General features: G+C 36.6%; 1 protein-coding gene, 1 long non-coding RNA gene and 2 pseudogenes across 2 annotated transcripts; 3 read left to right on the top strand and 1 right to left on the bottom strand.

Moving 5' to 3' along the window:
- The first annotated feature begins 12,845 nt into the window (after positions 1 to 12,845).
- LOC111397296 lies at positions 12,846 to 19,888 on the top strand (annotated as a pseudogene).
- Positions 19,889 to 32,681: 12,793 nt separating this feature from the next.
- Positions 32,682 to 33,848, bottom strand: LOC111398025 (annotated as a pseudogene).
- Positions 33,849 to 40,503: 6,655 nt separating this feature from the next.
- On the top strand, positions 40,504 to 42,759 carry LOC111397295 (protein BRASSINAZOLE-RESISTANT 1-like). Its single transcript, XM_023024142.1, has 2 exons — positions 40,504 to 41,002; positions 41,640 to 42,759. Exons 1-2 carry the CDS (start codon positions 40,715 to 40,717, stop codon positions 42,336 to 42,338), a joined length of 987 nt encoding a protein of 328 aa, XP_022879910.1. The 5' UTR covers positions 40,504 to 40,714; the 3' UTR covers positions 42,339 to 42,759.
- Positions 42,760 to 65,442: 22,683 nt separating this feature from the next.
- LOC111397294 lies at positions 65,443 to 66,280 on the top strand. Its single transcript, XR_002703212.1, has 2 exons — positions 65,443 to 65,834; positions 65,920 to 66,280. It is a non-coding gene; the product is annotated as an uncharacterized LOC111397294 (long non-coding RNA).
- Positions 66,281 to 72,089: the final 5,809 nt, after the last annotated feature.

The following is a 72,089-nucleotide window of genomic DNA, read 5'->3' as shown; positions in this document are numbered from 1 at the left end:
GAGCAAAGGACCGAATCAAAAACTCTCGAACAGAGAACATGTAATTTTAATTTCCTTAGTTTTAGACTTAAACACTTTTTTCAATAACTCGTGTGGTTGCGCCCCTTGGAGGCATTTTGTTTTTGATTTTCAATTGTAAAGTCATCGCCAATAAAAGAACACCCTTTTTTGGGACTTTGTCTCAAAAGGTTTGTCTCTTATACAATCGTCTGATCCCTTTTAATTGTTAGCGACTAACCACGCGAAACAGTAATAATAACAGCTTGCCATATATCAAAGCTAAGTTAGAGGCCTTTTCTTTTCATAATATATAAATATTAAGTGTAGTCACCCTTTAAGTAACCTAAAGTCTAAAGCAAACACCATGATGTGGGAACAAAATATGAATCTTTGGCAAAAGAAAGACTTAGAATCTTTGTTTTTCTCTCGATGACAAAGGAAGTCCCATTTATGGCGACTTAGTGGGGTGACGATATTGCCATGATCAAGCATAGGATTTGTGACTGTAATAGGTTGTGTTACTAAAAAGTTGGTCAAATTGTCTTTTCAAGTAAATCATATTTATCAAAGCATCTAGTCTGTCGATTTTTTGAAAAGTTAAAAATTGTTTTTGAAATTAAGAAACTTCTAACATGTTTAAATAGTTTTTTGAAAATAACTTTTACAGGAAGTTGACTTAATACAACTTTCTCAGGAAGATTTCAACAAAAAGCAAAAATCTTGTCAAACGAGTGGGGGTATGGTTTGCAACTGTTTTCTACTACACATCAATTATTGATAAAATCAATCTAGGCGGTTAAAAATATGTAAACAAATGCAAAGAATTCCCTTTGTGGGGGTGTCCATTAAAGGTACTTGAATTGATTTAGCATAAATTTTACGAGTTATGACTGCTCTTTTGTTGCATCCCTTAAACCAAATAAAAGTGATGCATTAATATTTCTTTTTTTTATTTGATGAAATGATAATATATGAAGGAAAAAGATGTTTAATATACATAATAATTAAATTTAAATAGGAGCATTCTTCTTCAAAAAGAAGTCGTAGTATGATGGTGAGTATCTGACTGCCACGCGGTGACTCGAATTTAATCTAGGTAAAGGTGCTATCAAACTTCTTTGTATGCAATTTCAATCTAGTCTGTCAAATATTATTTTCAGTTTAATTTGTTTATATACAACTTGATTTTTTTATATATTTTTTTTCTACAGCCTGAACAAACAAATAGTTATTTTCAAACAACATAATTATATAAATCACAGTAATTTATATAATTATGTCGTTTGAAGTAACTTAATTCAAGAAATTGAATAGCTTTTTTTTTTTTTTTTTTAGATGAGTTGTGTAAGATTTAGACAAAAATATATTTTTTATGAGAAATAGAATTTTAATAAAATATAGAGGTGATAAATAATAATCTTATGCGGTAAAAATACAAATTTTTATGGTCAATAATTAGATATGCCTTTTGAAAATGCATTGGAGGTAATGGACTCATTACTTATTAATTCACGTTCAACCGAAAATGTGTGTGACTATGCAGCAAGGCGAATACAGGAGTTTGAGTTAGCGGCCGTTGACAGTTTACCGTCGATCGTAATAAAATATTAAGAGTCCGTTTGATTTTTCATTTTTTTTTGTTTTGCAAAAAAATGCATTTTGAAATAGTGATTTGATGGAAAATTTGTATCTAAAAATAAAGAAAAATTTTAAATTTGCGTATAATATTATTTTATTGAAAAATATGTAATTGAAAAGAAGTGCGAAAAAATATATTTTGAAAAAAAATAGGAATCAAACAAGGCCTAAAGTTTAAATATAACAATTACAATTATTTTGTTCAAATTGAATATATATAATTCTCTTATAAGAATAAAACGGACTCATCAAATGACATTGTTGCCAATTTTTGTATAATTCAAAGGAAGAGTACGGATTTGAATTTTTATAATTAAAAATTTAATATATTGTCAAAAATGGAAATTTGCTCTTGGCAGATCCAACACGCACGATCGCAGGTGCTCGATCCGCCCCTGCTATGCAGATTCGACATTGTTAAAAATAGAGCATTTATTTTTAATTAGCGCATAACATAATCATTTGATGAAATGACGTGTTAAAAAATACATCGTAACGTAATAAAAGCAAGTCATTTTCCTTTTCCAAAAGCCTTAGCCAACTTCCCCCTTTTTTCCAATTTGGTTCGGAAGGTACCAATATATTTGAACGCGAAAGTTAATAAAGAACCACGTGTGTGTATATATATATATATATATATATATATATATATATAACAAAATAACAGTCATATTTTCGGTTATAAATTTTATGATTAGTGGGCTTTCTATGACATGGCTCGTAATCTTCCAAACAAGGTACTAATACGTACTCGGGAGACGAAACATGCATCATTACATAGAACAACGAGAAAATTGAATGAAATCATGTTTTTAAGTTACTTTATGATAAAACAAAATTGGGGTAATACATTTTTTATTCAAAAACTAGGTATTTATTATTAAAAAAACAATTTAGCCAATGATTTATAGAAATTAAAATAAGATTTTTAGCAAATTTTGATAAAGTTGATGGAATATATGGTTAAAAAGTTGTAGATTACATGAAATGTGTTGTTAAAATTAATTATCGACTTTGATTTAAATTTTAATCGGACTTTTTAGCGGTAGCTAATAGAAGTTTAATATATTTTTAGTATTTAATTTTTCATTTTCGCAAATCCTTATAATTTAGGGATTATTATCTTAAATTTATTATTCAAAATTTGAATTTCAATAATTTCACGTCTTTCCTTCTTTACGGTCATGTAAACATAGTAACATTTCGTCTTTATCATATTTGCTCTGATTCAATGAGAGAAATTTCATCCTTATCATTTTGGGAGAAAGGAATTCACAAAAACCTATTATCCAAATTTATATTCAGGTGAAAACCAAGAAGAAATCATAAAAACAAAAATGTCATAAAACATAACATTACAAAGAATTGATGTTACAAATATAGTTAACAAGGATAAAATATTGGTCCGTTGTATTCAATGTCACAAATTTTATACATTTGACACAATTTTGATAACGAGATGTAAAGAATTGATGTTACAAATATAGTTAACAAGGATAAAATATTGGTCCGTTGTATTCAATGTCACAAATTTTATACATTTGACACAATTTTGATAACGAGATGTACGGTGGAACATATGTCACGTTTGACGAGATGTATGGTGGAACATAAGTCACATTTGGTACAATTTTGGAAAGAGATATACAACATATTATATCAACCGTACATATTTGTTATAACCTTCAGGAGAAAATGAAGTCACACAAAGAGCAACATCGAATAATAAAATTCCAAACATTTGATGCAGTTTGTTGATTGTGAAATCCCATAGCTTGATGCAGATCGTTGTTGTAATCAATGAAGCAACAATTCCATTTTGTTCGTGTTAACAGATGATCACATGAATGAACATGGATATAGAATAATTACCTCGCAGAATTTAAGAGTGGAAAATTTGAGAAAAACTCTATCTTTATGTATCACGCTTTCCTGGTATATAACTAGTTTAGGCCACATTCAACTCATATTTGGCTCTATTTTTCAAAACTTATTTTTTTTCAAAATTCATATCAACCACTTCTCACATAAAATAATTTTAAACGTAAATTCAATTTTTTTTAAATTTTTTTCTAATCATGTATTCTCCAAAAAATCACTATTTAAAACCATATTATATCCCAAAAATGGGGGTCAAAGAGGGCTTGGGGTCTTATATAAATCGATTAATGAAAACATTCTCAAATTTTGATATTTTTACAATCATAAACTTGAACGTGGTAATTATGATTTTTCCTCATTAACTATTTATGACAAAAGGTGCCCCGTTTTAAAATTACACTTCATAAATCAAAGATGAAGTTCATTTGTTCACTTTTCAAGTATTTAATAAATTAATTAAGGGCTTGTTTGAGCCACATTATTTTCAAAAATATACATTTTTCAACAGTGATTTGACATCATTTCAACCACACATTCTTCAATAAAATAATATACACGTAAATCTAAAACTTTTCATTATTTTTTAACGACACATTTCTCATTGATTTGACATGAATAATACATCTTTTTTGCCTAGAATGTGGCTCAAACATGGGCTAAATATTAAATATTTTAATTAATTGAAGCATGTATCCCATAAATTAAGTGTTTCAAATTTGCGATTATCTTCACTTCCTTTATTTTTAAAACAACCCTGCTTGGCATACCCTGCCAAGGTACACACATGGTGGGGTTTGCTACAATTTTTTTTTATATGTGGGGCCCGCTGTTACAGTGAGGCATCTGGCGAGCCCCTATGAATTAGTTTTTTGTACGCTGGGGTTAATTCTTTTTAAAACCCTCATTCTTCTCACACACAATCTTCATATCCTCTACAACTCCATGATTTTTCTACATTCGACATTCATAAATCTCCAACTTTCGATGACTTCAACCATATATTATCCTCCTCCTACTGTACAAACATATTTTTATTTGCTTTGTGAAAGCTGTAGAGTCCAAAATCGAAGTATAATGGCTAGATTGAAAGGTAGAAATAAGGGAAAAAGATATAGGAGACACCGATAGAAGAAGTAAAAGAAACCCAAAGGAAACCACTAAGAAACTCCTCTAAAAGACAAAAATAGTCTGGGTCAAGCAAAAAAATGTCAACGAACAATGTATTTTCAAATTTCTTTTTTTTATTTATTTTTATTTATTTATTTTTTGGTTCATTTGAGTTATATGTACATAATTCAAAATTGATGGGTAACAAGTATTGTAAGTGTATTGGACATTTGTGGTTTTTCAATTTTAGTAACGAAGGAAATGGATGAGTGTTTTCATTTGAAAGTATTCTTTTATAGAAATTGATGTTTTTTTATTAATGAATGGTTTGTGTCCAGGTCGTATGTGACCTGTTAACATTTTTTACCATGGTTTTTATGAATGTGCGACCTGAATGCATCTGCAACTGTGACCTTATTTACATGATTATATATCATTATATGTATTTGTGACATGATTTAGCTTTCTTTTCCAATATGTGACCTGATTGTATACCATTATATGATGTGTGACCTAACTTACTCGATTGTCTGAGATTTTATGTCTGTGACCTGATTGAAAATCATTATCTGTGACTTGATTTACAATCTTGTCTATCATTATCTGTATCCGTGACCTCGTTTATTATACCATTCCAATTTTTATTTTAACATTATTTTTATCTATACGCATGATGCAGATATAGAACTTCATCATACCATAAGATAGTTTGTTTCTTTGGAAAAATTACCATTTCCATGAGAAATGGTGTTTTGACGAACATCAAAAAACATATAAGTGAAGTCCAACGACGTATGCTAGGGATGTCAACGAGTTGAGCCGAAATTCAAGTCTCGAGTAAAATCAAATGGACTTTTTTTGAGCCCAAGCCGAACAAAAGCTCGGCCAAAAAAAGGCTAGACCCGAGCTTTCGACTCGGGCCTTAACAAGCCAGGCCGGCTCAATTTTTTTCTTATATATATATATTAGCACAGCTGACTTATTAAAATAAGGCAGCCTCTAGCTGCCTTTTTTTTTTTCTTTTCTTCGTTGTTCTTTTTTTTTTTAATAAGGCTCGAGCCTGAGCAAGCCCATGTGGGGTCGGCTCAAGATAAGCCCGGAACCTAAAAATGGGGCTCGGTTCTACTGAGCCTCGAGCCGAGCCGACTCGGGTTTTTTTGGGGCCGAGCCAACGAGCCCAATTGACATCTCTAACGTATGCTTATAGGAATATGCTTTGAGTAATACAATCACACCGTTCTATAAACATCGAGAGATTAGGAAGCCAACAAAAGGAGATGGAATTGTCATAGAGTGAAAATTGAAAATACATTTGAAAATCAAGATAACAAAGGGATTTGTAAAGTTTATGAATATTGGGCTCATTTTATTTGTCATTTTTAATATTGTGCACGATGGAACTAATTGTAATGAATATGAAACCGTTGTTATACATTAAGATGTTGAAAACTTGTTTAATTTAACATTTGAGCAAATGTTTGAAATGTTAAATTACCCTGGTTCCATGTTTCATATGTACTTGATAATGTAACACTGTTCCAATTGTACAATTTAACTGCACTAGTTAATATCACAATACATTGGTCACATATTTATGTGATTTGGTTACAAATTATATTACACCGGACATATATTACACTTCTCAAGTCACATGTTATCCTGCATAGGTTAATTTGCACAGGTTATAAATTTTAATTTGCACAAGTCACAGGTGACTAAATAGGTCAAAGACTGTTATCGGATGGACACACACACAATTATGCTACTCATTTTTGAACAAACACATACAACTTATTCATGTTTGTAAGTCACAAATTATGCTACTTAGTTTATTATACATAGGTCACAAAAACCAATGCAGTGGCCACATATAGCTGTCATTAGAATAAAGAGTATACTACATAGTTCTCTGCCCATAGGTCACAATCTACTGAATTGGTCACATATTACAATATCAAATCACAAATTAGACTTCATATGTTACATGATATTAATTGGAGGTCAAATATGAATTGCCAAGTGCTAAAATGTCACAAGTTGATGTACACTGGTCACATATTCATTGTTTACAAGTTAAATGTAACTAAAAAGGTAGTCATAGGTCACAGTTTATTCTACATAGCTCACAGGTTGTATAGTTCTCATCTATAGGTCACAATCTACTGAATTGATCACATATTATAATATCAAATGCCAACACCACATATTGAATATAAATGTTCACACGTGTCTGTGAATTGTTAATAGATGACAAATTGATATGCACATGTCACAAATTCATTGTTTACAAGTTAAATGCAACTAAAAAGAGGTTATAAATAATATGCACAAATTAAATGACATTGTGCACATCGTACAATTCACCTGCACATATTATAGACCTGTGATGAGAACCTTCAATTTGTAGCATAAATTGTCTGATTATTTTTATTATAACAAATTTCAGTGACTAGTAATTGACCAAAACCTCCAAATTGTTACCTGAATTTTCGATTTCGACATCGATGGATGTTAATAGAATAGATCTATGTGTTGTTTATATTGGGTTGTTTGGTAAATTTGAATTTTAGGGAAGTTGATATATATACACATATATATATTAGGGAATTCGACTTCAGAAGGTAAGTACACGCTTGATTTAGGAAACTAATTTAACAAAATACACACACACCCACCTCACCTGACTTCTGAATTTTGAAACTTAATATCTAAAAATTGATTTGATACATGCTTTATATTTGATATATAATTCCCCCTGCCCCCCAAAAAAAAAAAGCCTCAATCTATATTGAGCAAAAGCAATCCAGTATTAATTTTTCTTTGGAGGTTAAACTAAAAATATCAAGGAGTTTTTTATTCCCCCGTTTGACAATCATTATGTTCCAAATATAATATTTTGAATTATAATTTTTAGATGAATACGTAGTTAAAAATAGGGAAAAAACTTGTAAATTAGTTTATTATATAAATGTGTGGTTAAAAAAGAGCGATGGTTGAACAAGGACTAAATTCCATTTTAAAATTAGAAAGTTTTAAGAATACTTTCCAAAAAAGTAGAGTAGGTTTGTAAATACATTTTTTTGAACATAAACTTTCAGGCCATATTTGAGACACATTCTTTGAAAAAATATATTTTAAATAGTGTTTTGATATTATTTCAACAACACATTTTTCAATAAAATAATATTACACACAAATTCAAAATTTTTCTTATTTTTTAACTACACATTTTCCATCAATACACTATTCAAAAATTCATTTTTATGAAAATAATGTAACTCAAATTAGGGCTCATAATGGGGTTTTCATTTAAAATGCTCGGTCAAACCAATTATTTGTTTAAAAAGTCCAAAAATTATGTTTTTTTTTTTTAGTCAGAAGACCTAAAGACACAAAACAATGAAAAATACAATTTGTAAATAACTATGATATCTCTGTATACAAAAAGACATTATTGTCCTAATTTCTCTTTCATATTTTCTATTTAGCCCTGGATCAATTTTAGATGCCATTTCATCTTGTCGGAGGTCGATATCGCAAATTTTTTCCTTTCCTTATCATCATCTTTTTTCTTTTATGCAATTCTAAAATCAAAATTTGGTTTTTTCTTGGCTGGAGGCAGCCCATGTGTTGAAAATTTAGATTTCTTGAATTCAAATTTTAGGTTCTCTATACCCTTTGTCATGATAAATCTGCTAACAGTTGCTTGATTTCTTAAAAATATGGCTATTTGAGTTGAAGATTCAATTGTTCATATCCTTGGATTCTTGGAAGTGAAGGGCCTTATGCATATAATGGAAATATTTATTATATTCATTTCTAGTTTGTGGGTGCCAATGGAAGGTATTGGCATAACTAAGAATGCCACTTGTCACGGACATAGTTTCGTTACACCCGAACAACTAGAACCGTGCGGCTTTTACGTTCGACAATTCTCGTCCCTCACGAGAAAATGTTAAGTCAACCTTTCAACGTTCACAAATAACTTAACCAATGAGACTAAATTATAACCACATTGAGAAGAGAATTTTGGAGTAATGAATATATGGAAATAAGTAAGGTTGGGGAAACTTTTCTTTGTATAAATGAAAGGGAAAACTTTACAATCTCTCTAATGAATAAACTCACTTCATTCTACATGATTTACAAATGAGACTTTCATATCTATTTATAGGTAAAACTTAAACCTCCTTATGATCAAGTTGCATTTACTTTACAACTCATGCTTAGTTGGTGACAACTCGTGCTTAGTTGGTTACAACTCATGCTTAGTTGTCGTCAAGTGGATGATCTTACAACTTTCCTTGCAAGTTGATGCCAACTCAGTCTTAGCTTGTATCTTTGATATTATTTTCGCCAACTCGATCTTAGCTTGTATTTTGCAAGTAGCCAAGTGGACAAGTTGTGCAAGTTGCCCACTTACATCCCAAAATATCCCACTGCAAGTTCATGTATTTTTCCTCCCAAAATGACTGGGTCGAGACTTAGAAAAATCTCATTAACGTGCTTAAAAACTACACGATTTAGGCAGCCTGCATTCTGCCTAAAACAATCTGCCTGCGTCCCATATCGCAAGCTGTTCCGTCCTGCTGAAGCGCGTTACCTGCGCTGTCTTACGGCCGCTACCGGGATGGGTCAGTTGCGACCGTGTGGGGCGTAAGTCACTCCCCTACCGAATTTGGCGACGCACTCATCATCCTATACCGTCGAAGCATAGACCTTATTTGCCATAAGTCTATCTCATTTTCCCATTTTGTGCCATGACATTCCCGTGTCATGCCAAACCTTAAGTCATGACCTTGCAATCCGTGACACACTGCTTCTATTAGTTCAAGGGTGGTCAATGTTGAGTTTTGTTTACATTAAACTCGACCATTGGATGGTTGGCGAAGCCCACAATTATAGCTATAGTTGACGATATAAATTCTGATATTAGCATTCTTAAAGGTAAAAAATTGAACTTTTTCTTGCAGTATACAATTTGCAAGTGAATTTCTTGAAATCGGTAATAATTGTACATCTCGTGAGTGCAGTAAATGTAATAAAAATGGTCATATGCACATTCCACTTGCACGGGCCAAGCAGCTTGTGGTGATCCGTAATATGCGAAATATTGTTGTGATTTGTAGCTTTTTTATTTTTTTCTTATTTGAAGTAACAAATGATTTGTTACATTTTGTAATCATTGTACTATTAATGTCTTGAAATTGAAACGAACATAATTTCATTATGTTGTAATTTTATGATTTTTTTTCTTTGTGCCATTGGAGCGATATTAAAGTCGTTTTATATTATTGTGGTAATTTTTCACTTTACATATATCGTTTTATTTTTTTGAAATAACATAAATGTCATTATAGTTGTTATATATGTCATTCCAGTATGAAAAATTTACTACTTCGTATAACTACGTTCAAATTGTTCATGACAAGCAAAACGATTTTTCATATCGATCTAGTATGAAAATTTTACTGATTCACATAATGATATAGAAGTTGTTCTAGAATAACAAAACGGCACTGACGTTGCTATGCCAAAAAGTGAATGGTGCGCATGATGAAAGTTGTGGAGCACGCCAACCATAGTTTAAGGAATTGACATTTTGGTTCTCAAACTTTCATACTTTGTTTGATTGAGTCATTTCTCATGCAATTTTATCATTTGATCTTCAATGATTAGAAATTTACAATTTTTGTATAAGACCTTCAATAATTATTTCGTGGTCCAGATCAATTATTAGAAAGTTACAATTTAGTCTCCAAATCTCAAAAAGTCTATAAAATGACTTGTATTGCATGTAACAATTTAACATAATGGCATCGACTTCATTCCGTTACAACTTTATCGTCATTGAAATTGTTCCAGTAGGAAACATAATTACAACCATACTGATATCGTTTCTGTCAAACGTAATGACAATGATATTGTTATGGTTTAAAATGTCGAAATAGAAAAACGACACTGAGTTCATTCCTTGAAGTCATTTCTTTTTATACGTAATGACAATTATATTGTTTTGAATAAAATAGTCGAAATAACATAACAATATTGAAATCGATCCAGTATAAATTTTTCGACACTGAATTCGTTCCAATCCTAAATATAACTATAACGAGATTACCATCATTTTTTTCATACATAACGATAATTATATCTTCTTGCTTAAATGTCGATTCAATAATCTACCACCACCCTACATGACTCAAACAAAGCTAAGACGATTGATTGATGTCATTCAATGGATTGATACAACTTGAATGGAGATACTTTCTTTCCATTGAAAAAAGTTGGAAGGTGGTAGACAACTATGAAATATCCAATGTTGTAGATATTTTCTTTTGAATGGGATCGAACCTACCTGACGACCTTTTTCGATCGCCGTACATATGTTGGAGGCATGTCAAATGCCCATGAATGATCGAATCGACATTTTGTGCCCAAACAATATAACTATCCTATCTATGAGAAGAAACATATGTTTCGTACTAAACGAATTCAATGTAGGAAAAATGGTATTGGAACGATTTTAATATCGTTATGGAAATAACATAACGACATTCATATCGTTTCAGTATAAATTTGATGACGTGATTATTTCAGTTCAAATCATGCTACAACAACATAAATATCAGTTCTTTCATATGAAACAACAACTATATTGTTCTGGCTAAAAATGACGATTCGACCATCTAAGACCACTCGACATATCTTCGATATATGTAAGACGATTGAAACAGATCATCAAGTGGGTTCAATCTGACTTGAAATAAAACTATGGAAATATTCCCATAGTTGTCTATCACCTTCAAACTATTCTGATAGAAAGTATCTTCGTTTACTCTTTTTAAGACATTCGAGTGTATCATTCCACTTGAAGACTCTTTTTTTTTTTTTTTTTTTTTTTTTTTTTTTTTTATATCATCCTATGTATGTCAAAGGTATGCAAGGTGGCCATGGATGGTCAAATTGTTGTTTTTAGCCAGAACGATATAATTGTTATTTTATATGAAAAGAAATGATATATATATATCATTGTAGTTATAATTTGAATTGAAACGATTACTAACTTGTCAAATTAGCACTGAAATGATATGAATATTATTATGTTATTTTGTGGGTAACAATATCATTGTCATTACGTTTGAAAGGAAAGATATTTATTTCGTTTTAGTTATGATTTGACCTGAAATTATATCAACATTATCAAAATTATACTAAAATGATACGATGTTATGTTATTTCATGAGTTTGATATATATCGATTTTATTGTGTTACATATGAAAGTAAATGATATCTATATCGTTTTAATTATGATTTGAATTGGAGCGATTTCAATCTCGTCAAATTTGTGTTAAAACGATACGGATATCATCATGTTATTTCTTGGCTTTGATAATTATGATTTGTCATCTTTTTTGGAAATTGCACAAGATAAGTATATGTTGAATGAAAATTGAAGTTTGGGGATCGAAAAGTCAATCGCAAGAAAATTTATTTATCACTTGAGAGCAAATGGTCCCTTAACTTGCGTTGTGCGAGTTTTTGGGAAAAATGACTTTTTTGTTGTTTTATTAGTTTTTAACGAATTCTATTTCGTTTGAAAATTAGTAAAACAGCATCTTCGTATTGGAACAACATCTATATCGTTTTGTGTCTCAAGAATGATTTTAATGTTGTTATGGGAATCGATGTAATTTTCGTACTGGAATGATATCAATGTCATTTTTTGTTTCGAGAACGATAACAATATCATTATGTGAATCAATGTCATTTCTTGTTTATTTGTTGTTCCTTTCAATCTTATATACTGCACGCTTCATTTATCGGGCTTTAGCTAAGGTGCATTTGTCTATTTTGTTTTAGAAAAAACATTTAAATTTGCATTCCAAAGCATAAAATTAATTACTCAAACTTGGATTTAGAAGTGATTGCATTCTAGAATGAAGTAATCTTTCAAGACTTCCAGTTTGTCATCCCATTCTACGCCACTTAACATACGGCATTTTATACCAATGACTTATATGTTGTAAAAGATATCTTTAATAAAAGAACTCCTGAAACTTAATTGATTCCAACCTCCATTTGGGAAGAATTTATAAGTGGTTTAATTTATAAACAGATAGAAATGAGTGGTGGATAAGTGAATAGTACTTATGGGTCTATTGAAATGTGTGGCTGAAAATGACGTTTCATCAATTTATAAGCGATTTATAAATTTTCCAAATCGAGGCTTATGAACGAGACCTCCTATAAGGACAAAGTAAGAGAGAAGCAAAGAAGTTAGAAAAAAAGGGATTAGACAAACCTTTGTTAATCATTATACGTTTTGTTCAACCGTGCAAGGTGTCGGTAATGATGTTAATCTCATTTGTTTATTTCTGTACTCTGTCCACTGCGGTATTAAGGTAGACAAATAAAGAAATCAAGGAGATTTAAGAGCAGTTATGATGAGTAAATTTTCTCTTTAGCATACAGCCTTCATTGTAACAGCAAAACAATTTTTTTCCTTTTATTTAGAGCGATCTCTAGTGAGCATTTGAATTTATCTTTTGTTGTTTGATAAATTGTATTCTCATTCTTCTGTGCTGTTGCTTCAAGGGTTGATCCAGCAAGTATTTGCTTTATATATATAAAATCAGTTTTCTAATTGTCTATACAAGTGATGTATATCTTTACTTTCATCAGAAACGTGTGATACCTCCTCTGTTTGATAGAAATTTATATTTGGAAACGGTGCTGGTTAAATTTACAGTGAACTAGTCCTGATTGAATGGCAAATGTTTAGTTCTTTCTCTACAATTCTACACGGTAATACGTTAACTGTCTGAGTGATTTATCTATTGTGTTTATCTCTTAAGGAAGGTTGCTGTAGACTTTTTATATCAGGATTCTTTTAATTATTCTACTCATTACAATTCTTAAACATGTAGGGACCATGATTAAGTTGTTTAAAGTGAAGGAAAAGCAGAGAGAACTTGCTGAAAATGCCAATGGGAAGCCTCCAGTCAAGAAGCAAAGTGCTGGAGAGTTGCGTCTTCATAAAGGTATTTTTATCATCAATGTCAAGGAAAATTTGGACTTTTCTTTCTTTTGTGCGGTGAACGCGTCTATCACTTGTTTTCAAATTTGTTTTTTCAGTTCTTTTATTTTCTTTGCAGATAGAGTTTCAATCATAAAATAGAAGGTTAGAAATGCTGTACGACTGAAGAGTTTAATCTGTTGACTGATGTTGCAGAATAAACAAATAGGATAAAATAAATATTTTTTGAATGAGAAATGCGATCAGAAATTGTATTAAAGAAATAAGAGACGGAGAATTTGACCAATAATCTTATGTTGATCTCATACGTTTCAACATGGGATTGTGAGTGAAATCTTCATAACTTTTTGCATAACCAAGAACCTCATGGTGATCTGAAATGGTTCAACATGGGATAGTGAGTGAAATCTTCATCACTTTTTGCTGCTTTTATGCTATGCTAATGTGAAATTTCCAATCTCTTAAAGGCAGAAAATGGAAAATAAATTGAAAGAACTTTGAAGGAAGGCACTGAACAAAAATGTCATTGGAGTGTTGATGTAGTCAACAACCAAGTTACTCTATTTTCATCTCTTCCTGTCCATTTAGACTTTCATTCTGCTAAAACCTCTACTTGACGACTGATATAGTGCTTAAAGTTGAAGTTGCTTATCATTCTTTTCTTTGAAGAGATTTGAAAGCTGCTTAAATTCTCCAAAACAAACCATTTGCGAGTTTGCCTATCTTTTCCAGTTTTGATGAAGTGAGAAATGAATCAACAATTGCACTCAATGCTCGAGTAGACTTTGGTATTTTACATGAGAGAATGATTTGGTAAATTTATGTAGGGTGTTTAGTATCTCGTCATTATCCTACATGGAGTGGATGGCGTTGGGAGTATTTATAACAAAGTAGGATGGGATAAATGTCATAAACAGGTGTCTTTGACTAGACACCTTTCACTCTCTAGAATGCTTGAAAGTATTATTCGTTGGTGCCTCTAGCAAACATAGCACTGAACTGGTTTGATGGACAAGCTAATGTCAGATCAAGATATTCCCTGTGTGCGTTATTGAAGTGTTTGATACAGTAATACCGGCTTGCTCAACCTCTGGACTTGATTAGGCACCTAGAAGGGTGCGTTGGAATCATGTTGGCTTTTAGACTTCCTGATTGTCTATAGATTGACTTAGCTGTTCTGGTAGGGCATCTGCTCCTTATGGAGTGCCTGCACACTACCTTTTTTCTAGCTCATGCATTCTTGGCCTCATGTGGACCTCGATGATGAGGCTTGGCTAAGTAGTAGACTCTAGTCGACAATTGTCAAACACATGTTGAGTCTCAATTTTCACCTTCCAGATTGCCATTTGACTCGTGCCAGGTCATGTTGGTGGGACCCTCATTGCCATGTGGAACATTAACTTGGGTACAACAGTTGCCATGATAAGTCTTCAGTTATCATACTTGACGGATGCTTTTCAGATGCATGTTCTTCACTATTTGAAATCTAGAATTTAACTAATTTCGACCATGTAGTGAAGGGGGTGGAGGAATTTATCTGTATCCTAATCCCACGCTAATTGAATTAAAGTTTGTTAATAACTCTAGCTTCAGCAACATGCAAATTCGGCCAGAGTGGAGAACTTGAATACAAATATTTACATTCTTAGTAAAGATGAGATTAAATCTAATTGTATTGCTAATTACAAACTAACTTGGCCATAAGAAATAGATAGAGAGAGCGTCAATGGTTAATTTTTTTTGAGAAAAATAAATATGCACTCTGGTTCTTGGTGCACAATTTTTTAAAATTATCTCTGGAGAAAACACCAATAGTTTCATAGCTTGAAACTGGAAAAAGAATAGGTCTTGAATTGCATTAAAGTGCTTATGTGCCAGAGTCACATGGCATTTGTCAGAAGACACCTTTTCTTTTGGAGTTCTTGCAAAGTTTTCTAAATCAGTCTCCATTCCTCAGAAAACTTCAATTTCAAATTGGTCTATGTTCTATGTCGGGTAATTCATCCTTTACGATCAATTAAAAAATGTTTAGTACTTTAAAAAATTTCAATTTCAAACAATCACATCATTGAAACATAACATATGTATGTCCCCACTTGGGGAAAAAAATGAAATTCTATATATTTTGGAAAAACATATATGACCATAATCTATGTTGCTCGGATTCTTAAAAAATGGAGAAGTATCCGTGTTGACACTACATGATATGGATATTGACACTGGATATGAATCTGATCAGTGGCGAATCTAGGATTTTGAGTTAGCACGGGCTGTCGTTGATTGTCGACCGTCAGTCGCAATAAAGTATTAAGAGCCGTGTAATATTATTTTATTAAACAATGTATTGTTAAAAATAAGATAGATAAAAATGTATTTTGAAAAAAAATGAAAATAAAACAAGGCCTAAAATTTAAATATAACAATTATTTTGTTCATATTGAACATATATAATTCTGTTATAAGAATAAACCGTATATTCACCAAATGACATTGTTGTCAAGTATTGTACAATTTAAAGCAAGAGCATGATTTTGAATCTTTATAATTTTATTAAACCCAATAAATGTAATATATATTATTTTGTTGAATTAAGTGCCAAAAGCAATAGATGACACAGTAGTCAGACTTTCAATGATTATAATATGGGTTTAAGGTTTGAATCTCATCTAACACTTTCCTATTGCATTAATTTTGGTAGTTGTTGTAAACTAAAAAAATTGCACAATGAATCGGCTGTGAAGAAAATCGAAATCAGGACTTGCAAAATGTAAATATAAGCTCTAACCACTTCAACTAGAAGGAAAATTTAAAAGAAGAAAGAATTATCAGTAATATAACCTAAAACCTTAATCTATTGTCAGCAAAAAAAAAAAAGAGCTTCCGACGGACCACCCTAGCTCGCTACTTCCTAGATCTGCCACTGGATCCGATTCTTCGTTTTGCACTTGGACGCGACAGCAAAAAGGAGAAGATGGGGAGTTGGGGAAGGCAGAGTTGTATAAGGAAGCAGTTGCACACACAAAAAAAAAAAAAAATATAGAAAAAAAAGAAAGAAAAGAAGATGTAGCTAGAGAAAGAAAAAGGATGGGAGGAGCTGAGGAAGACGATTGATGTTTTCCCTAATTTAATGTGAGTTGTGGACCCAATTTTTAATATATCATGTGGGCCTTGTAAAGATAGGGTTAACAAAATTATAATTATTTTATGGAAGTCAATACAGGGCAAGTGTTCGGATCTATTATAACATAGCCCTGAGGCGCTGATAATGACCCAAAAAAAAAGAGATGGTAGGTACAGTTAGGCCGTAAACAGCCAACCATCGTACTTTGGGATTAATTGTATGATTCAACCCATTTAATTTAAATCTATTTTTGTATTGAATTTTTTATTTGTTATATTTTACCTGTCTCGCAAATTCAGTATTATTAATTATAAGACTAGAAATATTTATATTACAGTAAAATAAGATAATTGTTCTGTCATTTTTTTAAAACTATTTTGTAAGACGAATACCTGTACTCGGACCCCAAATTCGGATCCTTTTTAATTTTATCCCCGTATTTTAATTTTTGAAATGAGAGGATCTGACTCCTATATATGTACCAATATCCAACATCCACACTCGAATATGAGCACATAGACCATAATACAAAAAGAAAAAGGTGATATAAATAATTCTATGAATCACGCAATGAGAAAGTAGTTTCCACGCTTGAAATTCATACTCAATTGCATGGTACAAATTGTACCTGGACGAAAATAAGGTAGCACATGCAGTAAACTCACTCAAGCTTCAATACTTCAAGAGTACTTGTATGTTTGTTTATGGTACCAAAATTAGAGAGGGATGCTTACACGTCTAGCATTGTAAAAATCTTATGCAGTCATTAAAACACCATTAATAAAGGATGTTAGACACATACTGCATTCCGGCATGACATGTGTATAAATAAAGTAACATGGGTAAATTTTGAGCTCAAATTTTAGTGGGATCCATAACCCAAATTAACGAGACCAAGCATGTAATATTCAATGTCTATTAACTTAGGTATTGCTCGATTTGGGAGAGCATAGTCCCATTTTATTCCTCACGGATTTTTATCATGTCTCCAGAATTCGTATTCGAGACATCTGCCTTATGAGAGATTTAGATTGAAATTTGATACCAATTGGGTAATTGTCCATGCATGTCTAGGTGGCCAGTGGCTACCATCAAGTCCATGGCGGCATCGATTCGTACTCTTCTATCTTCCATCATCGCGAACCTTTTTTCAATGATTCTATGACTCATGCAAACTCCTAAAATGTCAAAATTACACATTATTAGAAAATCTTCCTATACTGAGAAGATATTGTCTGGTAGATGAATAATACGTTAGGATGGGATTCTCTACATGCAAATTTGGCGGTTGAATGAGGCTATGTTAATTAAAAGAAAATCAATAGTAATGTATAAACTTTCTTTTGGGAAGAATTTGTAAATTGTTAAACTTGAGAGGTAGTTCAGTGGTCAGGCCTTGGATTTACTCCTAATGGTCAGTAGTTTGAGTCCCCTCAAGGCCATCGAGGTGAGTATCTGGCTATAAACTTCAAGGTCTCGTGGGATTAGTTGAAGTGCACATAAACTGGTCCGAACACTCACGGTAAAAAAAAAACATTTGTAAACTGTTTAATTTATAAATAGATAAAAATGAACGGTGGATAAGTGGACACTATTTGTGGGTCCATTGGAATGTGTGGTTGAAAATGAAATATTACCATTTATAAATTTTTATAAATGTTTCCAAACCAAGGCTAAAAGAATTACTGTTATAAGAGAGACCCATTTTTGTGCTTCTACATAAGACCCCTTTCAATTGTTTTTTGATGAGTGCTTTTCACTTGAAAATTTCAAAATAAATCAGTCTTTAGCATTTGTAAAATATTTTAAATGAAATTTTGGCAATTACCTTTTCTAACCTAACTGGTACTTCTCTTCAATGAAGAATGCCTTTCATTGTCTTAGTTCTTCAATATGCTACTTTTTGTTATAGAACATTCTCTGTGACCCTGATCTTACTTTTTTCGATAGTAGTATATGAATTAATTTATGTTAATGCATAGACTAATTTTGTTCTTGTATATAATAATCGTTTTAGGCATTTCCTATGCAAGTATTTTTCTCTTGATTTTATTAATGAGTCATTGTGGAGAGTTTTTTCAGCATTTGCAAATTAATTTAAAGGGAATTTTAGCACTTCCCTTTTCTACCCAAAAAAGTATTTCCTTTATAGAGAATGTTCTTTCATGCTGTTAGATCATTAATTTGATCCTTACCCCTTTATTCTGTTGCACTTATCTTCATATTTCCAGGAGTTGAGAAATAACATCTTCTTTTATTCCTCTTATTTGGTTTTGTAGATATAAGTGAACTAAATCTACCCAAAGCATGTAGCATATCATTCCCTAATGGTAAGGACGATCTTATGAACTTCGAAGTTACCCTCCAGCTTGATGATGGATATTATCTGTAAGTATATCTTTCTCGTTGTTGTTTGTTGTAATCTGGAGCTCTTTATTACATCAATTAAACTCACTCATCAACCGTATGTCATAATATATTTTGCTTATCTATTATGTTTTTCATTACTTCACACAATGTGCATTGAATAATTGAAAATTTTCAGGGGTGGCACCTTTATTTTTTCTTTCCAAATTTCTCCCATCTATCCTCATGAAGAGCCAAAGGTGAAATGCAAGACGAAGGTAGACACACCCAGGATTTCAATCTATTTATTGACTAATGTAGCAAAGCTCCAGTGATTAAATTAATCTTGCCCGTTGCAGTTGTACCATCCGAACATTGACTTGGAAGGAAATGTCTGCCTTAACATTCTTTGAGAAGACTGGAAGCCTGTGTTGAACATAAACACAATTATTTATGGCTTGTATCACCTTTTCACGGTATTTTATTACTTCGGGTGCAAACAAAATTTAAATTCATGGCTGGTTAATATCACTAACTAAAGCTTCTGTATACACAGGAACCAAATCACGAGGATCCTCTCAATCGCAATGCTGCTGATGTGTTGAGAGAGAACCCTAAAATGTTTGAATCGAACGTGAGAAGGGCAATGGCTGGTGGCTATGTGGGACAAACTTTCTTCTCTCGCTGCATATAATATGTGGGGTACTTTTAAGTTTGATCCAGTCAAAAGACCTAAATTCCACTTTGACTTTCAAAATCATGAATATTATGACATTAGCCTCTTGTATGGTAAAAGACAAAGATGCCCTTAAATGTTTTGTACAATTACAAAACAATATATTGTTGAAAGGACTATACTACCTTTTTAGTTAATAATTGAAAACCAAACACTTCTCCACTTATAAAAACTTCAAAACGAGCTTCCAACACAGAAAAAACTCTCATCTTTTCATCTGTTTGAACCTCAAAATCTAGAAAAATTTTGAAACGTTGAAGTCGGAAATTTTTTTCATATCAATTACTTCAAATCGGTATGTACATTTACGCATGTTTAATTTCGTTTTCAGTAAATTAGTATACGTTTGAATAGAGAAATTTTATGTCGACATAGTAGTTAGCATAATTTTTTTTTTAACAAATCTTACCTATCAAAAAAAAAAATTGAACAGATTTATAATATTTTTCTTTAGAACCGTATTCTCCTGCACAAAAATAGCCAAACAGTCCGATTGTTCGGCTGTTAAACAGCCAATTAATCGACTCCGCACTGATTTTTGTTGGCACTGATTTTTTCTTATAATTAATAAATGAAGTTGATTAAATCCATTTCCTCATGCAGATATGATAATCCCCGTTTGTTATTTCGGTGATTTCGAATTGAATGAAAATAATCGGTTGGAATGGAGATGGACGAATGACATACGTGGTTGTCTTGCAATTCCCATAACAGAGAGTACACCATACTTAGAAATGTATCATGATTTGCAAAATAAGCTGAATGTTGATCAATCTCAATACGATATGCAATTGAGATATCTATTCAACGATTATGAGGATTCATCCATTCCGATGCCACCGGTATTCGTTACTAATGATGCTGAATTGAATTATCTATTAGAATTGAATAAAATGCATCGGACTTCAACTGTTCTTGGTGTGACTTTAATTACGAAGGATGTTATCAAAGGTGAACGCGAAGATTCAGATAGGGCGGATAACAATGATCGAGGTTTTTGGGAGACAGTGGAGATAGTTCCTGCGGATGAAGTGGTTATTCCTGAGACAATTGCTTCTGATCGTGATGTCGCTGTTATGCGCAAAATTTCGTCGACAGTTGAAGACAATGAGAATATAAACGAGTTTACAAATGAGAATTTGATTGTTTTATCCCGACAGAGACACGAGCCGGGTTGGAGCTCACAGGTTGGAACAAGTGGACCGTCCTCTAATTCTTCTCGTTTGGCTCCCGATGATGAGGACTTGCAGGTCGAGCAACTGTTTGAAACCAAGAAAGATTTGCAGGAAGCTGTGCACCGGCTGACATTAAAATATAACTTTGAGTTCAAGGTAAAGAAATCAAACAAGTCATTGTTGACAGTTGCCTGCGTCGAAAATAGTTGCAATTGGCGCTTGAGAGCAACTAAGATGGACACGAATGAGTGCTTCGTAATTCGCAAGTATTCACGGGAACATACTTGTGAAGTGGGAATTCTTCGAAACGATCACAGGCAAGCTCGAGCATGGTTTATTGGTCGACAGATAATGCACAAGTATCAAGATCCACGGACGATCTACAGACCTTCAGACATCATTAACGACGTCCGTCGAGAGTACCGAGTGGTCATGAGCTACCAGAAAGCGTGGAAAGCCAAAAAATGTACGTTGGAGGATTTAATGGGATCGGCTGAAGAGAGGTATGCTAAATTGGCTAGGTATTGCTATAACATAGGGACAACTAATCCTGGCACGGCATTTTTTATTGAGACGGGGGACGATAATTGTTTTAAGTATTTCTTCATGGCTCTCGAACAATGTATTCGGGGTTTTCAAAATGTAATGTGACCCGTAATTCTAGTTAATGGTACAACTCTGAAAGCTAAATATCAAGGCAAATTAATTATTGCTACATGTCAAGATGCCAACATCCAAATTTACCCTATTGTATTCGGCATAGTCGACAGCGAGAATGATCTGTCCATGCGTTGGTTCTTTTCTAAACTGAGGGAAGTGATCGGGGAAGTCGAAGACCTTGCCTTTGTAACCGATCGGGGACAATCTATAATAAACGGTATCGCTGAAGTTTTTCCCGGGGCACATCACGGGTATTGCATGTACCATATACAAAGTAATTTGAAGATTAGGTATCGGGGCACATGCATCGTTTCATTGTTCAGGAGAGCAGTCGACGCTTAAGTGTTGAAGAGTGTAATAAGTTCATGCTCGAGATAGGAAGTAAATCATTACCACGTTGGAGTATCTGACGAAGATGGGGATCGGACATTGGGCGCAATCATACTTTCCAGGACGTCGATACAACATGATGACGTCGAATAATGCGGTGTCTCTCAATGCATTGTTTAAGAAGGATCGAGAGCTATCAATTCTCGCAATGATTGAGAGCATTCGTAACAAGCTACAACAGTGGTTTCATGACTGATGTGCGGCATCACAGAGTTGCAGTAGCGTGTTGGCCCCAGCTCAAGAGGAGAAACTGTTTAAGGCGGCAGAGGTTGCGAGGAAGTTGAATGTGGAAGCACTAGATGAGTTTCGCTTCTCCGTGCAATGTGCACGTAATACGGCATATTTGGTGGACTTGACTGATAACATGTGTAGTTGTATGAGATTTCAATTGGAGAGCTTTCCATGTGAGCATGCAGTTGCGGTGGCCATGTATCGAGGCTTTGCTGTAAGAACGTTATGCTCTTTGTATTATACGACTGAGTGTTGGAGAACAGCATATGCTGAGACTATATTTCCTCTGTCGAATGAAGCCGAGTGGGAAGTTCCAGAGCACATTCTCCCATTTCATAATTTGTTGCCACCGACAGTTGAACCGCGTGGTCCTGGACGTCTAAGTACATCTAGAATACCATCTACCGGAAAGTTTCCTCAACCGCGTAAGTGTGGTAAGTGCAGAGCCGTAGGGCATACTCGACAATTTTGTACCAGTCAAATTCCCCTAAATGACGATTAGACAAGTACGTTAAATGAATAATATTTCCTTTTACTTTACACTGTTCAACATTTGTTTTTTTATAAATCTTTGATGTTCAATATTTATTCTTGATAAACGGTGTTTATCATGATTCATATGAAAAAAATAGTTCCATACTCGGCCTACGTGTAAAATAACAAAACAAAAAATATAATTAAATTTTTAATGTGAATGTTATATACATTGAACACAAATTTACAATTATTTCATAATCACAAAAAATAATTAAATTTACAATTGAAATGTTACATATATTTAATACAAATTTACGGGTCAGCATTAAATTCGAACAAATCACATGCTAGCTTCTTTCTCCAGTTCTGTATCCACGACTGGTTGATTCCATCAACCTTATGCCCTATACTTAAAAATTCGACGTACTTAGTAGCAAATATGCCACAGTCGCCGCTACAATTGAACAAAAATGAATTAATTCAGTACTGTGTAAGTAAAAATTAAATCTTAAAGATAAAAACAACAAATTTCAAACACTTACCTTACGGACTGTCGCGCTGTAGTCGTGTTCCGAACAATCCGCAATCTGTCATGTACATTTATCCCCACTCGTACGGCCATCATAGGAACAATTACAGCCACGGACTCTAGGTTTTGCTCCAACTGGCCTTTTGTCAAACATGAATGATCTGGGTCGTACACATATATAGTCGAGTCAGCAAAAACGATCTCCAGCGTAATATAGTGTTTATTGATGCATGCTGGAATGTACATATGTGTACAACCCTCACATGATTTTTACTCGACAGTCGGTGACAGTCCTATCACCCATTCTAGCATACATTCTGGCACCGTGTGCTCGTTACCCATAAGTTCGAGCGACTGATACTCTATGGTAACGGCACGCAAGAACTCGGTGTTTAATATGACTCGACCATAGACATTAAATGATTTTGGATGTCTTTGAGCTTGATCTCGCAGCAAGTCCATGGCCAGGTAGATGCGCTGCAGCAGGAAACATAAAAAAAGTATGAGTTATTCATTTAATAAACACAAAGTGACGTATACATAAAATACACGAAATGAATAGTTCACTTACATCGTCGGCGAGTCAAGCTTCCGCAGTGGTGATATCGTGGAACCACTTGTAAGGGTCCGAGACCGTCTATGACCTGTCGTGTGGCTAACTCTGTAAAAAACAGGGAAATGTTAAAATAAGCGTAGACGAGTTAGCGTACAGTGCTTTATTAAAATCATACAATACTTACCCGGGGATACTTCTTCGCCACTCTGTTTCGAACGCTTTCCACTTGGCATTGTCCACCTCCCTGAATAAGTTTGGGTGCGTCCCATCGATGAACGTCCTCCTCTTGACCTCAGCCGTGAAGGGGGAAACAACATACTGTGACGACACTCTCAACCTCTTGCCGACCACCTGCTCTGTTTCGTCAATAGCATGTCTTTTACCCTCAATCATGCAGGGCGTCCTCTCGACCTCCGGAGCCACCTCCTCCGCGCCTCCCATCGGGGCCTCCCTCTCCGCTGCCACCACCTCCGTCCCTCCCGTCGGGGCCTTCCCCTCTGTCGCCACCTCCTCCGTCCTTCCTGTCGGGGCCATCCCTTCCATAAACAACCACAATGACTCCAATGTCTCATCACGCCAAAAATGTGGGTGACTCCCCCTCTCCATCACCATCTCTGCCACCCTCTCGATCATGATCTCCGCCATCCCCTCTGTCCCTCCATCGTCTGCTGGCTAAATCTCCTCGAAGCGCCGCTACTGTATCCTGAAGGTCGACAACGGAAGATTGTAGTATTCCAACATCATGGGATAGATCGTCAACCCTCCCTGTCAACTCTCGTCCCATATCGTCAACCCTCCCTGTCAGATAGTCGACCTTCCCTGCCAGATTGTCGACCCTCCCTGTCAACTCTCGTCCCAGATCATCGACCCTCTCCGTCAAATCTCGTCGTAGCGCGCCGACCTCCTCCGCTATAAATCTAGTCAAACGGGTATACAAATCATCACTGTGTGCCGGAGACACACGAGGGAGGTGTCTGGACGGAGGTGATGCCCTCGACGGAGGTGATGCCAATGGTGGGGACGATACTCTCGATGGAGGTGATGCCAATGGTGGCTACGATACCCTCGACGGAGGTGATCGTGGATCAGATGGACCGCCCTCCTACATAAATAACATTACAAATTATTCAATATATTTATACGTCGACGATATTCAATAAATTATATTTCATTCACATACCCAATCTCGGTTCAAGCTCGGATTAGACATCTCGTATGGGGTGTGTGAAACGCCTAAATCCCGCACAAGACCCCAAGCCTTCTCTTCCATCGACGGTGTCAACTCAGGTATAACTTCAAACTGACATATTGACATTTCAACTACTTAACGATCATGTAAACAAAATTTTAAACTACGTATAAGATAAATCACAAATGCATAATACTTACCTGAGGATCGTCGAGAAAGGCCGATAACTGCTTCCCAGTAGGACATCCCTCCGCTCGCGATGATCTCCAATGAAGCATCCGAGGACAGCGTGTCTCCCCTCGCTGCGCAAAGCGGGCCCCGAGTACAGGGACTATCTCATACACCAAAATCTGTAATACATACACTTATTATGCACAAATGTAATATACTAAAACTTTAACTTTGATTATATTAAACATTTACCTGCACAGCTAAGGGCAATCCATATGTATCGTATTTACGCATCAACTCCCTGGGCCTCGAGTGTGCTCTGGTGAAGACATGCACAGTGTCTTCGTAGCATCTCCGGCCCCATGGATAGTTGTTGAACGCATCAATGTCGTCAACAACTTGGAAATGAAAAATGTCGATGGCAGTCTTCTTGTGATGACACCTCATCACACTCTCGAGAATGTAGATCAGCCTAAGCTTCAATCTATCTAGCATCTGGTCGCACCCCCTGATCGCGACCATCAAGTCGGGTAGAAGCACCGACCCATGTCCTTAGAAGTACGTCTCGTACAGCCTATTGCTTCTCTCAATGGCTGTATTGTCGCCCGTAATCCTCAGTTCAGTGATCAATGTAAACTCAAATGTCGAGAAACTGACGACCTTGCCCCCGAGGTCGAACTGGAGGGAATCGTCGTCGACTGGCCTCAGAAGTCGACAGAGAAGTGCATCGATGATCTGTCCTGAGTACTGCACCTCTCGCAACTGGTACAGTTGCCATAAGAAGGACTGTCGTAGCATATCTTTGTGCTGATCATCGAGCAGCTCCAACACAGCAGTAAAACTCTCAAAACTACTGTTCCAAATAGCTTTTCCCGCCATCCGTCTCAACTCCCCATCTAAATGATACTCCATCCTGCAAAAATTCAAATGTTAGAGCATTGAACAACAGATAACAAAAGAAAGCATAATCTCACAAAATCAAGTGAATCGAATTCTAACTACCATACAATACGCATTAAAATAAATTAGTTATAAAAAAAATTAATCACAAATATTATATTTGGAAAATATATTTAAAAAAAATCAAATTAAATACATTTTCAAAAAATTAAAGAATATAAATATTATTTAAATAAATTCGAAGCAAAATCAAAGGTAAAAGAACAATAAAAGGAAAAAAAAGAATTGTTAATTTCGGACAACATTATCTATTCAATTATTAAATTATATAAAAAAAGGTAATTATAAAAAATAAATAAATAACATAATTATTATTTAATCAAATTAAAATAAATTAATTATAAAGAAAATTAATCTTGTAATCATTTGGAAAATATATTTACAAACAAAAAATTTCAAATTAAATACATTTTAAAAAAATGTAAAGAATATTTATATTATTTAAATAAATTTGAAAAAAATATTAAAGATTATTTCATAAAAAAAAAAAGAACAACACAAAATTGTTAATTAAAGATAATATTCAATTATTAAATTATATAAATAAAAGACAATTATAAAAATTAAATAAATAAATAACATAATTACTAATCAAATAAAAAATTAAATTAATTACAAAAATTATAAAAATCAAATAAAAATGAAATATATATATATTTTTTAAAAAAACTAGACTGTTAACAGTCAATGGACCGACTGTTAACAGTTAGCCCATGACTGTTAACAATCTGGACCGACTGTTAACAGTCATGCCCATGATTGTTAACAGTCAGGGCCGACTGTTAACAGTCAGTGACCGACTGTTAACATCACCGTCTTCCTCGATTCTGGCCGAAAATCGTTATTGTCGACGCCATAGGTCCAAAAATTACAAAAAATATCATATTTTTCATCCTAGCATGCTCACAATCTAACACTACTTAGGGTTGGCAATGGGCCGAGTCGAGCCGACTAGGCTCTTAATGCCACGAGCTCGGCTCGGGCTCGGCTCACGAGCTCGTTGGCTCGCCTATTTTTTTTAAATAAAGAATAGAATTTTAAAAATAAAAAGTGTTAAAAAATACAAATAATTTAATGAAAAACAAGTTTTTATTTATTTATTTATATCATATTGTAATTTGTAATACTTTTTATAAAATATAAAATATTTATATAATGAAAACGAATTATTTTTTGAAATACATTTACAAAAAATATATTTTTTAAATTTCTTTTTAAAGTTAATAAAGAATAGAGTTTTAAAAATAAAAAGTGTTAAAAAATACAAATAATTTAACGAAAACAAGTTTTTATTTTTTTAATTTTTATCATATTTTAATTTGTAATACTTTTTATAAAGTATAAAATATTTATATAATGAAAACGAATTATTTTTTGAAATACATTTATAAAAAATAAATTTTTTAATTTCTTTTTAAAGTTAATAAAATGTAAACCCTCATCCTTTATCCGGGCTTGAGACCGGTTACATCAATTTTAAGTAGGCGGAGTTAAAAATTATACACGAACAACTTGTTGTAACGTGTACAATTTTTAAAAAAAAATTAAATTTAATGATTAAAAAATAAAAAAAATTGATTAATATAATTAAATCAAATATCACTTAACTGACGACATGCAACTTCAGCGTATTTATCTTGTAATCGAAAATGAGCGTCATGCTAATCCTTCACACACATTAACGCTTCCAAAACATTTTCTTTCAATCGGCTCCTGACATCAGTCAAAACCCTCTTACTTGCACTAAAAACAGACTCCGAAGCAACAGTGCTAACCGAAGGTGTCAATAGATCTTTCGCAATTGTAGAAACAATTGGTCAACGTCTTTCATACTTTCGCCAGAATTTAATTACTTCTTCTGAATTTTTTTAATTGCTCTGTCTATTGGCATATTATGATTGAAATAATCAATTAATTCGACAGGCATTGCATTTTGAGTTTCGACCGATGTTTGATGAGATGCAGATGTAGACGACATGGCACTAGATGAACACATTGCAATTGCATCATATCTAAATGTATTAATGCTCTAAAATAAATTTATTATTTTCGCAGCATCTTCTTCAGTTTCAGCAGAAGGAGTAGGTGCAGCAGAGGGTACCCGACTAACATTTGCACCCATTCTTTCCGCATATAAATCATACATTCCACATAATATTTGCTCTAAATTCTTATAGGTAATAGTTGTATCAAGTATTAAAGCTTTATTGATTTGATCAATTACGTATTTAGTTCTCAAAATATTACATCGGGGGTCCATTGCGCATGCTAAAGGAAATAACATAGGCAGTTCTTCCCAATATTTCTAAACTTTAATTCCATAGCAATTAAAATTTCGCTAAAAGTAGGATCATTTTTATATTTATGGAATGTTTTTGCAATTATATAAGGGCGTTCAAGCACCATACAGCTTGTGAGATAATAAACACCGGATAAAATCTTTGTTGTCTCATAAAAAGATGTCAAAAATCGTTTAACTTTCAAAACTAAAATCCAGTCGGATTCATTTAACATACCATCATCATTACTTCTAACATGTCTATTATTATAAAAGTCCGTTATTAAATTTTCGAAACCTTCACATGATTTTAATAGCAAGTATGTAGAGTTCCATTTATGACCTACGTTGCTAACAAATGTTTTAACAGTCATCACCCCTAGTTCGGCACACAAAAATCTTCAAATGCTTGTTTTCTACTAAGAGAGATCGTAATATATACTAATGCATTCCTAATCCTTTGAAGTTCATCTTTTATATGTTTTAAATCATCTTGCACAATTAAATTCAAGATATGACACACACAATGAATATAAAACAAATACCCACCAAAATCAGGTTGAAGTGTCCTACACAATTTATCGACGACTACCTTATTAACGCTAGCATTATCAAAAGTAAAAGATCGGATTTTACTCTCACAATGATATTCTCTAACAATACTGATAATAACATTATATATATTATTAACATTGTGAGGAAATTCAATAATTCTAAAAGCAATAATTTTCCTATGCATGCACCAAAGTGGGTCTATATAGTGTGAGGTTGTAGCTATGTATGCTCTTTTATTAACCCTTTCCTATATATCAGAAGTTAAGGATATAACACCCCCATATTGTTGCAAATTCATAATTAATTGTTGTTTTGAATTATTGAAATAATTTATTGTATCGGCACGAAGAGTGTTTCGACTTACCCCAACGTACCTCGGTTGTAGATATTCTTTCACGAACGAGATGAAGTGTTGGTTGTCTGCAATAGCCAGAGGCAACTCAGTGGCGGCAACAAATTTCACCATTCCGGTTCGAGTCTCGTCCTTCGAATACACCCACGTGGATAGGGGTGAAGTTGTAGAACCGGCGCATGGACTGCCAAATTGTAATTGTGTTTGACCAGCTGAAAGAAGTCCATGTCTGGCTGCACATGATTTGTAGTGGCGGTTGAGATGAGTGGTACCAATTCCTTTTTGCCATGCCAATCTTTGTTGGCAGTATTTACATACTGCTTTAGATTTTGCAAGGTCATCAACGACTTTTCCCATTGAAATCAACTTAAAGTGATCCCAACATTTTGCTTGTTTTTTGGCCTTTCGCTTTTCCCTCGCATCTGGGATATTTAATTGCTGATCTTCATCTTCATATTCCACTTCGATAATGTTAATATCATCCAAATCAATTAGAGTGTGGCTTCCCTGACCGTGAATGTGAACATCTTCAGGTATCGGTATGTCATTTAGACCGGCAAATTCATTTGAAAATTGACTTTGCGGTTCCTAGGCGATTCTCCATGATGTGGCAATGGCTCACATCCTGTATCGAACAAGCTCTCAACAAATGAACATTGATCCATTTCTGTGATTGTTTATGATGAAATCTTGACTAGATGAATATAAATGTAGTGAAATTGTGAGAATTGAGAATTGGATGAATTGAAATTGTAACTAATAAACTGTAAAAATCGAATTGATATTGTATATTTTGCAGCACAAGAGAGTAAAAACTCGATAATTGATATAATAAAAGAGAGTTGTAATCTTGAAAGAGCAATTGATTTGAAAATTTTTTTTTGGGGGAAGGGGGTATTTAAAGTAAAAAAATGGGGGGGGGGGGGGGAGTTCAGCGACCGTTCTAGTCACTAAATAAAATTCAGTGACCAGAACGGTCACAGGCTCAACAAGCGGCTCGTGGCTCGTCAAAGGACTAGGCCCGCTCGGCTCATGCTCGGGCTCGTGATTTCACGAGCCCGAACCGCCCACGAACCTCTTTTCCACGAGCCGAGCTGGCGAGCCACGAGCCGAGCCGGCAAGCCACGAGCCGGCTCGGCCCAATTGACATCCCTAACACTACTCATGCTCATGATCTAATTAAACCGAATATTCATCTAATTAAATCTAATATTATTCAATAATTTTTCAATTGGAACTCTGTGCGAGAAAACTAACCGGTATTCCTTCCGGTGTAGATGCGTGGTCGTCGATTTAGCTCACTACGATGGTGGTGTAGTTGACTGGTGGTTGATCGGACAATTTTTAGGCGACTGTGCGTCGATTTTCTTTTTTGGTCGGTCGGTTAGAAAATGAGATTCAAACAGTCATTAGTTGAAGGGTAAATTGCCCTTTTAGTGTAAAGTTTTTTTTTTAAACTTAATTTCTTTTTTTTTTAATTCATTTAATGGGTCAAAGCCCAATATGAAAATTTGCTACAGTCGAAAGTCCATTTTCGTGTATTTCCTCTATAATATGTAAATTGAATGCATATGTATGCTTGCTCTTCCTGCATATCATTTTAACTCAGTTACAAATTTCATAGGAATCCGTGTGATGTAACTGATACATTCTGTTTGTATGCTATTGCAACTATGAACACCTTTTCTTCTTCTTCTTCTTCTTCTTCTTTTTTTTTTTTTTTTTTTTTTTTTTTTTTTTTTTTTTTTTTTTTTTTTTTTTTCCATTGAAGCTCTACAAGAATACACTGGTTACTGGTACATTATTGTTGGTTTATGCCTTTATGGCTCTCTGTTACCATTCGTGTCTATTAGTGAATTTCATAAAAAAGAAATAGATAGAATTATCCAAAATGAAAAGAATAAAATCATAAATAAACAAGAAATGAGGTGGAATCCACTGCAGCAGATTGGGACCCAACTTGTAAGGTGGCAACATCTGATTGGGTGGTTGACCACTAAACAACTGAGTAGACAACTTTCGTAATCTGCCCCCACCTTATTATATAAAGAACAAGGAGCAAATTACAAGAACCTTTCCTTAAAAAGCGTGTCAATCATTCGAGAAATTTAGGAATTTCCCTTGAGGTTTTGTTTATGTAACGGATACCAATTTTTGTTTGTTCATTTTTTCAATGAGAAATTAATATTCTCAAAAATATAATTGAGATAAAATTACTCAATTTAAAAAGATAATAAATAATTTATTTATAATTACATCATTCTATATTTGTCCACATCACAATTAAGAATAAAAAAAAATTAATTGTGGAAATAAATGCCTGGATAGCATTGTAGCAGCCCGACTCCAAGTGTCTATGGGAAGATCTTGGTTGTGCCATCTCAGTCGGGCTAAATACATAAATACACCCAATAAAATCACATATTTCTAACATTTCTAGTTAATTGTCTTGATTTAGTGTTTGTTTGGACAATTACAAACGGGAAATTTCATTGTGCACTGTACTTGCAAGCAACCTTGCTTACAGGTGAACTTTTAAACTCAGTCAAACGTCTCAAGATCCTCCTGTGCTGGTTAACGAAGGGAAGGGCTATTACGGTTATGCTTCTGCTGTAGTGGATCCTTGCTCAAAGACTGATGTCTAGATATTCTTATATGATGAAAGCGGATGGTTTGGTATGCTCTGATTTGGCTTCCATACACATAATTTTAGGATATTACTTATTCACTCTATCCTTTCTTTGGAGTTTCATCATCCTGAGATAATACGATGGGGAAAAGGTACGGTTTTGTGCAGAATCATGTATGAATTGGCGTTACATTCCATATGGGGTTTAACCTTTTTGAAATTCATGTGGTGGAAAATGCTTTTGAGCCGAAACATTTTTGTCGCAAATAATGTAATATTAATTCTAAAATCTTGATTATTTCCTGAAGTTTTGCTCACATTTATTAATTTTGCATTATATATTTGCTCAATACTGCGTTAAGAGCAGCAGTTGTTGGGTGTAGGATATACTCTCTCAAGTTGAATGATTTGCTAAGGATTGAGAAAAGATCCAAATGCATATTTGTCCAAAAGCCAATACAAGTGGCACATTTTAATACTGATTGCTTGTCTGATTCCAAACTTCAATGATAGAGATGGAGATTGAATAATTTTAAAATGCTAGTTCTATTCATATTGTTTTTTATTTATATTACATTATATTGAATATAGATAGAAGACAAGTTCCTTTACAACTACAGAAATTCGTACGGTTGCATTAAAGTGAAGCATTGACAGAATGAAAATAAACATGTAAAACTTATCTTAAAAGTTAAAATATCCAATAACAAGATCTTCACATTTTCACTTCTAGTCTGAACCATCTGGGAATGAATCTAGAGCATCTTGCTTGCCATTAACATAGAATTCTATTACTGCTAGCATTCTTGAAATTTATCAGGGTGGGAATTCATATGAACAATAACCGGCTTGAGTTTTTTCAAATTAGCATCATTTCTTAGTCTTAAAAAGAACCTCACTGTTCATGAAGAAAGAAATCCATAGTTCTCTTCGCAGCATGAAGACCTATAGTACCTGGATGCGATGGGTAGTAGAGCTCTTCATTGAAAACTGCTTGGACCCAAAGGTTTTCCTGGCGAGTAATCTTGTCAGCAACCCGACCCAAAAGCTCTATTGAAGGAATAGTAGGCCTTATATAAAAGAAACCAGAGTCATACGCCCAAATCCTCATTGTGTGGGTATATCGAGCCCAACCCATAGCAGGTTCATCGATAACATGTCAGATTGTTATGACCATCTGTCATGGACTCTACATCCGAGTTGCGATACAAACGATCGAATGGATTCTGTAAGTACACTATATCAACATCCGAAAGGAGAACGCTATATCCCAGCTGCAGAAACTCCCTCAAGATTCGGAATTTCAGTTCCCTTTCCAAGAGAATCAATAACTTCGTCTGGGTCCCTCTTGTACACAGGGACATCATTTGACTCACAAAAATCCACAAGTGCATCATCTATCGCGACTACCAACTTTCTTAATGCTGGTGAACCAGACCTCAAGCATTTCTTTCACGTTTGAATTGGCAAGAGCAACAATAAGCTCTTTTCCAACAGCAACTTCAGCTAAGATCTGTTCAAGTCTGGGGTTCACGCTTTCATCAGGAAGAACGGTCGGATTAGTTCTTAAACCCTTAACTGTACCAAAAGCTCCGGCTTTATATGGTTCACTCAACATCATAAACTGCTCCCCCGCATGATCTTTTCCCTGTTCAGCTAACCTTAACTTATCATTCAGCTCTCTTTCTTGCTTTTTCATCTCCGCATTCTTTCCAGCACCCCATGATGTCTTCTTTGAAAATGTTAACTCTTTCCGGAGATTCACACACGGCGAATCCTCCTAAGTGCCAAATCAACAATATATTAAGGGGAGTGTTCGGGAGACATTTTTACGTAAAAATGTACTTTTGAATAGTAAATTGATGAGAAATGTGTGATTGAAAAATAAGAAAAAGTTTTTAATTTACGTGTAATATTATTTTAATAAAGAATGTATGGTTGAAAATGTTAAAAAATGGTATGAAATGGGTCAACTTTAGCCCAAATTTCAGTAGGACCCACATCTTAATTAATACGGGACCTAGCATATTCATGCTCTACTCCGCAAAATGATGAACGTGATATATTTATTTATCGAAAACCATTTAGAATTGAATGAAATATTTAATGTCAAAATAACTCACTTAAAACTATGAATTAGTGAAGAATTTGATTTGCTTAAATACTTATCCCACATAGAAAAGTTATGAAACTTTGGTGTGGTTTATATGGTGCAAGTTTGAGAATTGAGTTTGGGTCTCAAGGGGTACCAATAGTTTTTGAAAGGGGGGAGATCTATATCCTATCGGGTTCGATCATAAGCCCACACGGGCCCGCTGTCGGCCGGCTCGGCACGGCATGTGTTCGGTGCGGGTGCGTCCTTGCACTATATTAATTTTTTTGGACGAAATTTATTTGAATTTTTGGACCAAATTGTATACAATCAAATTCTTGGGTACTTAGTAAAATTTATTTTTTCATTAGCTTTTTCCGGGTAATTTTTTGGATGGTCTGTTAAATAGACGACTGTTAATCGACCAAACAGTCGACCGTTAACCATCGACCGTTAACCAACTTGACAGATGCAGTATTGAACTAAAATGTCTGTTGGAGTTTTGGAGGCTGTCTGAGTAGTGACGACTGTTCTGGAGGGTGTTCGAATGGCCACGAACAAGCCTATAAATAGTCTGCCCCACTGTCAGAAAAAACACACAATTTTCATTGTAAATTTTCTTTGCTTTGAATCTCATTTTCCCTCTTGTTCTAGTACTGTTTTCGAAGTAAAAACACTTCATTGCATTCGTTGGAACTCCTGCAGATTGTTGTGCTGTTTCCATAGGAGACGAAATTTGTTCTATCCTAAAAAATGATTACTGGACACCTTTAGCACAATTAAAGGCAACAAATTCGTTTTAAGGAAATATCATGAAATCGGTGAGCTCGAATTTAAAATTCTATAATACTGTTACGGTATTTCTTTCAGATTGTTTGAAGGGGAAACTTATACTTCAGGATTAACAGAAAAGAAGAGAGAGAAAAATACATTTAAAAAAAATGGATACCAAACGGAACTTAAGTATATCTAAAAGAGTTTGAAAATGAAATAAATTACACTGACAAAAAAGTTATTCATCAACTCAACATGCACACAGACCATTATTTTACACATATATACTACAAAGATACAATTAAATCTTCCTTCCCTTTCGTCGTTTGTTTCTTGAGGGATTGATATGTCTACAATAATTACACTTTTGCAAGAAAATGAGAATTAGATCAAAGTCAAATCTTCAAAGTTTCAGCACTATATTCACTTTGCACCATTTTCGTGCAAAGTCATATTTGCCCTTTTTTACCGTTTGTCAAAGTGATTGATGAAGGGTATTTGGATCATCAATGTTATATAATTTTTAATACAATAATCATCATCATCATTATTATTATTATTATTATTTGCATTTAAAATAAATTCTAAATGAAGAAATAATATTATTAAATTAATAAAAAAAGAAAAAAAATTAAAATATAACAAACACGATTATTTACTAAAGTTTACTTGAAATATATTAAACAATGACATACATAAGATAATCTAATTTTATTTAAATAAAATGATACAAAAAAAGTGCATAGTTTAGCAATCTAGAAGATCGCTTTCAGATCCTCCAAAATCATCAAAATAATTTCCAAACAAATCAGATGAACTTTCATATCCTTTATCTTGTTATTGAGATCTCTTCTGGCAAATTTTTGCTTGTTCGTTTTGCAAGAACAAACGTAGGTTTGGATCTGTTATCGAACTCAAATCTTTTAACAAAATTTTATTCTCCTCACGATATTCTGTCATTGCCAATTTCCTTTTTTGGATTTCGTAATTCAGTTGTCTTTCCTCACTACATTTTTTCATAATTTCGAGAATTTGTCAATTCTCTTCTTGAATGGATGTAAGTATTTTATACATTCTTCTTCATTTTGTTTTTGCTTTTTTTACTCCTATGGGTCGTTGAGTGGAAGTATTGTCAACATTGTCTTCGTTTATATTAAGAGAAAATGAGGACAATCTAGAAGATGTTGAATGCGTTGACGTGTGGTCTTTCGATGACGAATCTGGCTGTGATGATGCAATGCTAACACAGCCTTGCCTATGTAGATTGCTTTGGTTGTGTTAATGTCATCTTCAAAATTTTTAGCATCTTTTAGTACAGGCCAAACATGATCAAATTTGAACCATTTCTTGTAATTTGGGTTTTCAAATAATAGCATTTTTCGCTTGAAACATCTACGAAACAAAGACAATGTAATATGAATCTAACAGAAACTTAACAATTGAAAGCATACATTACAAGTAATACTCACAATATCTTCCTTTGATGCACCACTTGATTTCAGAAGTTCCACTTGCTGAACACATCCTTGCATTTTGCTAATGGTGACGTTAATAACTTGCATTTGCTTAATTAGAGATCTTTTCGATCGACTAAAATTGATAAATGAAGGAAGTGTGGTGTTGTATATTCATTCTCCACTCAAGACCAGAATTGATCCTTTGATTGGTATATACTTACTATTGGATCTTAGGAGATATCAAGATAGTCTTGACATAAGTGTACATCTTCTTCATGTGAGTATGAATAAGTTCGTGGAATAGAACTCATTTTTGAGGGGGTTATTGAGAAGGATAGATGATATTAACTTGGGAAGTTTGAGAAATTGAAGAATTTATAGAGAAAAGAGTAGGCGGGATAAGATCGTATTATATATGGATCAAACGGTTAAGATCTTGACGTAATCCAATCCAATGACAGAGATAAATTTGCCTAGATATTCTATTTTCAATAGAGCATGATAAGATTTGATATTAAATATAGATTGAACGGTTGAAATCTTTATGTAATCCAATCCAACGACGGAGATGAATTTGCCTAGATATCCTATCTTCAATAGCATAGGATAAGATTTGATATTATATATAGATTCATCTTCAAGAGGGAAGGATAAGATTTGATACTATATATAAATTGAACGATTGAGATCTTTACGTAATCCAATCCAATAATGGAGATGAATTTGACTAGGTATCCTATCTAACGGTGGACCAGGTATTCAACAACAATAAAAGGTAGTATTGAGGTTGAGCAATCCTCATCCCTCAAGCATACTACTCAAAAATGAATTTCAATATTGGAGGTCCCTCTTATGTGTTTGATTCAAGTTCATTGTCATTGTTCGATGGAGAAAATGAAAATGATTTTCCTGAAGATCGGCAACAAGCTATTACTAGCATATATTAGAACAGAAACCTACTCATAGCTCAGTACCCTAGTCAACATGTTTACCAATGGGCACATGGAGGCTCCATTCAGGGTCGTAGAAACATCGACCATCATTGACAAATCGCTGATATAATTCTCTTCAATGACTACTTTGCTGAAAACCCACGTTTCGATGAACATATGTTTCGTTGACGATTTCGAATGTCTCGAGGTTTATTTGGTCGAATACTAACGACGGTGGAAGGTCATGACAACTATTTTGCGCAGAAACGGGATGGGGTACAAAGACTCAGATTGTCTAGTCATTAGAAGGTAACGACAGTGTTTCGGATGTTGGAATACGACGTGTCAGCAGATGCTACTGATAAGTATATTAAAATAGATGGCTCTACCGCTATTGGAAGTTTGTAGAGATTTTGTCGTGCCATTGTCGAAATATTTGTTGAGCAGTATCTAAGATCACCTACTGCGAACGACATTGAGAGACTACTCCTTGTTAATAAACAACGTGGTTTTCTCGAGATATTGGGCAGTCTAGATTGTATGCATTGAAAATGGAAAAATTGTCCAACTGCATGGGCAAGACAATATACAAGTCGTAGTGAATCCCCAACTATTATCCTTGAAGCTGTAGTTGATTATGATTTTTGGATATGGCATGCATATTTTGGACTTCCTGGGTCAAACAATGATATCAACATTTTGGAGAGATCTCATCTTTTCGCAAATCTCGCTCAAGGTATTGCTCCTCAAGCTCAATATGGCATTCAAGGAAAACAATACAGCATGGGTTACTACCTAGCTGATAGAATATACCCAAAATGGTTTACCATTGTGCAAACAATTCGTGAGTCGCACGATCCCAAAAAAAATATTTGCAATGAAACAAGAAGCGTGTAGAAAAGATGTTGAATGTGCATTTGGTGTTCTACAATTGAAGTTTGCAATAATGAAAGGACCCGCAAGGTTTTGGGAAAAAAAGTATTACATGATGTCATGACTACATGCATAACATGATTATCGAGGATGAACGTAATGCTGATGCACCAGTTTAAGAATGGACATAAGCGTCAAGTCCAGAAATTGAGTTGGTTGAATACGAAAATCAACGTTTTTAAGAATTCCTTGCTTGTCATAGACAAATTTAGGATAAAAAGGCTCATACTGCACTTCGAAATGCATTAATTGATCGTTTGTGGGAAAAATATATGAATTTCAAGAATTAAATTGTAAAAATTTTGCGACTTCGTAATATCGTATATCCAAATTCGAAATACATTTTATTATTTTCTGATGGCATGATTTAATATTTTCGTTGTTGTGGTGTATTTATTAATTGTACTATATTTTTATATTTATTAATAACTTTAATCTTTTCCATAATTTAACGTAATTATTTATTTAGTAATTTATGTATTTATAAAATAATTAAATAGATAATATTTTAAATAAATAATTATAAAGAATAAAAAGGGAAGAAAATGGTTAAACACTGTTCATTTGGTGTAACTTTTGATGTAATGGTTAGAGATGAATTTTAGTTTGGCGCAAGATTTGGTGCAGCGTTGAAGATGGCCTAAAGGTTTGGTTTCTTGTGGCGAAATGAGATAGAGAGCCACTTTTATAAGGGAGATATTTAGTGAACAGTAATGAACTGTAGCTAAGGGATTGAAGTGTCAAAATGAGTGTGAAAAATTGAATGGTAAATCCCTAATTCTCTTAGAGGAGTGATACAAAAAAACTTTTGGGCTCATGAACAGTAATGATCAGCCCATTAAAATTGCCAAACCAGTTCCAAAAAGTCAAGTGTGAAAAGGTGAACTCAACTTTGAACAGTAGCTATTGGTAAGAGTCTTTTGAGGTACACGGATATATTGATCAATTTTTGTTTCTCCATTTTTAAATGACAAATCAATATTCCCTAAAATACATTGAGATTTAAGCCCTTGTTTGAGCTTGATTTTGAATAATATATATTTTTTAAAATTCTTTTCAACCACATATTTTCCTAATAAAATAATTTTACAAGTAAACCTAATTTTTTTCTATTTTCAATCGTATATTCTTCAAAAAATCACTATTCCAAAATTTATTTTTACCAAATAATGGGTCTCAAACAAGGGTTATATAAATCTATTTAAAAAGAATTTTTTATAATTACAACAATTTATTTGTATAAATTAGAAAGAAAAACATGAAGAAAAAAATATAGATAAGTATTACCTAAGAGAGAAGGAAAAATGAAAAATAATTATGCTTAGAGAGGAAATTTTTTAAAAGCAAGATGATGTCTCTATAATAGTCATAAACTTGCCCTGAAATTTATGTAATTTGCTCAAGAAAAAATATGTCCTTGGACTTTCTTTTGCAACAACACTAGTGAGATTTTAGAGCCCAACTGATTTTCTAGCAGCATTCTCCTTTTCTTTTATCACTGCTCACCTTTCTACTTCGAAAAAAATTTCCAATACTCTTCAAGTCGATTGCTTTTTGAGAAGCACTTCCACAAGTGCTCCAAATGCATAAGATGGTATCATATTTTCTTGACATACGTATTAAGCTCCGGTTTAGTGGGAATTAAAATCAAATTTTTAGTAAATTTTGATAAAAGTTGATAACATGTATGGTTGATAAATTATAAACTTATAAAATATGTGATTAAAATTAATTGTTGATTTCAATTTAAATTAAAATCTATTTTTGACTAAATAAGTATGACACGAAATATTGAGTTTCGTACTTGAAATTATCCAACATACCCCAAACCACTCGAACCCCAAGACAGGCCAACAATAAGTATTCACTTTCACTTTGTGCCAATCTGAAGTCCACTTATTGGTTGAATCAAAAGGGTCAAAAGATCAGGTGGGCCCACTCAAAATCACTTAGCTTTCATTTTGTAGAAATGAAAATATCGTTTTTCTAAAAAAATGAGTGATTAAAAAAAAAGAAAAAATTTTCGATTTACATATAATATTATTTTATGAAAAATTGTGTGATTGAAAATAGAAAAAAAAAAAATGAAATATAATAAAATTAAAATTAAAATTAAAAAAAGCTCAAACAGCATTTTATACACCAAATATGACAGTTCCTCACATGAGAAGGCCCCATGTTAATCGTGAGGGGCATGAGGGGACTGTAAATGTATAGTTCTACGTGGACTGTACACTTTGAAAAACCCAATATTAGTATTGCTTTACACGGTAAAATGTTTATCTGTCAAAATACATGCAAATTAATATCCCAGAACACACACAGATTCTTCCACACTTGTAAAAGGCAGCGGGAAGCGTATTCCTCGTGAGTACTGCTGTCCCAGCAAACTCAATATACGCTATTATTACCTATGCACCCCCCGCATATATATACGCACAGAGAGAGGGAGAAAATATTATTATTTTTTTGTGTGTGTGTTTTAGGAAGAGAGAGCCGAGAAAATGATGTGGGAAACTGGAGGATCACCAGCATCGTCTTCAGCAGCTGGTATAGGAGGTGATGGAGGCGGCGGCGGTGGTGCAGGGAGGAGGAAACCATCCTGGAGAGAAAGGGAGAATAACAGGAGGAGAGAGAGGTGGAGGAGAGCAATAGCAGCCAAGATTTATGCAGGTTTAAGGGCACAAGGGAATTACAATCTGCCAAAACACTGTGATAACAATGAAGTCTTGAAAGCTCTTTGTGTCGAGGCTGGTTGGATCGTGGAGCCTGATGGCACCACTTATCGTATGGTGAACTTTTCAGTTTTTTCCCTTTCTTTTTTAATTTTTTTTAACCTTCTCTTTCTATATATCTGTTTTTTTATTGTATATATATGTGGATTTTCATTGGTTTTCCTATTGATTTGTTTAGATCTATAGATTTGGGATGTGGGTTTAGCTTAGATCGCCATTATTTTGGTTCTATTTAAGAGGATTTTATTTTTTCGGAATTTGGATTTGATAAAATTAAAACAAAACTTTTTTGTTCCTTTTATATATTTTTAAGCACATTTTTTTGGTTCTTATTTTGATTTAGTTGTCTATTTATTGTAAACGATTTCTTTTATAAGTGTATTCTTCCTTTTGTGCTGGTATTTATATAATTTATTGCTCAACAGAACAATTGAAGTAGTTAATTTTTGGAGCTTAATTCCAGAACTATTTCCTTTAATCAGGCTATTGTTTAGAATAAACTGTGTTTTCTAGTTGTAAAATTTCTGAAATGTGAAGCCCAGTTGTTTCTTGTTCCTGAGATTTGGGGTTAAGAGTTAACTAATGAATGAGATCATGTGCAAACATTTCTTTCTGTTTGTGATTTTTAAGGTTAGAGCATTTCTCTCTAAAATTAATAGACTAATGGAACAGAGTTTTGAATTTTCTCATACAGGGATGCAAACCACGTCCAATGGAAATGGGGGGCACTTCAACCAACATCACTCCTAGTTCATCCCGAAACCCGAGTCCACCATCTTCATATTTTGCGAGTCCCATTCCATCATATCAACCTAGTCCGTCATCCTCTTCAATCCCAAGCCCATCCCGGCAAGATGCTAACTCATCATCGCACCCATTCGCTTTCCTCCTCAACTCTCTCCCTTCATCTCTCCCCCCTCTCCGAATATCAAACAGTGCCCCGGTAACACCCCCACTTTCTTCACCAACTAGGCTTCCTAAGCAAACTTTCACTTTGGAGTCTCTTGCCAAAGAATCCATGTCTGCCTTGAATATCCCTTTCTTTGCAGCTTCTGCCCCGGCAAGTCCTACTCGTGCTCAGCGTTTTACGCCAGCCACTATACCTGAATGTGATGAGTCAGACACCTCTACTATTGATTCTTGTCAATGGATGAACTTCCAAGTCTGTGCAAATGCAGCCAACATGGTTCCATCTTCTCCAACATTTAATCTCGTGAAACCCATTGCAAACCATGATGGACCTTCCCAAGATGTAGTGATGTCAGAGAAGGGGAAAGGTATAGAATTCGACTTCGAGAATGTGGCTGTGAAGCCATGGGAAGGCGAGAGGATTCATGAGGTGGGAATGGATGATCTTGAGCTTACGCTTGGAAGTGGGAACACCCGGGTGTAAGCGATTAACGAAAATAAGTGAATTGTGCCAAAACGTTGACGAAATCAAGATTCTCTAATGGCAATCTGTGTTGCTCAATGCAAAAGCACCGGCATTACTGTCAAATGTAAAGCCGCGCAAGGTAAAAGAATTTGGACATTGGACAAAGATGGAGTTGAACCAATTTCGTTTTTTAGGATGGATGGTTTTTCAGTTGGTTCTTTTAATCCTTTATTATGTTTTACTGTTATGAGGATTATTGTCTTCCGCTTTAAATTATTAGGAAATATCTTTTACAAGCATTACTTGTAGATAGTTGTCTTCTTCCTCAGTGTGAGCAAGAATTGTCTTTTTTTCATTGTAGGCTAGTGCGAATTTATCCAAAGTTAAAACTCTTTGTGGATTTGGCTTTATTTATAGATGCATTTCAGTATTTTTTTAATATTGATGCTGATATTTGTGCAATAATCAGACCAGATTCAGCTGTACCATCTGCAATTGAGGATTCTTTGATCCTGTTGGTTTATTCGATAAAATGAAATTTACAACAGTGAAAACTACTAAGAAAGTAGAATTTCCGAGATTTTGTTTATTCTAATCCACTGATAGTCATGTTAACAAATAAATATCAAACATATCCGGAGAAGGTTTACAAAATTCTCATGATTAAATTAATTCTTGTTTGAAGGCTGAATCTTTCATTCTCATCCCTATTTTATTTCTTGACATTTTTTGTTAAATGCTTGTGACCATGAAATTCGATTATTTTTCGTGCATGATCCCCTGGCAAGTTGGCTGCAGTTCCTGTATAATTGTATGACTTAGACATCCCATGATTGTAGAGGATTGAACCATGTGTCCAAAAGCTAGGGGCTGATGCATTTATTTATTATATTATAATCTTCTGTTATTGAAAAATCGAGGGTGTGAATTAACCAATTAAGTTTATGACGAAATTTAGAAATCGACCATTTATCCAATTGGAGTATATCTACAAGATAGACTTCAACAGATGACTATGAGTAATGGCAGCAAAAGGTTGAGTTAAATTTTTCGTGTAAAATAGTTGGTTTGGAGATCTCCAAACCATGACATCGTAAGCTGATTGTATACAACCACTGATGAACACTAAAATAAGCGATATTCACTGAACCAAGAGCACTCCCTCGAGTAAAAGCTTCCACACACCTCACATCAATAATCCAGTCCCTACCATCTATAGGTAGTTTTAAACAAGTTCCTTTTGAAGATCTTGAAACTAGGAATTCCATTCAAATAAAATCAACGAAACTATTGGAATTCAGTTAAATAACTCCACAAGACTGCTTCGATTTTATCTGGCAGCCTGGATTGTTTCCCAAGTACAGTCATTTCTATCATTCCAACAGCTATTATTCTGAAAGGAAAAGTTCCATCTCAGTCAGGTTCAGATTTTCACAGAGTTAGAGTAGAATCCTTCCGGTCCTTGCTGCTGATGGCTGATGCAATAGAGTTCTTGAAATCAAATCCACTCATCGAGACATAACTTGTCGCAGGGCATTAAAAATGGCATGCAATCCGTCATCATCGGCCATGCAGCATCGATTACATGGTGAATCTGGTAAAACATTTCTCCTTCGAAGGCTTGCAAGAGATGGAATCGGATCAAGTCTTCCCCTTCAAGCAAAAATCTTTATTTTTTCAGGTAAATTACGGCCCCCAAAAAAATTTCCACCATCCAGCCTGCTTATTTGAGCCCCATTTTATGTAGTCATTGACTTTGAAGGTATATACCGTGCTGCTCCATGGTTACCAGGGGCCCACGGAGAAGGAAATCTCTCTCTCTCTCTCTCCCCCTCCCTAGAGAGTCTTCTAAATTTGCAATTTGACTAATCTTTTATTATAATCTTCTACATATTCCCTTAGTTTTGCATTATGAAAAAGTTTTCAGGTGCATATATAAGGATTTTGCTATTTGTACATAAAAATTATATATAAAAAATTACATAATATGATGTAAAGGGAAAATAATGTATGAAAAAGTTAATTGTATTTTAAACTGACAAATGGTAGAATGTCATGTGCCATTCTGTAATCCATTGTTTAAATCTTTATATACATGTAGCAAGATTCTTTTTCTAAAGGAATAATAACAAAACTTGAATTCAAGACTTTTCGTCATTTTAATATATTGAATTACTTCATTAAAAGTTTAATCGATTAAAAAGAGAATAAATTTGATCTTTAACAATCAGCTTCTCGGACAAGTCAACTTTACTTTTTTCTTTTTATCAAAAAAGCCCAACAGTTGTCCATCCAACATCATTCCATCCCCTACATAAAAATCCTGATTCTTTCACTTAAAAGAAAAATAATAATAATAATGCGAGCACAATTTTCATAAACACATAATAACAATATTCTCATTCAAGAGTTTTGATCATCTCCTGTTTCATCTAAAATCTTAAGTCAGTAAAAAAGGGCCGTATTTATTTTACATAAAACTATTCTCCAACAAAGAGTTGATATGATATTTGGATGTCCAAAAAGGCATTGGCTGTTGTAGGGTTGATATGGAGTTGTCCCTTTTGGAAGCTATAATCATTTTGATTTGCTGTTGTCAATGACACTGGCAGTGTCAATGCATGTAGTGGTTGATGCATTATTATCCTTTTGATCATGTTACTCTGTGCTTGCCTGTGGTCAGTATTTCAAGTCAAAGCAAACGAACTATTTTGACAAAACGCTCGTTTTCTGTAAACAAACAGTATGATTATTTTCCGAGGTGACTTCGTATGTACCTTAAATATTTCAAAATATATGTACTTTGCATTTGAAGATAAAAAGAGCACTCAGCAATTGCCATTTCGCTGGTACCTTTGATAGCCTTTGAGCATTGAGCAATCAAAGTCCAATTGTATTGAAATGATCCCATGCCTCCTGCATTAATAAAAGCCATTATTTCAAGAAAAAAGCGAAGAATTCTTCTCGCCTTATGAAAAATGGCAGTAGATCAAATGAATCATGTATCAACTACTGCACGACTAATCTTTTTCCGGTACCTGCAGAATATAAAAAACTTTCACCGCATTCGCAATATATTTTTTATGAGAAGCAGCTCCTTTCTGTTGCAGTTTATCTGGATGTGGGCAGAGCAAAGCCTTTTGATATGACCGTTTCACTGAATTTGCTTCTATTAAATCAACAAGTGGTACTGGCTTCCATCCACTTCCAGGCCAAAGAACCTGTGACCAGTTGGTAATCCCATATAAAGCAGAAATAAATTGTTTCCCATAAATGGACAAAGCATAATGGAAAAAGCATAAGAATTCTTACATATTGCAACGTTGACAGCAGCGAATGGATATTTCTTTTCTTCCCAATCGACCATTGTTGAACCTTGGCATCTGAAGCCTACATTACATTACAGAGAATTGTTGTTGCTTTCCAAGAATTATAAACCATTAATATTGCATCAGAGAAACTTACTTTCACGTCCTCAGAACTTCCATCTTGTGTAACTTTGTCGTCATCATGAGATAATTCTTGGACCTGATAAACCATGAAATATAAAATGGTCAAACGTCGAAATCCATACTTCTCTTCCTGCCCATTTGTATATAGAGAAATGAAACTGATTGCAGTTGCTTGGAGTTTCAATGTCTTTCTGATCAGATATTACATCATTTCGATAGTTTAGGGAATATATTTTCTGCAATTCTTCTATATACAATAACCAGAAATTTAGAGATACATATAGCAGCTGGATGACCTCTATATTTGGCTACTTCCAACTAATTAAGGTAGACAGCTATAATTACAACATTAATTAGAAGATTATTGCCACAAATTACTCTAATTTTACAACTCACGCAAGGTATGTTTCTTGATCAATTAAATTCATATGTGAAAATCATGAATTCTAAAGATCTTGGCATTAGGGTTTGATGTCTTACATCCCCCTCAAGTCGGTGCATATAAATCTCTGATACCCAACTTGTCAAGTGAGTTGTAGAAGTTCTTGCTACATACAGCTTTTGTGAGTATATCCGCCAACTGATCTTCAGACTTAACAAATGAAAGTCGAATTATCTTCGCCTCAAGGTTCTGTCTGATAAAATGTCGATCTACTTCCACATGTTTGGTTCGATCATGCTGGATGGGATTACGAGAAATATCAATAGCAGCCTTGTTGTCGCAAAAGAGACTCATCTCGCAATCTTGAGTGAAGCCAATCTCTGTTAATAATCTCCTAAGCCAAAGAAGTTCACAAAGGCCCTTAGCCATCCCACAAAATTCAGCTTCAGCACTTGATAATGCCACTACTTTCTGTTTCTTACTCCTCCATGTAACAAAGTTTCCTCCAACAAATGTGAAATATCCTGAGGTGGATTTTCTATCTGTAATATTTCTTGCCCAATCGGCATCCATTTAACCTTTAACCCTTAAGTGATTGTTCTTCGAAAACATAAGTCCCTTTCCAGGAGAAGATTTCAGGTATCGAAGAATTTGAATAACTGCATTCATATGATCTTCACTTGGACAATGCATGAATTGGCTTACGACACTTATTGCATAAGCAATATCGGGTCGTGTATGCGAGAGATAAATTAGCTTACCGACCAATCTTTGATACTTGCCTTTGTCTGTTGGCACTTGGTTTGAATATTCTCCAAGTTTGTGATTTTGGATCATTGGTGTATCTGCAAGTTTACACTCCAGAAGTCCAACTTCTGATAATAAATCTAGGACATATTATTGTTGGGAAAGGAATATACCTCGCTTAGATCTAACAACTTCAATTCCCAGAAAATATTTGAGTCCTCCCAAGTTTTTCATCTCAAATTCAGCTGCCAATTGCTTCTGAAGACTTGATATTTCTTCCGAATCTCCTGTAATAATCATATCATCTACATAGACTATCAGAGCTGTGATCTTGCCTCGTCGATGCTTCAAAAAGAGTGTGTGGTCGGAATTGCTCTGATGGAATCCATATTTCCTCATTGCCAAGCTCAATCGTCCAAACCATGCTCGAGGAGATTGTTTTAATCCGTATAAAGTCCACTGCAGTTTGTATACAACCTTATTCTCTGAGGTTGCCATATATCCTGGAGGAATGTCCATGTAAATTTCCTCTTTAAGATCACCATGGAGAAAAGCATTTTTCACATCAAATTGGTGTAAAGGCCAATCAAGATTCGCTGCTAAAGATAGTAGAACTCTAACAGTGTTTAACTTAGCCACCGGTGAGAAAGTCTCTTGATAGTCTATACCATATGTCTGTGTATAGCCTTTCACCACAAGTCTCGCTTTGTATCGCTCAACTGATCCATCGGCTTTGTACTTGATGGAGAACACCCATTTGCATGCCACTGTCTTTTGTCCTTTAGGTAACGGCATGAGAACCCATGTCTCATTTTTCAGCAATGCTTCCATCTCTTCTTTCATAGCTTGTATCCACCTAAGATTTTTCAGAGCTTCATCAACACTAGCTGGAATATGACATGAAGAGAGCTCATTTGCAAAGTTTTTGAGAGGTTCAGAAAGCCTCTCCGTAGATACATAATTGGCAATTGGATATTTTGACCTTTGATCCTTGATTTCAGGAGAATATCTGTTTGGTGGTTTGCCACGATTGTGCCTGAAAGGTAATTCATAGCCAACAGAAGTATCTATATTGTTAGGAATGAAATGTGTGGTTGGTGTGCTTACCTCACCGATATTCTCAGGAGATGGGTCGTTAGATACTGGAAAGTGGGGGGATGTCGGTTCAGCAGTAGGTTCCTCGATAAATGATGGTCCTGTATTATCTTTAGTAGGAGATGAAGTCAGAGATGCTATTGGTTCAGTGGTACGTTCCTCGATAACTGATGGTCCTGTATTTGCTTCTGGCCAGTTAAATCTCAGCCAATTCAGCTCTTCACCACTCATCTCCCCCTAAAGAGGAGAATTGGATGTTCCAGGAGAGTAAAAAGTCTCGGATTCAAGAAATGTGACATCCATTGTCACATAAGTGCGCCGGGTAGTGGGATCATTGCGACGATATCCTTTTTGATGTACAGCATATCCTAAGAAAAGGCAACGAATGGCACAAGGATCCAATTTTGTGCGTTGATTCTTGTGGAGGTGAACAAAAACAACACACCCAAAGATTTTAGGTGGAAGCATCAATATTGTGGGCAGTGAGACAAATGTCGACAAGGCATGTAGTGGAGTCTGAAAATCAAGAACCTTGGTAGGCATTCGATTGATAAGGTGGACAGCTGTGGTAACTGCATTAGCCCGATAGGTGCTAGGTACAGGAGCGCTCAGTAAAAGAGAACAAGTAGTTTCTAGAATATGACGATTTTTTCGTTCAGCTATACCATTTTGTTGAGGCGTTTGAGGGCATGATGTCTCATGGATCATACCATTTTGTTGAAAATAATCTCGGAACTGATGATTCAAATATTCTCCACCATTATCTGACCTCAAAATCCGAATTTTAGTAGAGAATTGAGTTCGAACCATGTTATGAAATAATTTAAAAACATGGAAAACTTCATCTTTGGTTTTCAACAAGTAGAGCCAAGTCATTCGAGTGCAGTCGTCCACAAATATCAAAAACCAGCGGAAACCAGATGTAGAAGATTTTGGGAAAGGGCCCCACACATCAGAGTGAATTAAAGTGAAAGGAGCTACACTTTTATTTGTACTTAATGGATAAGTAGCTCGATTACTCTTAGCTAAAATACAAGCCTCACATGTAAAGTTTGAAACTGACAAGTCCGAAAATAAATCAGGTAGCAAATGTTTCAAATATGCAAATGAAGGATGGCCTAACCGATGATGCCAAAGCCAAATCTGTTATGCTTTTAGATCACTTGGATGGTGCATGTTATGCACTCGACCCATGCCAAAGTCGTCCATGTAGTAAAGTCCCCCCCTCTTAATACCACGCCTAATGATCTCCTTGGTAAGAATATCCTGAAGAAGACAAAAAGTAGGGTAAATAAGTACCACACAATTTAAATCCATGATAATTTGACTTATAGATAGTAATTTGTGAGAAAGAGAGGGCACAAGTAAAGTATTGGGTAATGATAAGGTTGGCGACAATAAAACAGTGCCAGCCCCAGTGACTGAAGAAATAACCCCATTGGCATTGGCAATACTAGTGCGTCGTGGAGAGGAACACTAAGAGAAATCATTCGCATCAAATGTCATATGATCTGTGGCTCCAGAATCAAGTATCCAAGTGTTGCGGTCACCATCTCTATAAGAACTGAAGAGAGCAATACCTGAACCTTCATCAGTTCTAGTTCCGTCAATCTTGTCGCTGATCCCTTCAGCAACAAAGTCTGTGGTCGGGGTCGGGACTGAGGATTCGGTTAAGACCTCAGTCATTTTCATGGTTAACTCTTCCAGACTGGAAGAGGTAGGTGGGTCTGTGTCTGTGTCGGCCATGGAGAATAATTGATCTTTCATTTTTGGGTTTGTAGTCAACCAATTCAGCTGCTATCAAATTTAAACCCCCACAGGAAATCCGTTTTAAAAGTGTATCTTGAGTCAATTCCCAGCCTTTTTGTGCATAAAAGAATATATATAGCAGTCAGCTTCCTTGTTTGATTCCGAAAAGAATTCAATCCTTCATTCAATTAGCTTCCTACGTATTCTGTTCAGCCTTTGGAATCCAATTTTATTAATTGAAGAAATCAACCTGCTTTGGTTTTCTCTCCTAATCTGCCCAAACTCCAAGGGCAGCCTCAATTTCTGACTCCAAGGGCAGCCTCAATTCTTGACTTTTTTCTTCAATCCCAGGTAGCCCCTTTATTCTCCTCCTTTCCCCAACTGCCTTGTATATATATATATATATATATATACCGTTGGCAGCTTCTGTCTCCTCTTGATTTTCTGTGCGTATTGGAGCCCGCTAGGAGAAATTGGAAATTTAGCTGGTGCTGATACAGATTGGTCTAGTGATCGGATTCCCGTGGCTCTGATACCATGATAGTTTAGGGAATATATTTTCTGCAATTCTTCTATATACAATAACCAGAAATTTAGAGATACATATAGCAGCTGGATGACCTCTATATTTGGCTACTTCCAACTAATTAAGGTAGACAGCTATAATTACAACTTTAATTAGAAGATTATTGCCACAAATTACTCTAATTTTACAACTCATGCCAACACATTTGTCGTCTCATCTTGGCGACTTGAAAATCTAGATAGACTAGAATTCGAATAGTGTGGGCTACTTATACCATTTGTAATGTCATCTGATGTGATCCGAATAAGGCAAGACAAGGCAGAATTTTCCAGATTCTTGCGCGACAAGTTTTACTTAATTATAACTCTTAATTTGGTAATTTTATATTATTAAGACTTCTTTAATCACGTTTTACCATGTTTTAGTGTTAGTTTCCATCTTTAATTAGGTTTCTATAATTTTTAGTATAAATAGGAATTTACTTTTCATTGTAACTTGAGAATTCTCTTGTTCGAGGCGTGATGCTTCAAATTACCGAACTTATCAAGATTTAACAAGTCTTGTGGGGTTCAAAATTACCGGGTGCGATTTTCAAAATCTTGTAATTAAGAGGTCATTGATTTAATATACCTTTGATTGCTTAATTCATTATTTTGGAACTCAAAACCACAAATCCGGAGGAGATTTCAAAATTGTGTGATTAAGAGGTCGATAATTCAATATATTATCGGTTGCTTGGTCCACTTTTGTGGGCCGATTCCTAAACCTTGGTCGTATTTGGGCGTTATTGGGATCCAGTGTCAATTCTCGTTGGTTCGGTTGTAACCTTCCTAAACAGATTTGCATCAGTTGGTATCAAAGCTTGACTCCAATCCAAGGTTATATCCATTTTTAATTTTTGTTGAGTTAGTCAGTAGTTTTGAGTCTTTAATCCACAAAGTTACAAAAAAATTTCGAAAGTTGTTTTCAAATTCAATTTGCATCCAAATTAACTTCCGTCTGTTGTGTCAGTGTCGTAGTTAAATTTTCTATCCAAAGAGTCAAAAAAAGAAGTCCAAATTTTTATTTTTTATTTTTACTTTACGAGTACTGTTCATTCCGTACAGTACTAAAAAAATTGCGTCAAAAAAATCCTGAAATTTACCGACTAATTTCTTTGAATCAAAATTCTAATTTGTCGGTCCAAATCCAATTTAAGAACCAATTTTTTTGAATTTATAAAAATTCCAATCAAAGTTGTCCAATTCGAGTTCCTTGAGTTTTTGGATCACAGTTATCACACATCCCAACTGAAAACTAAATTAAATCTCTGAAAGGATGATGCGGCGATTTGAGAATTTGATTGTTGAGGAGTCTAATGTGCGGAGACGGGATAGATGGGAGTCTAAGAATAAAATGTATGATGCATATGAATATTGCAGTGATAGTGATGAAGATGTCTGGATTGAGGCTGCAATACGAGGAATGAAAAATAGAGGCGATAGGTTTAGAGAACGAGATAGAAATTATTTTGGATATTGTATAGATAGAAATATAGAAACGACAATTCCAAAATTTAAGGGTAAGAGAGATCCCAAGGCGTACGTGGCGTGGGAAGAAAAGGTTGAATTAGTCTTTGAGTTCCATGATTATTCTGGGGGAAAGAAGTTGAAGTTGGTTGTGAGCTCATTCGTGGACTATGTTGTGGATTGGTGGGATCAATTGATAACATCTAGGTGTAGGTATGGTGAGAGGCGTATTGAAACTTGGGATGAGTTGAGGAATATTATGAGGAGATGATATGCGCCAAATTATTATAGGAGTGATTGACGTGAGCGGGAATTTAAGAAGGTGCCTAGAAGGACTTATGGGGTTGAGTATCCAATGGAGAAGAAAACATCTTTTGTAAAGTGTGCGGTAGTACATCAAGCAAGAGTATTGAGATGGATGATAAACAGGGATTCTCTGAGATTCTCGGTATTCTTATGTCTCAAATTGATCATCCAAAGGTGCAAAAGAGTAAAAATAAAATTAGTGAGGTGATTGATTGTGAGAAAAAGGGAGAAGAGCCACAGAAAAATGAAAAGGGTGTTGAAAGTAAAAATGAGAATGAAGAAGTGGCTAAAATAGAAGTGGCGCTACAACACAATGAGGGAAAGTCTTCGGAGGTGAAAATGGAGTTGGGAGCGAACTTAAATGAAAACGAGAGTGGAGTCGAGGAGGAGTTGGCGCTAACTAACCATTCCCTCCCTATTTTGATTGATTATGTTTTGCAGGTTAATGAAGACTTGATTCCCAAAAATAAACCAAATGAAATACCTCCCGACCCGGGAATTGATCATTAGTTTGTGGATGAAATTCAACTACAATGCCTTGCTTTGAAAATATCCTGTATACCGGAGATTGAATTTGTGATTCCAGAGGAGACAACGGAGTTTCAAATGCAATGGAATGAATTTATGTGGAACAAACTCATATGCAGTGGTTGGTGAGACAAAGATGATTTGAAGAGCAACGTTGACACATTGGACATGACATTACCTCAAGTGCTTGGGCATAAGTAATCCTGCGGGACTGATCGAAGCGCCCTCGTCCCTAAATTCGAGGCAAAATGCACTCCAGGGACCTCGGCCAGAGGATCCGCCGCCAATTTCAGAATGAGATCTTTGTCAAGATCTTTTCTGCCCCTAAGGTTTAAAGTGATTTGACGTCTCCATGAGACTAGTTGACATGACATATCAACTTTATGTCAACTCAACTCGGGAGAAGTAATTACCCGCCCGCTCTATAGATGCGACTGATTGACGCATATGATCAGACACCTCATACCGTTCAGATGTTTACACGTGTCCCACATCCAACGGTTCTCCTCACCTATAAATATCCAAGGCTTGGCAAGAGGCAAAGGTAATGAAACTCTTACTACTTAGCACTCCATAGTAAGCAAATATATATTCTCCTACCCACTATTTTGCATAACCTTGGTACTATTTCGATCACCTGAACCTAACTTGACCGTCGGAGTATATACAGCCACCGCTGCCCTCGTTGGTTCTAGCCGTGTGCATCTGATTGTGCGTTGATTATGCACAGGGAGGAATACGTGGAGTGGCTATCGGTTGGCCATGTGGAGGGTCCAATTTTCGAGGTCAACAAATTTGCACCGACTGTGGGAAACTTTTCGTTCAAAGTTCTGTTTTCTCCATCGGAGAAATCACCCGAAAACTAGCGACTTACCCTGAAAAGGGCATGTTCTTGAAAAAGAACAAAGTTAAGTTATAACCCAAACTCTCATCACCCTTGAAAAAGAAGATAGAATGAGTTCCAGCCATGAAGACAACAACCCCATGAGAGAGGCCTCTGAAGAAGAGGTGCTCCATAACAATGTCACTCACCAAAGACCCCATCGCTGGTATCGTCGAGGGGAAAGAACAACCGTGCTCATTGAAGGAATGACTCAAATAGATACGACATGAGAGATATTGTAGCTTAGAATATGGTAATGCATGAACTTCTCATGCAAGCTCGAGGTCATCAGGGCTCACAAATGCCCCAAGGATCTTACCCAGTGCAGGAAGCCCCTATATCTCGTTCCCGAGGCAATATGAGCCTGCACAGAGAACGCCCCCTCGAAAGAGAAGTGGGCGCGAAAGCCACATCCTATGTGTAGGGAAACCAGCCAGCAGAACCACAGCTAGGGGACAATTTTCCTCAAGAATATGAGTAACAAAGGCTAGTAAGTGTCTTCAATCGAATAGGACACGACCCTAGCAATAGGGTCCATTTAATACGAAGATCGGTTCGGCAAGACCAGGAGCAAGAACATGCGTCTCTTCCTAGAAATAGGAGGGATAGAAGGAACCTAGTCGATTGGGAAAGCCGAGGAAAAGCGCCTCCACCTCCCCGGGATATTCAAGATGATGAAAGGTTAGATGGGCCTTGTCGATCTTATGAAATCGACGATGATGACGATAACCTCCCTTTCTCAAGGGGAATCCAAAGCTTCCCAATGCCGGCGAACTTCATGCTGCCTAAGATCCCCAAGTATGAAGGAAAAGGAGACCCGGAGAAGTACCTCACCAAGTACATGACACAGATGAGCCTCTGGGGAGCCTCGCCTGCTTTGAAATGCATAGCCTTCCACTTAACCCTGGGCGGAGCCGCTGAAGTGTGGTATAGCAGACTTCCTCCCCTGAGCATTAGGAGTTGGCCAGATTTGAAGAAGACATTCTTGAACCAATACCTCTCATGGAGAGAAAGGGAGGCCCCAGTGGTTACCTGCAAGATATGAGGCAGGGCCCTGGAGAGACGTTGAAAAGCTATCTCATCAGATTTACAGATGAAATCACATACTGTGAACAAATGACTGACAGAGAAGCCCTTTCAGCTCTGAAAGGTGGCCTGGAGGGACGTGTGTAGCAAGAATCCTGCCACCTATGACGAACTGGTGGAAATAATGAGAGTGGAAATCGTCAGTGAGGAAATGATTGATCACCGAAACCATGCCGTGCAGGGACTCCCTCCGCCTCAGAGGCAGGTAGGTCAAGGACCCGTAGCACACCTTGACACTCAGCAATGGACTCAAGCAGTTCATACAATATCTCTCACTTTCGGACAGGCACTGGCTTTCTCCACATTGAATACGGTGCCGACATTGGCATACGAGAATGATCTTGGCAAAGCAGGACCATCCGAAAGAGCTGATAGTAAGAAGAAGAAGAAGAAGAAGAAGGAGAAGCGATCAAATAGGCCCTTGGAAGGGGCAAGGTTTTGCACTTTCCACCAACTCTATGGGCATGACACTAGTGAATGCCGAGACGCTAATCTACGCCCTGATCGAAGCAAGCCACATCCTTCCAACAGGTGCAAATGTCCTCGCAGATCCGTCTCTCTGTACAGGGGAGAGAGAGGGCATAGAGAGCAATCACCCCGAAGAAGAGAATCAAGGGACCGAAGACAGTCTAGACAGAGAAATCAAGCCCCATTCACTGGGAGCCAAGTCATCAGGGAGATCGACACAATCATTGGGGGACCTCACATCGGTGGCAACACCAGAAACGCCCAAAGGAATTACACAAGGGAAGCAAAGGACCCTCCAATGATTACCTACATTGTCAATGAGTCACAAGCGACTAATAAGATGGCCCAAATCACCTTCACCCAGGAAGATGCAGAAGGAGTTTACCATCCCCATTGTGATGCATTGGTTGTAAGAGCCGTAGTGGCTAGAAACGGACTCAAATGCATGTTCGTCGACAATGGAAGTTCGATGAACATACTGTTCGGCTCCACCTATGACAAAATGCAAATTGAACATGGATTGATCCCCATGACCGACCCACTATTTGGATTTACTGGAGACAGCATTATCCCACGAGGAAGAATCACTCTGCCCGTCGAGATGGGTTCAGCACCCCTAGTGGCCCAACACTTCATGAAATTCTTAGTGGTAGACCACAGATTGGCCTATCATGGAATATTGGGCAAACCTGCTTTGAAAGATCTTTGGGCCATCACATCCATCCACTACTTGTGTATGAAATTCCCAACTGAACATGGGATTGCTACGGTTCGAGGTAACCAGATGGGCTCCAGGGCATGTGACTTGAACTTCCTGAGAAAGTCGGAGCCCCGAATTGTTAATGTGATCATAACTGAAGTTGCCAATGAAGCCAGTATGGACGTGGAAACGCTTGACACCCCTGAACAAAGGCATACCTCCGAACAGGAGGAAGACGTCGACATGGAAGAGGCCCTGAACAAGGACACCTTCTTGATGAGTTAGATTCTCGGATAATTGACTCTGAACCAAATGCAACCCCAATGGAAGAACTCGAAACTTTCTCCACCAACTTAGAAGACCCTAGTTAGGTCTTGCGAATAGGGAATGCACTGTCCCCTGAAGCAAAAGAGGAGATGATAAGCTTCCTGAAAAGGAACTTGGATGTCTTCGCTTGGAAGCATGAGGACATGGTGGGAATAGATCCAAGGATCAGTTGCCACCATCTTAACATCAACTCCTTCTGTGCCCCTCACCAGCAGAAAAGATGTGCCCTTAACCCAGAAAGGTACGAGACTCTCAAAGACGAAGTAGGCAAGCTTAGCCACAGCGATTTCATAAGGGAAGCCATCTACCCAAAGTGGATATCCAACCCGGTCCTGGTGAAAAAGCCCAGCGGGAAGTGGAGGGTGTACGTAGACTTCACCAACTTGAATAAGGCGTGCCCTAAAGACAGCTTCCCACTTTCAAGAATAGACCAACTTGTAGATTTCACCGCTGGACATGAACTATTGAGCTTCATGGATGCATATTCGGGGTACAATCAGATATCCATATTCCGACCTGATGAGGAAGCTACCTCATTCATTACAGACAGAGGACTCTACTGCTACAAAGTCATGCCCTTCGGATTGAAAAATGACGGAGCCACATATCAGAGACTGGTTAATATGATGTTTGCCAAACTCATTGGCAAAATTATGAAGGTCTACATGGACGACATGCTAGTCAAAAGCCTCCAGGCAAGCGAACACGTAAGTCACCTCGACCAAACCTTTCAGATACTTAGAAAATATAAGATGAAGTTGAATTCCCTCAAGTGCACCTTTGGGGTGGCTTCGGGTCAGTTCTTGGGATATATTGTTAACCAAAGAGGAATTGAAGCCGACCCAGTAAAGATAATGGCCTTGTTGGAAATGAGATCACCTCAGAAATCGAAGGAGGTCCAAAGCCTCAATGGTCGAATAGCCACACTCAGTCGCTTCATCTCCAGGGCCATGGATAAGAGCTTACCCTTCTTCAATGTGTTCAAGCAAGGAAAGAAGTTCCAATGGACTTCTGAGTGCAAAGAAGCTTTCCAGGTGCTGAAAAGGCACCTCGGAGAGGCGCCCCTTTTGTCAAAACCTCAACCAGAAGAGTCTCTGATGCTGTATTTGGCAGTTTCGGACATGGCGATCAGCGCTGTCCTTGTTAGAGAAGAAAATGAGCACCAGTTACTAGTATACTACCTCAGCAAAGCACTTTTCCCAGCTGAAACACTCTACCCAGACATGGAGAAACTAGCACTTGCCCTCATCACAGCCTCAAGGAAAGTAAGACCAGACTTCCAGGCCCACTCGATCGAAGTTCTCACCAACTTCCCATTGAAGCAAGTGCTGCAGAGAACAGACGCATCAGGACGCCTGCTAAAATGGGCAATCAAGCTCAGCGAGTTCGACCTACTGTTTCGACCTCGACATGCCATCAAGGGCTAGGCCCTTGCAAATTTTGTGGTTGAGTTTACCAAAGCCTTGGAAATCGAGGCAATAATGGAACCAGTCGAGCCCCCAACATGGAAACTGTTTGTAGATGGATCTTCAGGAGAGGCGGGCTCCGGGGCAGAAATTGTCTTGGAAAGCCCAGAGGTCACAAGCTAAATTACGCAGTAAGGTTCGACTTCAAAGCCTCGAACAACACTGCTGAATATAAAGTCCTTCTAGTAGGCCTTAGACTGGTAAGAGAAATGCAGGTCAGAAGGCTCGTAGCCAGCAGTGATTCTTAGCTGATAGTGAATCAGGTCAGTGGAAGCTTTGCGGCCAAAGACAGCAGCATGGTTGAATGCTTGAAATTGGTTCTGGACCTAGTCCTGCAGTTTGAAAGGTTCGAACTGATTCAAGTCCCACGCCTAGAGAATACACATGCAAACGCCCTTTCAAAATTAGCCAGCAGCAAGGATTCTGAGCTATTAAAGGTCGTCCCTATTAAACACTTATCGAAGCCCTCCATTTTTGAAGGAGAATAGGTACTTTGGATAGAAGGCACCCTATTATGGATGCAGTCCATTATTGCCTATCTAAAGGATCAAACACTACCTATTTCTAGAAGCGAGGCTAGGAAGTTGAGGAGAAGGGCACTTCGTCCTGAAAGAGGATATGCTCTATAAAAGAGGCTTTGCCTCACCACTTCTCCGATGTGTGGGAGGCGAAGAGGCCACATATATACTTAGGAAAATCCATGAGGGAATCTGTGAAAATCACTTTGGAGGAGCAGCCCTGGCACACAAGGTTCTCCGTCAAGGCTACTTCTGGCCGACCCTAAAAAGTGATGCTTGCCAGTTTGTCTAGAAATGTGACAAGTGCCAGCGCTTCTCAAATATTCAAAGGCAGCCTTCTTAGAAGCTCTCCACAGTAACCAGCCCCTAGCCATTCGCCAAGTGGGGCATCGACTTCATTGGTCCACTCCCAAAAGGAAGAGGAAACGCGACCTTCGCCATTGTCGTCATTGACTACTTCACCAAGTGGGTCGAGCTGAACCTCTTACGAAGATCACCGAGGCAAATACTATAAAATTCGTCTGGAAAAATATCATTTGCAGGTTTGACATTCCCCACTCCTTAGTGTCCGATAATGGGAGACAGTTTGACAACAGGAAAATGTGAGAATTGTGCGACGAACTGGGAATAAAAAAGGATTTCTCGATACCTCATCACCCGCAAGGAAATGGACAAGTTGAGGAAGTAAACAAAACTATCAAGCATACCCTAAAAAGGAAGCTTGACACCTCAAAGGAGGGCTTGGGTTGATGAGCTTCCCTACGTCCTCTGGGCCATCAGAACCACAAGCCAAACTGCAACAGGGGAAACACCATTCTCAATGACCAACGGAGCCGAGGCCATGAGCCCGATTGAGGTTGGGGTCTCATTGCACCATCGAATACACTTCAACGAGATCGATAACGACGAGGCCCGAGTGAACAAATGCCACCTCCTTGAAGAAATGAGGGATACCTCTCAGGTGAATTTGGCAAAGTATCATAGGAAGATGACCCGTTATTATAGCTCCAAGGTCAGAAATTGAACTCTTCGCCTGGGGGACCTCGTCCTCAAAATGGTTTTCCAATCGTCAAAGCTAACCAGGTCCTGAGTGTTGGGACCGAACTGGGAGGGTCCTTAATGCATCCGCAAGGAATCCCGACCTGGAACTTTCGAAATTGAAGACATGGAAGGGAAAACACTACTTATCAATGGAACATCAAACACTTAAGGAAATACTATCAGTAAGGAAGCTTTTGTTCCGATCTGATCTCAATGTTGTCTAACAAGTTTATGTCCTGATCCGATCTCATTTGTAATTTCCATAGCTTACTGAGTGCTGCAAATGCCTTGGTAAAGGGTAATGTAACTTCTCTAAGTAATGATACTTTAGTTCTTTGTCACATCGGTTAGTAAATTGTTACCTCAGTCCTTCAATATGTTTACTTAAGTGATCCGATCTTCTATTATTAACTAGTTATTGTTAAGAGGCGCTTGATGATTACTTAAGTGATCCGATCTTCTGGTTATTGTTAAGAGGCGCTTAACCTTAAGTGATTGTCATTCATATATGTGTAAACAGATCAACACGATAAGAAAACAAAAGCAACAACACTTGGTAAAAATTTCATTTCATTCACTTCAAATTTACAAAAGAGACCGAAGTCATTACAAGATAAGCCCTATTCTATAGGAGGCCCAACCCCGCTAGCCTCTGCCTCGACCGTCTCGAGGGCTACTGGAGTGTCTTCGGCAAGCCTATCAGGTCGGCCTCCAGTAGGTCCCCCGAACTCTGTCTCTAAAGAGGAGATGTCCAAAGTAGGGTAGACCTCTTTCAGCCAACCCGATATGCCTTGGGCAATCTAGGAGGCCCAAAAATTTGTAAAGTCGTCGTACAGGGGATGTTCCTCGAAATGGTCAATGAAATTTTGAATAGCCACTTTCCCTACCGACTTCAGTTCCTCCTTCAAGGAGGCGATTTCCTCATATGGGGCCTCCGTCCTCTGCCTCAACTCCGTTTTCTCTTTATTGGAGGCCTCTAGAGCCTCCGCGGTGAGCCAGTGGTGCTCGTTGACATGATCCACTCTTCGGGTCATAGCAGCCACCTGGCACTCCACTTCATAGAGCTCCTTTTTCAGCCGTTCTATGTCTCCTATAGCAGCCGCTAGCTGGGCCTCTGCCTCCCTCTTCCCTTTCTCTTCCTCCACGGCCTTGGCCTGAGCCTCCCTCACCGCGTTCCCATATTGCATCACCTCCTCGAGGTGCTTGATAAAGTCCTCCCTTTTGGCGTTGAGGTCTTTCACCAAGCTCTCGAGCTGGACGCTCGTGCTCAAAGCCCGGGCCACACAAGAACATTAGCCACCACTAAGTCCTCGACTGTGCAGAAAGCGGTATGGTTCCTCCATTCTTCGATCCAGTACTTATTGTGGACCACCACAACTGTAGCCATTCCTAGGGAGAGAGCCTCCAGTACTTCTTTAACTAGCTCCTCGGAGTTTGTGCCTAAGAAGTCTACCTCCTCTGAGGGACGAGCTCTTTTCCTCTTGGGCTGTCTCGGCACCTGGGCGAGGGGCACAGCAGTAACTGGCACTCTGGCCGAGGCGGGAGAAGCCTCTGATGGAGCAGGCATTTTCTCCAGAATGGCCACCTCGGTAGGAATTGTAGTTTGTCTCAGAATGGGGGGTGGCCTTTCCACCATTGGCCGCTTTGAAGGGGCAGCAGGTTTTTTGCCCTTCCGAAGTAGATTGGCCTCGGGATCCTCGGGCACCTCCTCTTCCGTCGTAGGCGGGAGCCTCTTGCTGGCATTCACTAAGTCCTCCATCTGCTTCTTATAGGCGGAGGAGGAGGTCTTCAAGGCCCTCTCTTTGGCCATCATCTTTTGTATTGTCTTGAAGTCGGGCCGAAAAGGCATCTTTTTATTGAAGTTATCTGAAAGAAAAAAGTAAATTAGTACAACTGTAAACGACTCGGATGTACTGAAAGGTATTCGCTTCGAGATATTACCTTGTGAGGCCATCAGGTCGTGCGTCACAAAATGGAGGTTCTTTCTGATCAGCCGATGGAACGACCTCTTCTTCGGAGGTAGCTGATATATGACGTAGATGATCTCGAAGTCGTCAGAGGACAACTCGCATCGAGGAAGAGTGCCTTCAAAAATGAACACGAATGTTAGTTATGATCTGAACCGAATAGAAATAAACAAGAAATACAGCTACAATACTCACTAAGTGAAGAATAATTCTTGGGGACCGTAAGAGGTGCCAGGGGGTCTCCCTCCATCGTGTCCTATCTCCCGACAGCCCAGCACCACAAGCTCTTCCACTCCTTGATGGAGCTCAGCAGATCGCGCACAAATGTAGTGTGGGAACCCCAGAGGTTAGGTAATACCAGCCCCTGGTCTTATCCCTCCGGCTGTTACTTTGGGAATGTAGAGGGTCTGAAAAATAGAGAAGGGCATCTCCATCCCCAGTGACACCTCTTTTCATAACATCCAGAAGCCCACTATTTCGCTCCAGGAGTTTGGGTTCAGTTGGGTCGGTGCTAAGCCATAAGACCTAAGCACCATTCGAAAAAAATGGTGAATTGGAAGCCTAAGATCGGCCCTAAGGATCACCTCGCTTATCGCCACACACCTCGGCCTAAGGTAGCAGGCCCTCTCATCAAGCTCGGGTAGGATCAGGTCCACACTATCTGGTATCCTACATTCAGTTCTAAGTCTTCCTAGGTCGGCCCCCTTTAGCTTGGAGGGATAATCCGACGCCCCCCAATGCACAGAGGTATTTGCTAGGCTATCCAGCCTCTTCCAAATGTTCTCTTTCCCAAGTATCGCTTTGGCTACCTAGGAGGAGGTCGCCACAATGGGCTCGTCTATCCGTACTAACTCTAGCCCCCTCCCCGAACTAGCACTACCCTCAGAAGCCATTTTCAGAAAGGAAATGTCTCACATATATACTGAAACTTACGAGTTTGAGTGTTCCCCAGCCGGAAATGGTCAAAAAGCAGTGTGTGGTTGTCGAAAAATTGAATTTCTCACCGAAAATGCTTGAAGAACGTCGAAAATCGCAAAGAAGTTTGAGAGCAATGGGATTTTCTGTTTTAGCAAGTGTGAAAAGCTCCAAAAACACTCAAGTCTGCCTTTTATAGAGCGCTCCAACTAATCTCCACCGTTGAATTCAAATGCAATCAATCTAGGCCGTCCGTCACATCATCAATCTAGGCCGTTGAAATGAAATGCCGATTTGATCTACGCCAAAGATTTTGCTGTGACCCTCACGCTCGCATATAACGCATCACCTCGATCACCACTGGTCGTCAACAATAAGTAGTCGTAGCAACCTTTTAGGAAAATGGGCGCTGCACCCAACTGTCACCTTAGAAATACGCAACAGCTGTCAAATCATTAACTTCAGATACGCCCACCTCGGGTCGACTCAACTTTACAAAGCTTAGGCGCACCTGATGCAGAGTCCCCTGTGAGTCATCGCCTCGGTCGCTGCGTTCCCTCCTAAGCTTTACAAAGTTTTAAATATTTTCCAAATCGTCGTCCCCTTTGGGTCAGCGCACCTGTGGCAGATGAGCTCTTCACTCAATTTTACAAAGTTTAGGCGTACCTGACGTAGAGTCCCCTGTGGGTTATCGCCTCGGTCGCTGCGTTTCCCCCTAAACTTTACAAAATTTTAGCCATCTCCCAACGCGTCGTCCCCTGTGGGTCAGCGCACCAGTGGCAGATGAGTTCCTCACTTAACTTTACAAAGCTTAGACGCACCTAACGCGGGTCCCCTGTGGGTCATCTCTTCGATCGCTGCGTTCCCTCCTAAGCTTTACAAAGTTTTAGCCATCTTTCAACGCGTCATCCCCTTTGGGTCAGTGCACCGGTGGCAGATGAGCTCCTCACTCAACTTTACAAAACTTAGGAGCACCTGACGCGGAGTCCCCTGTGGGTCATCGCCTCGGTCGCTGCGTTCCTCCCTAAGCTTTACAAAGTTTTTGCCATCTTTCAACGCGTCGTCCCCTGTGGGTCAGTGCACCGATGGCAGATGAGCTCCTCACTCAACTTTACAAAGTTTAGACGCACCCGACGCGGAGTTCCATGTGGGTCCTCACCTCAATCACCGTGTTAATCGTCTCCCTGCGCATCGTCCAATTCTGCAGCACCTCCATCTCAAGTAAATTTTTCCCTCACGGGTGGTAAAGCTTTAGTGCATCTGCCTAGGATCAACGCCTCGGTGAACACAAAAAATCGACCCTCAAGTTCTCATAAATCACGATCCCCATACCAAGGCGTACATACCCGATCGGGAAGACAAGTCCACCCATGATATAAATATTCATACCTGGACTTGGAGGACCGCTGTTACACCCCTATCTGAACCACTTCGGAAAGTCCACCACCACATCATCCGAGGTGTGGAGCACTCATCCGAAGTGGCTTCACCAATGGTAAGGCAAAGGTAATCTTGCGAGACCATCGAAGCGCCCTCGCCCCTGAATCCGAGGTGAAATGCACTCCGAGGACCTCGGCTAGAGGATCCGCCGCCAATTTCAGAATGAGATCTTTGTCAAGATCTTTTCTGTCCCCAAGGTTTAAAGTGATTTGATGTCTCCATGAGACTAGTTGACGTGACATATCAACTTTATGTCAACTCAACTCGGGAGAAGTAATTACCCATCCACTCTATAGACGTGGCTGATTGACACCTATGAGCAGACGCCTCATGCCGTTCAAATGTATACACGTGTCCCACATCCAACTGTTCTCCTCACCTATAAATACCCAAGGCTTGGCAAGAGGCAAAGATAATGAAACTCTTACTACTTAGCACTCCATAGTAAGCGAATATATATTCTCCTCCACACTATTTTGCATAACATTGGTACTGTTCCGATCACCTGAACCTAACTTGACCGTCAGAGTGTATACGATCGTCGCCACCCCCATTGGTTCTGGCCGTGTGCATCTGACTGTGCGTTGATTGTGCGTAGGGAGGAATACGTGGAGTGACTATCGGTTGGCCAGGTGGAGGGCCCAATTTCCGAGGTCAACAACATTTTACCATATTTTAGTGTTTGTTTCCATCTTTAATTAGGTTTCTATAATTTCTAGTATAAATAGGAATTTACTTTTCATTGTAACTTAGAACTTTTGATATTATGAATTAAACTTGAGAATTCTCTCGTTCGAGGCGTGATGCTTCAAATTATCGAATTTATCAAGATTTAACAGATCTTGTGGTGTTCAAAATTATCGGGTGCGATTTTCAAAATCTTGTAATTAAGAGGTCATTGTTTTATATACCTTTGGTTGCTTAATTCATTATTTTGGGATTCAAATCCACAAATTCGGAGGAGGTTTCAAAATCGTGTGATTAAGAGGTCGATAATTTAATATATTATTGGTTGCTTGGTCCACTTTTGCAGGTCGATTCGTAAACCTTGGTCGTATTTGGACTTTTTGGGATCCAGTGTCAATTCCTGTGGATTCGATTGCAACCTTTCTAACCGTGTTCACATCATCATCCATCTTATATGGTCTATGATTATCATAAGCAAATGTAGGGTAGTATGTCGCTTTTGTCTGACTTCACATAAAAGCATTTATAAATAAACATTATACACAATGTGGAATAATAGGACATAAAGCAGGAAGCAAAATTCATAAGCAGTTTGCCCGGACTTGGGCCAAGGCCAACTAGGCAGCCGCCTAGGTCCCCATGAATTCAGGGGCCTCTTTAAAAAAAATTGAAAAAAAAAAAATCTGGCATAAACCAGGCCTAATTTCCCTTTCTCAAATCCTAAAACTCGTTTTATCTAGGGTCAAAGAGATGGTGAGAATCTGATTTGCAGAAGAAATTACAAGTAATCATTCGTGCAGGAATTCATACAAGAAGCAGATTTGCAGAAAAATTACAAGTAATCGATTCTTGTCCCTTAATATCTCTTTCATTTCGTATATTGTTTTCAAGATTGAAGTTTTCTGTGTTGTTCATTTAGTAGATAATGGCCCTGATTAGAATTAATTTGTGGGTTTCTCTAATTCGAGGCCCCTGTTTGGATGCTGACTAACTTAGAAAAGATGAAATTAGATTTTATGAAATTCTAGTTCGATGCCTAATTATAAATGTTTCATTGGCCACTGAACTTGATACCATGTCACGACTTACCCACTGAACTTCACAAATCGTCCCGTTGGCCACTGAATTTTGTACTGTCCATCTCCATCACCCAACGAAAGACAACCATTAGTAAATGTGATTACGTGGACGACGAAAAACTCAGCTGGCCGGTTAAATGTCTCCAAGTGGCAAGTGAATTGCCAACGCACCATCCACATCAGCAAAAGCGTGTCCAAACAAGCCTTCAACAATTAAAAAAAATGTTTTTCATCCAAAACCAAACTAAAGAGACCTGACTCCCCTGTTAAATCTATCTCCTTCCCAAAATGAAGTTTCTCCCAAATCTGTGAAGAACCCTAATTTAACCTCGACAACCATCTTCTCCAAGTCGATTTCTCCTGAGTCTCACACGAAGATTTAGAAAATCCACCCCATCACTTTTGATCGATGTGGATCTTCCAAACTAGATAAGTACTCGAATTCTTATCTTGGATGATTCGATACTGGAAATCTAGTAGGTTGTAAATTGGTTGACACATCATTAGAAGTGACGTTCGGTTGTGTAAATGTTCTTCATTTTATATTACCTTTGAAGAAGAAGTGGATTATATATGATACAAATCTGAATTTTTGGTGGCTGCAATAGTGTATTTTAAAATATCATTTTGTATTTTGTAGTAAGGTATTTGTTCCTTTGTAATTGTATTTTTTTCCCTCAGCTGCTTGCTTTTTTCCCCTTTTCTGAAATTTTATTGTGGCTGCAATAGCATACTTTAATGACAGGAAGGAATAAGGGGATTTATCAAATGCTACGTCCGATGATGAGCTAGAGTTATCAAGTTTGTTGAAGAGCGTTGCTAAAATAACTGAAGAAAAGGATGTGGACATTTCAGTCAAATTTACTTTCCGCAAGGGAAAAGGAGAAGCAAGTAGAAAACAAGGAACCAAATGGAGGAGCTTTGTGAACTTGAACCGTTTATGTTTCAATTTGTGTTTAGGCTAGAAAATTAGGAATTAGGTGAATCCCAGGAATTTCAATTTCTTGTATGTAATTTGAAGTCTATAGTGTCAATCTCCAATTAAACGACTATGTTATTTTATATGAATGTGAGTTTCCATTAATCTCTATAATTTTCTTCATTTCATAGTTGGGAGTCAAACTGTAATTTTGATAGAAGTAGCACTCATCAATTAGTTATAGAAGAAATTCATGTACTTATAGGTTGGCTCTATGATCCAGCACCACCCAAACAATTACCTCATGCTATAACAAATTGTCGTGCTCTGCAAATGAAGTAGACATTTCAAAGTATTTCCCAGTTCTGCCGTCCCATAGAGGAGCCTCAAAATATTCCTAGATTTGATATAATAATAAAGTCATTATGCAACATTTCTGAAGAATTGATATCGATCAATGGCTTGTTTGAATTATTCCATTGAGTATCTGGTAAATTTAATCCACTACAGTATCTACCATGATTGTTGGAAAAAATAAGTGAGTGTCTCACTTTTGGCACAATTTTTGGTGGGACCCATTGGTCCAATTTGGAATATCAAAGTTGATATGTGTTTTCCTTCGCGAGAACATCGAATTCATGTATTTATTTGTCGAAAATGAAGTTCGGGTGAATGAAAAATTGGAGTTCAAAGTGGACCATTGGAAATTGTCTATGTTGGTGGGAAAAATTTTGTTAACTTTGTCCCACATAGGAAAAACAATGGAAACTAAAATCACTTTATACATGGCTATGCATTGGAATGGTGTGATCATGTGTAGCATAGAAGCTCTCTCCATATGCGCACGTAGGGGGTGCAAATCACGGACCGAAATAGCCTTCGGACCTTGAACTTGGGTGCGGGTGTGACCTGCCGACCTGTGCACACGAATGTCGGACCGAACGGATAAAAAATTGGCCAGTTTGGATTGTCCGTGTTTTGTAATTTTTTTTAATTTTTTTAAATGACTTTTGAGTGTCTGAAACTCCTAAAACTCCAGTGGTTGAAACCGAAGTGTAACTCCATAAACTGCAATGGTTAATGCAAAAACTAATGGACAAATTCAGTCTGTATAATTTCATTCTTTTTCTAGCGGTTTACACACTGCATTTTCATCTCACTGCATACAGTTCGATTTTCTGTTCGGTTCCATCTCTTCCTATGTCCATTCCAGTAAGGTGATATTGTTCGTACACTTAGTTAGTTCGCCGAAGTAGAATCGCGGTGCTCGAATTCTGCTGATTACCGTTGTATCCTAGGAGACAGGCGCTCGAACTAGACCTCTAGCACCACGGTGAGGGGGCGAATCTGTTTTAAGGAAACTGTGTTAGTGTGTTTACACAGACCTCAGGTTAAAAAGTTTATTTCCAAATTTATATGCTTCCAGTTTAAATATCTATGCCTTAATTTTTTGCAGAATTATAAGCCTTCCAGATTTATTTTAGCAAGCTTTCAGATTTATTTAGCTTTCTGGAATTTATACTGCTTTTATATTTCTGCAAGTAATATAATTTATCATTCTTATTCAAGTAGTGTAATTTGTTTTAATTCTCACAATACAGATAATATTCTGTATCTTTGTGAAAAAAAATAGAAAAAAAAATTTATCTGAATTTTTTTTGTATACGAAACTGTGTTTGTGCAAAGTATGTGAAAACAAACATCAAATTCTATGTTATCAAAAGTCATTATATGAAACAACTAGTTTGTGGAAATTCTGTGCCAAATACAGAAAGCTGACTGGCATATACGTAAGCTGCCAAATACGGTAAGCAGCTACCAAATACGATAAGCAGCTGTTAAATACGGTAAGCGTGAATCCGATGTCTAAATCACTAATACGGTATATGAGAACTCGATTCCAATATCAATTAAATTTACCACCAAACTTAAGACAGATTTTTTAATACATATTGGTAGTAAAAAAGTTTATTTGTTTATTGGAAACTTATATTTGTTTCATTTTCAGAAATGGCTGCCGAACCAACCAATATAGATGTGACCCAAACTGTTCCTGTAGGAAATCAACTTGTGGGCTCTACTGTGACTCAAGGGCCAAGCTCTGCTGTGGCTAACTTGTCAAGTCGTGTTGTGAGTCAAACTGTGGCTCCAACAATTGGCCAAGCGGTTATTGTTCCGGTTAATCATGGGGAGAAATCGGAGAAATTTAGTTGCTTGAATTTCAAGAGATGGCAGCAAAAAATGTTGTTTTACCTGACCACCTTGAATCTTGCGAGATTCTTGATTGAGACTGCTCCTGTACTCAATGAAGGAGAAGGAGATATTCAAACAATCAATGCACTTGATGCTTGGAAGCATTCGGACTTTTTATATCGAAATTACATTATGAACAGTTTAGCAGACGCGCTATACAATATATATAGCACTATGAAAACTGCTAAAGAGTTGTGGGAGTCTTTGGACCGAAAATATAAAACTGAGAATGCCGGGGCTAAAAAGTTTTTAGTCGACAGATTCCTAGGCTATAAGATGGTGGACTCCAAAACTGTAATCAGTCAAGTGCAAGAACTCCAAGTGATTCTTCATGAAATTCATGCCGAAGGGATGGTGTTGAGTGAAACTTTTCAAGTGGCTGCAATTATTGAAAAATTGCCCCTGCATGGAAAGATTTCAAAAACTAATTGAAACACAAACGAAAAGAAATGAACGTTGAAGTACTTATTGTTAGACTTCGAATTAAAGAAGACAACAAAAGTTTCAAAAAGAAATGGTTCAATCCTGGTGTGGCTAAAGCCAATGTTGTGGAGCATGGTCAAAGCAATAAGACCTATAAAAATAAGTTTGGGCCATCCGGTGGAAAAAGGACCAAACAAGGATCGAAATGTGGAATTTCTAAGAAGAAATTTCAAGGAAAATACTTCAATTGTGACAAAGTAGGTCACAAGTCTTCCGAGTGCAGATTGCTAAAGAAGAAGACGAAAGAAGCAATGTGCTTGACTACATGGCACAAGATGTCTCAGAAATGAATCTCACAATCGTAATTTCTGAAGTGAACATGGTGGGTTCAAAGCCAAAAGAGTGGTGGATTGACACCGGTGCTACGAGGCACGTGTGCTCTGCTAAAGAGTTGTTTGCTACGTTCGAAGCAATCGAGAATGGGGAGAAGTTTTTCATGGAAAATTTAGCAACTTCTGAAATCAAGGGTCAAGGAAAGGTGGTTCTGAAGATGACCTCGGGAAAAGAGCTGACTCTTAACAATGTGTTGTATGTGCTGAAAATTCACAAGAATTTAGTGTCCGGATCACTTTTGAATAAGCATGGTTTTCGCATTGTATTTGAGTAAGACAAAGTCATTATATCAAAAGGTGGAATGTTTGTCAGGAAATGTTATATTTTCGACAGTATATTTAACTTGAATGTAATGGTTGTGAAACCAAAAATGAATAAAGCAAATTCTTCTGCTTATTTGCTTGAGTCTTCCAGTTTATGGCATGGTAGATTAGGAAATGTTAATTATGATACTTTACGTAAACTAGTTAACTCGAATTGCATGCCCAAGTTCCATAATGATTCAGAACATAAATGTGAAACTTGTGTTGAGACAAAATTGAAAATGGCATCCTTTAAGTCAGTTGAACGGGACACAGAACCACTTGATTTAATTCACAGTGACGTTTGTGACTTAAAACTTGTACAAACAAGATGTGACAACAAGTATTTTATTATTTTTGTTGACGATAGCACAAAATATTGCTATGTGTATCTACTTAAAAGCAAGGATGAAGTTATAGAGAAATTTGTTTTCTATAAGAATGAAGTTGAAACTCAACTTAATAAAAAAAGTAAGGTACTAAGAAGTGATCGAGGTGGTGAGTATGAAGCACCGTTTTTCAATTTCTGTGCACAACACGAAATCATACAAGAAACCACCGCACCTTATTCACCGCAACAAAATGGTGTAGCTGAACGAAAAAATCGTACCTTAAAAGAAATGATGAATGCAATGCTAGTAAGTTCTGAATTACCTCAGAACATGTGGGTGAAAGTTGTGTTATCAGCAAATTACCTTTTAAATAAGATGCCCCGAAAAAAATCGAAAAAGACCCCTTATGAGTTATGGAAAGGAAGAAAATCTACCTATAAACACTTGCGAGTGTGGAGGTGTCTTGCTAAAGTGGCTATTCCAACACCAAAGAAGATAAAGATAGGACCGAAAACTATAGACTACTTCTTCATTGACTATGCACATCATAGCAGTGCTTATCGATTTCTTGTGTATGATTCAAAAATTTTAGACATACACAAAAACACGGTAATGGAATCAAGGAATGCTTCATTTTTTGAAAAAGAATTTCCATACAGGTCCAAAGAGAAAGCCAGCTCCTCTAAACGAACATATGAGACTATGACTGAAAATAGTCAGGACGAAGAATTAGAAGAGGAGACTGAGATTAGACACAGCAAATGGGAAAGGACAGAAAAATCTTATGGTCCTGATTTTCTGACCTATATGCTAGAGGATTAAGCTAGACGTACAGAAGAAATCTTACAGAACCCCTTCAGAATTTCAAAATTGGTCACGTGTCAGTGTGGGATGAAAGGAAAAGGAAATGGCGGCTGGTGGAAAAGGTAAGAACTGTTGGCTTGGAGGGAATTATATGATAAATTCATCAAATTACTTATGGCTTTTGTCTTCATTTTCGAACTCATTACAGTATATCAAATGAAGTCGAAATATTAAATTCTTAATATCATTTTGAAGTACTCATGGACTAGTATTTCACATAGTTAATGGTGCGCGAAACGACCAATCGTAACAAATGTTACAACACGTCAAAATAGGCCGTTTCAAACTAATATTTCGAGAATTTTGATAACAAGCTAACTTTAAAAATTTTTCTACGGTTATACGCTAGTCGAATCCATAAATCTTTTATATCTTCTTGAAGCTCATTTTGAGAACTATATCATAGACACATCGAATGATCTAAATAAATATCGAAAACAATTAAACGTACATCAAACGTGTGTGTCAAAAAAAATGTATAACTCATCTTTTTAAAAAAAAAATCAATTATTTTGTTAATGTTTATTATTTTTGCTCGAAAAATTTCTCAATATAATTTACATCTTTTTATTAGCAAATTTTATATCTGGTATGACTTCAATTTTTTTTGACGTATTTTGAGCACGGTTTTTTCTGGCCCAAGTGTATCTTGTCTTTACCACAAATCATTTTCCTTGGTTAACAATAATTGTTATTTTGTCAATATATACGGTTCCTTAATTTTCTTTCTTCTACATAGAGGAAATAGGGTAATTCGTTGGTATACTATATGTATATCACAGACCAAGAACTACAAGATCACCTCTTGTCAAAAAAATAAAAAATAAAAAAAATTGAAGTCATACCATATATAAAATTTGCTAATAAAATGATGTAAATTATATTGAGAAATTTGTCGAGTAAAAATAATAAACATTAATAAAATAATTGATTTTTTTTTTAAAAAAAAAAAAAGACAAGTTATACATTTTTTTGACACCCACATTTGAAGTATGTTTAACTATTTTCGATATTCATTTAGATCATTCGTGTCTATAATATAGTTCTTGAAATGAGCTTCAAAAAGATATAGAATATTTATGGATTCGACTAACGTATTTTTTTAAAGTTAGTTTGTTATCAAAATTCTCGAAATATTAGTTTGGAACGACCTACTTTGACGCGTTATAACATTTGCTACGATTGGCCGTTTCGCACACCATTAACTATGTAAAATATTAGGCCGTGAGTACTTCAAAATGATATCAAGAATTTAATATCCCGTAATGAGTTCGAAAAAGAAGACAAAAGCCATAAGTAATTTGATGAATTTATTATATAATTCCTTTCGAGCCAACAATTCTTGCCTTTTTCGCCAGCCGCCATTTCCTTTTCCTTTCATCCACACACTAACATGTAACCAAATTTTGGAAT

Source organism: Olea europaea, chromosome 7 (assembly GCF_002742605.1).
Source record: "Olea europaea var. sylvestris chromosome 7, O_europaea_v1, whole genome shotgun sequence".
NCBI lineage: Eukaryota > Viridiplantae > Streptophyta > Magnoliopsida > Lamiales > Oleaceae > Olea > Olea europaea.
The sequence above is the reverse complement of the archived record's forward strand: the minus strand, read 5'-3'. Positions and strand labels throughout refer to the sequence as shown.

Excerpts from the sequence above, each read along its gene's own strand:
- LOC111397295 (XM_023024142.1), top strand. The coding sequence starts at position 40,715 with ATGATGTGGGAAACTGGAGGATCACCAGCATCGTCTTCAGCAGCTGGT. Across the intron at positions 41,003-41,639 it reads ATGGCACCACTTATCGTATG|GGATGCAAACCACGTCCAAT; the intron begins GTGAACTTTTCA and ends TTTCTCATACAG.